Source organism: Lepidochelys kempii, chromosome 13, assembly GCF_965140265.1.
Source record: "Lepidochelys kempii isolate rLepKem1 chromosome 13, rLepKem1.hap2, whole genome shotgun sequence".
Lineage (NCBI taxonomy): Eukaryota > Metazoa > Chordata > Testudines > Cheloniidae > Lepidochelys > Lepidochelys kempii.
In genome coordinates this window covers 5,232,591-5,304,679 of record NC_133268.1, presented here as the reverse complement: position 1 = coordinate 5,304,679, position 72,089 = coordinate 5,232,591, and the positions used below count along the sequence as shown (strand labels likewise).

General features: G+C 43.6%; 1 protein-coding gene across 11 annotated transcripts; it reads right to left on the bottom strand.

The window, feature by feature from the left end:
• Positions 1-35,999: 35,999 nt before the first annotated feature.
• On the bottom strand, positions 36,000-62,517 carry LOC140896907 (uncharacterized). Of its 11 annotated transcripts, none has more exons than XR_012154636.1 (9): positions 62,309-62,517; positions 57,454-57,643; positions 57,300-57,359; positions 56,677-57,021; positions 55,750-55,825; positions 55,099-55,185; positions 49,415-54,918; positions 36,744-36,831; positions 36,000-36,443 (listed from the first exon to the last, which is right to left on the bottom strand). XR_012154636.1 is itself a non-coding variant. In XM_073309003.1 (7 exons), the coding sequence occupies exons 2-7, from the start codon at positions 57,626-57,628 to the stop codon at positions 54,471-54,473; spliced, it is 1,191 nt and encodes a 396-aa protein (XP_073165104.1). In that variant the 5' UTR covers positions 57,629-57,643; positions 62,309-62,517; the 3' UTR covers positions 48,084-54,470. The 11 variants fall into 11 exon arrangements, 1 of the variants encoding a protein (XP_073165104.1); XR_012154640.1 differs by having other exon boundaries at positions 36,000-36,346; XR_012154639.1 differs by having other exon boundaries at positions 36,000-36,831; positions 49,415-49,581; positions 49,903-54,918.
• Positions 62,518-72,089: the final 9,572 nt, after the last annotated feature.

Sequence of the window (72,089 nt, the reverse complement as noted above, 5' to 3'; positions counted from 1 at the left end):
GGCTAAATACATAGGGTGATACATGTTATTTTCAAGTTTCCAAGAGTCTATTTACTGTAAAAAAGTGCAACCATTTAAAGAATAAAAGAGAAATTGCAATCCATAAAAAGTACCTGACAGTCTTCTTAAATTAGCCCACCTACTTCTCAATTTAATCCAAAATTATAGCTGCTTTTTTGACGGTCTCTGAAATATTTCACAACATTTGCAATATTCACAACCTCTGCCTTGTACTTTTCCACTAAGGCATTTTTTCCATCTCCATGTAAGTTTAATAATCACCTGCCAACATCTACAGACAGAGACTGGAATATTCACAATGTTTACTGCTTTGACGCTGCTCTGTACCAAAGTCTATAAATGGCCCAATGATGCCCCCTTCCCTGCAGTATCTCAAGTCAAATACAGAGATTTGAGGAGTTGCCTTTTCCAATTTGCTCTAAACGAAGCCCGTATTCTGTGTTAGGTGAAAAACTCATCCCCTGCCATCTCTTCCTGAGATTTGGCTCTATCACCTCAAATCTTCTCCCCAGACTAGGCTGGTCCAAGGGCTCCTCTTTCCAGACTGCTTAACCCACACCCTAGATCTTCTCCCGCCAGAGGGATCCTCCCAGCTCCCTTATATCCAGTGGGGGTAGTGAGCAACCTGTCTGAATAACTCAGCAGAACCCAGCTACGCTTTTCGCATTTGGATCGACACCTGCTATCAGGCAAATATTCCCATTCTATTATAAGAAAGGAAAGACAGGCTTTGAAATATGGCAGAGATCTAAATAGAGCTCAACAATGACTTGTGTACCGTCTTTTCCATATCTTGAGTGTTTCCTAGGCTTGCTTCTGTTATCTGAGCTGGTGAAATAAACAAAAGACAGACAAGTTAGATACTGACTTAGAAAAATATAAATAAGTATATTCAAAATGTCAGCTAGCCTCAGGCAAGCTTCCAATTTTCTTGCCCACTTTAGCAGCAAAAGTGACTCTACTACATGACCAATGAGGGAAGATTGAAAAAATTGGATTTGTTTAGTCTGGACAAGACAAGACAGAGGGGACGTGATAACAGTTTTCAAGTATGTAAAAGGTTGTTACAAGAAGGAGGGAGAAGAATTGTTCTTCTTAACCTCTGAGGGTAGGACAAAAAGCAACGGGCTTAACGTGCAGCAAGGGAGGTTTAGGTTGAACATTAGGAAAAACTTCCTAACTGTCAGGGTGGTTAAGCACTGGAATAAATTGCCTAAGGAGGTTGCGGAATCTCCATCATTGGAGGTTTTTAAGAGCAGGTTAGATAAATACCTGTCAGGGATGGTCTAGATAATGCTTAGTGCTGCCATGAGGGCAGGGGACAGGACTAGATGACCTCTCGAGGTCCCTTCCAGTCCTATGATTCTACATAGATTGCAAGCTCTTTGGGGCTGAGACCGCCTATTTGGTCTATGTTCATACAGCACCTAGCCCAATCCTTGACTGGGGCTTCTAGGTGTTGACACAATACAAATAATAATTAATAAATATCATACCTGCTAAGTGTGCGTGTGCATATTTTGGGTAAGCAGTAAGGTGCTATAAAGGTACCAGTTTAATAGGACTTTCATTTAAAGTTCTCCACGTTACTACATGGAGCAGGCACAGTATAGACAATAGACAATCCCACCAACCTTGATTATGAACAGAGGTTAAAAGACTTCTATCTAAAAAAAAAAAAAAAAAAAGCAGAGAAGCGTTTTAACGCATATTTATGAAAAATGCCTAAATGCAACGTCAGGGAATGACAGTTAAAAAGGGTTTTCAATACATTCAGCACATTGGGGATATTGGCTGTCCATTGCCATCAGTAATGAGATAAGATTTATGCCTGATTGACCTGCTCAGTGTGGCGAGAATGAGAAACTGTGTTTACCTAGGTGCAAAGTATTCAGCGAGATAGTGATGTTCTCTGAAATAAATGATTGGCAAAGGAATCCAATTGCTTTCCGGACATTAAGACTTTGGGTTTTGGATCACATTACACTGGGAAATCCAATCAATCAGCCCATTGATTCACCAATGAAGGGGATTAGCATTAACCATCATGAGTGTTAATTAAAAGTAAAGAGATAATCTCTTTAAGGCTGCCTGGAGTTTAATACTTAATTAACAACATTGCACTGCCAATTGAGATATCTCTGAAAATTGTGTCTGATTCAGTTTTATAATAGCTAAGTAGAATCAGGAGCGGAATCTGAACCAGAACTGAATCTCACACCAGATTTAGGAGAAAGTTGGCTTCAGATCCAAATCCAGATCTAAACTCTGGTTCTGGACCTTCTGTAGTGTAAAACCTTGACTCTCTATTCTTTACTATAGTTTCCCTGATAACTGATATTGGGTCTGATTATCATCTCTCAACCTGGCTTTACACCAGTGTGATAATCATGTAATAATTATGCCTAGCTTTTATCCAATGCTTTCCCGCAATAGATCTCAAAGTGATTTACAAAGGAAGTAAGCATCTGTATTTCCGTGTTACAGATGGGGAAACTGAGGCACAGAGCAGCAAAGTGATTTGCCCAAGGTCATCCTGTCGACCAGCCTTCGAGGCTGAAATAGAAACCAGGTCTCCTAAGCCAGTGGTTCTCAAAGCCGGTCCACTGCTTGTTCAGGGAAAGCTCCTGGCGGGCCGGACTGGTTTGTTTACCTGCTGCGTCTGCAGGTTCGGCTGATCACGGCTCCCACTGGCCGCAGTTTGCTGCTCCAGGCCACTGGGGGCTGCGGGAAGGGTAGCCAGCACGTCACTTGGCCCACGTTGCTTCCCACAGCCCCTGCTGGCCTGGAGCGGCAAACCGCAGCCAGTGGGAGCCACTATCAGCCGAACCTGCGGATGCGGCAGGTAAATGAACTGGTCCGACCTGCCAGGGACTTTCCCTGAACAAGCGGCGGGCCGGCTTTGAGAACCACTGTCCTAAGCCACAGTCCAGAGCGCTATCCACTAGACAACACTGCCTCCCCAACTTAACTGGCTTCAGTGGAGGTAATGTAGGTCTGAGTTCTGTTCCCAGCTCTGCAACTGACCTGCTTCATGCCCTTGGACAAAGGCTTGCTCTGAGCCTCCGTTTCCTCATCTGTAAAATGGAAATACTGATGCTTACTTTCTTTGTCAATCACTTTGAGATCTATGGATGACAAACGCTACCTAAGAGCTAGGTATTATTATTAATCCTGATTTACACTGGTGTGAATGAGATCAGAAACAGGTCCCTTAGTGATCATTAAAACTCCATGTAAGATTAACCTATTTTTTAGCTTCTTATGACCTTCATCTGTGCAGACAACATGTCACAGAACAGGGTACAGGTTTGAAGATGAAAACAGCATGGGAAGCTTACAACCCTGAACATAAGAACAGTTATTCTGGGTCAGACCAAAGGTCCATCTAGCCCAGTATCCTGTCTTCCAACAGTGGCCAATGCCAGGTGCTTCAAAGGGAAAGTCCAGAAAAGATAATAATCAAGTGATCCATCCCCTGTTGCCCATTCCCAGCTTCTGGAAAACAGAGGCTAGGGACATCCCTGCCCATCCTGGCTAATAGCCTAACAGCTCTGTACATGGAACTGCCGCTGAAGCCAACAGGAGTTTATCACGCAGGGTCAGGCCACAGGGACTAGTTCATCCAACAGCTTTTTGAGGTGGAGTATTTTAACTCTGGGTTTGGCAATGAGAATCCATTGGTGTCTGCTTTTCCTTGAATTTAAAGATGGGGAAAACTCAAATTCAAAAGCTTTTTTGGTTGGGCTTCTGCTAAACAGTCAGTATTTCAAAAGTGGATCTGAATTTCTTAGGTCTACAGAACGGGACTGGAAATCTCAAAAGAAGAGGCTTTCTTACAAGATTCCAATTCTGATCCAAGAGGACACAGACTTTCTCAGGACCCCAGACTGGCTGGTGCCTGGTTTTGTTCCTGTCTGGAAAGAAAAAAGGAAAGGAAACTGTATGTAAACGTCTCAGAATCTTCATGTAAAAAGGTTTGATTCAAGTTCTAAAAATAGGTGACACTCTGTGGCGCTCCTGATCATGTTCACTCAATTCACATAGCTAATTATTTGCTAGTCATACACCGTGATAAAGTGATGCTAAAGCTTCATTCTGGAAATAGCCTTGGTTCTTGACACCCCATGAGCCCATACCTTTCACATCATTAGGAGATGACAGTGTGCGCTTGCAGCTGACCAAACCTCATTTCTCCGCACTGTGCGAAGAATCACAGCACTGTGCATCTACGGCCTGTTAATCTGTATAATGACAAACTGAGCAGGATGTCTCAGGGGCTGGCATCTACACACAGAAGTCATTAATGGCTCCAGCTTCCGTGAAAACTCCCCTGCTTTGGCCTGCCAGATTCTTTCCAACCCAGTAGTGCTTGGGAAAAAGAATTCTGTCTCTAATAATAAAGTGGAATAATTATCTGGATGAGAGAGTGACAAAAATCGTTAGCTGCAATGGATGCAGAATATGTGAAGGACTAAGAGGGTACTAAAGATGCTAAATTCACTTTTCTCAGACTACTGTCTGAGTCTTGGATTTGCCTTCATTCACACTGAACTTTTTAAATGCAAAGCATTTTGATGGTGAATGCTGTTTTACATATTTTCTCCCCAATGAAATAGGGGGGCAATGCTCTGTGTATAACTGCAGCGAGCCATGCCTGCAGTGTGATAGCCATTTGTAGGTATCTTTAGTATCCCCTATTGGGTGTGGTGGGCCTCCTCCAGAAGTCATGCATGTTCAGGCTCATGTATGCAAACAATTCATGTCCACACATGAGCCGTGTGAACACATGTGCATGCAAAACAAATGCAGATACATACAGAGAACACCACACATGTTTTGATCTATATATGTGCTGTACCATGCATGTATGCAGGATGGATGTGTGATGCATGTATGCAAGCCGGAAGGCTGACCAGGTAATTTCACAGTACCCTTCACTCACTACAGAGAAGGAAAGGGTCACTGCAATTTTGCTTACCAATATTTCCACTCTGTCCTTGTTCATTAATAGTCTGTACTAGAGACTAATAACAAAGAATTACACAAGCAGGTTTAACATTTGATTAATGGGCCATCCATCATTCATTGAAACAGTTTTACTTGCTGTCTAAGAAAAAGCTAAGATTTGTCTATTAGATCTGCACTGTTTAACTAAGGGTCAGTTCTACCAGGAATTAATCACATTATCACAATTTAAGATAAAATGTAGCAGATCACAGGGACATGGATGGAAAGATCAGAGAGACCGTGGAATATAAAGCATGCAAGAACAAGCTCATGGGCTAATTGAGTGGCTGCTTCACTTAAAAGCAAAGATTTATTTAAAATATATCATGGGAAGGCAATGACAGGAGATGATTTTGCCCCACTAATCTGGTACAATATTTCCTTGCTTGCTAAGGCTAGAGAGAGAACCAAGCTGAGAAATTCACAGGCAGAGTTTGTACTGAACTGGAACTTTCCCAACGTTCAGGGTGTTCAGACCCAGAGTACTGGTTTGGGCAAGTGTTAGAGAGAAATCTAGGAGATGCAGATCTGAACTTTCCCAAAGTTCAAAAGATGAGCGTGTTTTTGTGGGGTGGGGTGGGGGCTGAGATTTGGGGAGAATTCCTCAGTGTTCTGAAGCTTTTTAACTTTGTTAGTGGGGAAAAGTAGAAAGGCAAAAGTCTTCTGTTCCTCAAAGTCCTCGGATGCCAGTTTTTAATCCATTGTTTTGGTGTTCAGTCTACTTCCTTCTTAACAAGACATATATATCCCACTCAACCCCAAATACTTAAACTTGGCTTCATAAGCCGTGCACAGTCTACATCCATGTTTTACATTCTCATTATAAATACCATAAACACTCTCAGAGGTGCTCATAAAACACAGGTGTCATCTTCAGGACATAAAGCTCTTGAACCATGAAGACTAAGATGAAATATTTACGTCGCTTAAAAAATATTGTTGCATATTCCCACAAATCTCACACAGACAAATTCAACCGCCACCGGTTTGAGCTTGTTTGTCAGGTCATCAGTTTGATTACTCACCACTTAGACAGAGCAGCCACCATTACCTTAATGTTTTCAGTTAGACCCACAGCTCCCTGCAATCTGGAAACCAAAGTTTTCCAATGTGTCATTTATTGAGAACACTGTAGCCTGAACCACATCCGTCCACTTACTTAATACCCTTAGGTGTCTTTCCTTAAACAAGTCTGACCTGAGTAAATCAAATCCATATCTCCTGATGGCGTGAACCCCAGAGCCTGCATGTCCATCTCCTGGCTGATTCACAGCAGCGTGATGCTGACTCTCCCTGACATTTCTCTCTGGAAAACATTATTGCTAACTTCATGTTTAGTGCCACTTCCGTCAGTCCAAAGCCTGAGATCCTTCCTCAGGTAAAATGCCATTGACTGCTTCTTAAAGGAAAGTTGGGTGTGGTGTTCAGGAACCCACTCTGGGCCGAAGCTGGTTCAAACACATCCTCTGTATGCAATACCTTTGCAGGGCCCTCCCCCAGGACCTTTTGTCTGGGAAATTGCACCCATTAAAGTTACAGTTTCCAATACCAAAATGGGATCAAGACATCTCATTCATTAAGGATTATAGGATTTGGTCCAGTCAGAATAATTGAAGATTACATGTTGCCAAAAATATTCCCGATATCTCAGTTTCACTACTTCACCCTTTCCTGCTTCCAATTCCCAGCATGTATGTAGGTGGTTGGTTCACAGCTGGGGGGATGATGAGTGTTGTTGGAGCAGGGAGCTCTAAGACATGTGCTTCTAGCAGATGGAAAGAAGGAATAAATTCTTACCCAGAAGCCCCTCACTTCTTTATTACCTGTTTTACTGTAACATCTAGGAGCCCATCATAGACCAGAACCCCAGGGCTCTAGGTGCTGTACAAACACAGAACAAAAAAGATGACCCCTGCCCAAGCAGCTTACTCTATACATGTAAGACAAGAAATGTCAGATGGGGGAGTACAAGGAAATAATGAGATCAGTATGTAACAAGTGGGCAATAGAGGCTGGTATCATGGATTGACTGAAGGTGAGCATTGACAGCTCTGTAGCAAATGAGAGATGATCGGTAGGGTGGGGTTTGGCCTTGAAGGGCCTTGAAATTGAAGACAACCACTTTTTATTTCTTTATTTCCTTATTCGCTACATATGCCTCATTGCATTAAACAACTTGATATTTACTGTTTCTTTACTCAGCAGCTTACCAGGAGAAGCTTCTTGCGAGATACCCTCCAAATTCTTATTTCTGAGAGTGGTCAGCTGCATCTAGATCCAACCAAAATGGAACCTTAAATCTGGAAGAGGATTATCTAACCCAAAGACATGGGGCCAGATCCTCATCGTTTGCTGTTCCATTTGTGGAGCGAAGAGAAAGGACAACTGTCACATTATGGGAGCTGGGGATTCCCCTTGTGTAGAACAATCCTGAGGTGGCACAAAAGGCCAGTGTAGCCAGCTCTATCCCACTTCCTTGAGAATCTGAAAGTGGAAGGCAGCTAGGGTGAAAGTGATCATGAAATGGTAGAGTTCATGATTCTAAACTAAAGGAATGGCAGGAAGGAAAACTCACAATAAAGATAATGGAGTTCAAGAAGACAGACTTTAGCAAACTCAGGGAGTTGGTAGGTAAAATCCCATGGGAAGCAAGTCTAAGGAGAAAAACAGTTCAAGAGAGTTGTCAGTTTTTCAGAGACATTATTAAAGTCACAGGAGCAAACTATTCCACTGCTTAGGAAAGATAGGAAGCATGGCAAGAGACCACCCTGGCTTAATCAGGAGATATTCAAGAACATGAAACTCAAAGAGTCCTACAAAAAGTGGAAACTAGATCAAATCACAAAGGATGAATATAAACAAATAACACAAGTATGTAGGGACAAAATTAGAAAGACCACGGCACAAAATGAGATTAAACTAGCTAGAGGCATAAAGTGCAACAAGAAAACATTCTACAAATACATTAGAAGCAAGAGGAAGACCAAGGATAGCGTAGGCCTGTTACTGAATGTGGAGTAGGAGGAAGAATAACAGAAAATGTGGAAATGGCAGAAGTGCTAAATGACTTTTTTGTTTCAATTTTCACTGAAAAGGTTAGTAGTGACTGGACATCTAATATAGTGAATATCACTGAAAATGAGGTAGGATCAGAGGCAAAAATAGAGAAAGAACAAGTTAAAAATGACTTAGACAAGTTAGAGGTCTTCAAAGTCACCAGGGCGTGATGAAATGCATCCTAGAATACTCAAGAAGCTGACTGAGGAGATAGCTGAGCCATTAGCAGTTATCTTTGAAAAGTCATGGAAGACTAGGGTGACCAGACAGCAACTGTGAAAAAGCTGGACGGGGATGGGGGGTAATAGGCGCCTATATAAGAAAAAGTCCCAAAAAACAGGACTGAACTGTCCCTATTAAAATGGGACATCTGGTCACCCTATGGAAGACACAAGAGATTCCAGAAGACTGGAAAAGGGCAAATATAGTGCCAATCTATAAAAAGGGAAATAAGGACAATCCGGGGAATTACAGACCACTCAGCTTAACTTCCGCACCCGAAAGATAATGGAGCAAATAGTTAAGCAATCAATTTGCAAACACCTAGAAGATAATAAAGTGATAAGTAACAGTCAGCATGGGTTTGTCAAGAACAAATCATGTCACACCAGCCTGATAACTGTCTTTGACAGGGTAACAAGGCTGGGGGAGATGGGGAGAAGCAGTAAATCTGGTATATTTTGAATTTAGTAAGGCTTTTGATACTGAGCCGCATGACCTTCTCACAAACAAACTAGGGAAATGCAACCTAGATGGAGCTACTATAAGGTGGGTGCATAAATGGTTAGAAAGATGTTCCCAGAGAGTAGTTATCAGTGGTTCACAGTCATGCTGGAAGGGCATAATGCGTGGGGTCCCGCAGGGATCAGTTCTGGGTCCAGTTCCGTTCAATATCTTCATCAGTGATTTAGATAATGGCATAGAGCAGTGGCTCCCAAACTAGGGGCACCGCTTGTTCAGCGAAAGCCCCTGACAGGCCGGGCCGGTTTGTTTACCTGCCGCGTCTGCAAGTTTGGCCGATCGCAACTCCCACTGGCCGCGGTTCGCCATTCTCATCCAATGGGCACTGCAGGAAGTGACATGGGCTGAGGGACATGCTGGCCGCTGCTTCCCACAGCCCCATTGGCCTGGAGCAGCGAACCGCGGCCAGTGGGAGCCGCTATCGGCCGAACCTGCAGACGCGGCAGGTAAACAAACTGGCCCAGCCCGCCAGGGGCTTTCCCTGAACAAGAAGCAAACCTAGTTTGGGAACCACTGGCAAAGAGAGTACACTTATAAACTTTGCAGATGATACCAAGCTGGGAGGGGTTGCTAGTGCTTTGGAGAATAGGATTAAAATTCAAAATGATCTGGACAAACTGGAGAAATGGTCTGAAGTAAATAGGATGAAATTCCATAAAGGACAAATGCAAAGTACTCCACTTAGGAAGGAACAATCAGATGCACTCATACAAAATGGGAAATGACTGCCTAGGAAGGAGTACTGCGGAAAGGGATCTGGGGGTCGTTGTGGATCACAAGCTAAATACGAGTCCACAGTGTAACACTGTTGCAAAAAAAAGTAAACATCAGTCTATGATGTATTAGCAGGAGTGCTGTAAGTAAGACTCAACCCTGTGCTGATTAGGCCTCAACTGGAGTAGTGTGTCCAATTCTGAGTGCCACATTTCAGGAAATATGTGGACAAACTGGAGAAAGTCCAGAGAAGAGGAACAAACATTACTAAAGGTCTAGAAAACATGACCTATGAGGGAAGACTGAAAGAATTGGGTTTGTTTAGTCTGGAGAAGAGAAGACAGGGGACATGATAACAGTTTTCGAGTACATTAAAGGTTGTTACAAGGAGGAGGGAGGTAAAACTGTTCTCATTAATCTCTGAGGATAGGACAAGAAACAATGGGCTTAAATTGCAGCAAGGACAGTTTAGATTGGAGATTAGGAAAAACTTCCTGTCAGGGTGATAAACACTGAAATAAATTGCCTAGGGAGGCTGTGGAATCTCCATCATTGGATATTTTTAAGAGCAGGTTAGACAAACACCTGTCAAGGATGGTCTAGATAATAGTTAGTCCTGCCGTGAGTGCAGGGGACTGGACTAGATGACCTCTTGAGGTCCCTTCCAGTCTGATGATTCCTCCTGCCCCACTCAAAGCATAGGGGGGACATGCCAGTGGTGAGAGGGGGTGTGGCTGAAGCCTGAATTGCTCAGGCAAATTTGGGCTGCCACTAGCTAGAGCATCCTTCAGTTACCCCACCGACTCTTTCCATCCTTTTCAGATCTGCTGGGAGGGGCTCAGACATCAGAGGCTCTGGAAAATCATGCCGATAAGGGGGAAAGAGAGTGGAAATGCTCACCAAATAACCGTAATTTGGGTAGGTTTCAGAGTAGCAGCCGTGTTAGTCTGTATTCGCAAAAAGAAAAGGAGGACTTTTCGCACCTTAGAGACTAACAAATTTATCTGAGCATAAGCTTTTGTGAGCTACAGCTCACTTCATCGGATGCATTCAGAGGAAAATACAGTGGGGAGATTTTATATATACAGAGAACATGAAACAACAGCTGGTGCCATACACACTGTAAGGAGAGTGATCACTTAAGATGAGCTAATACCAGCAGGAGAGCGGGGGCGGGGGGAAGCGAGGGGGAGAAAACCTTTTGTAGTGATAATCAAGGTGGGCCATTACCAGCAGTTGACAAGAACACCTGAGGAAGCGGGGGGGGGGGGGGCGGGGGCGGGGGGAAATAAACATGGGGAAATAGTTTTACTTTGTGTGATGACCCATCCACTCCCAGTCTCTATTCAAGCCTAAGTTAATTGTATCCAGTTTGCAAATTAATTCCAATTCAGCAGTCTCTCGTTGGAGTCTGTTTTCAAAGTTTTTTTGTTGAAGGATACTCACTTTGAGATCAGAAATTGAGTGACCAGAGAGATTGAAGTGTTCTCCGGCTGGTTTATGAATGTTATAATTCTTGACATCTGATTTGTGTCCATTTATTCTTTTACGTAGAGACTGTCCAGTTTGACCAATGTACATGGCAGAGGGGCATTGCTGGCACATGATGGCATATATCATATTGGTAGATGTGCAGGTGAACGAGCCTCTGATAGTGTGGCTGATGTCATTAGGCCCTGTGATGGTGTCCCCTGAATAGATATGTGGGCACAGTTGGCAACGGGCTTTGTTGCAAGGATAGGTTCCTGGGTTAGTGGTTCTGTTGTGTGGTATGTGGTTGCTGGTGAGTATTTGCTTCAGGTTGGGGGGCTGTCTGTAGGCAAGGACTGGCCTATCTCCCAAGATTTGTGAGAGTGTTGGGTCATCCTTCAGGATAGGTTGTAGATCCTTGATGATGCGCTGGAGAGGTTTTAGTTGGGGGCTGAAGGTGACGGCTAGTGGCGTTCTGTTATTTTCTTTGTTAGGCCTGTCCTGTAGTAGGTGACTTCTGGCTCTATCAGTCTGTTTCTTCACTTCTGCAGGTGGGTAATGTAGTTGAAAGAATGCTTGATAGAGATCTTGTAGGTGTTTGTCTCTGTCTGAGGGGTTGGAGCAAATGCGGTTGTATCGCAGAGCTTGGCTATAGACGATGGATTGTGTGGTGTTGTCAGGGTGAAAGCTGGAGGCATGTAGGTAGGAATAGCGATCAGTAGGTTTCCGGTATAGGATGGTGTTTATGTGACCATCGTTTATTAGCACTGTAGTGTCCAGGAAGTGGATCTCTTGTGTGGACTGGACCAGGCTGAGGTTGATGGTGGGATGGAAATTGTTGAAATCATGGTGGAATTCCTCAAGGGCTTCTTTTCCATGGGTCCAGATGATGAAGATGTCATCAATATAGCGCAAGTAGAGTAGGGGCTTTAGGGGACGAGAGCTGAGGAAGCGTTGTTCTAAGTCATCCATAAAAATGTTGGCATACTGTGGGGCCATGCGGGTACCCATAGCAGTGCCGCTGATCTGAAGGTATATATTGTCCCCAAATGTAAAATAGTTATGGGTAAGGACAAAGTCACAAAGTTCAGCCACCAGGTTAGCCGTGACATTATCAGGGATAGTGTTCTTGATGGCTTGTAGTCCATCTTTGTGTGGAATGTTGGTGTAGAGGGCTTCTACATCCATAGTGGCCAGGATGGTGTTATCAGGAAGATCACTGATGGATTGTAGTTTCCTCAGGAAGTCAGTGGTGTCTCGAAGGTAGCTGGGAGTGCTGGTAGCGTAGAGCCTGAGGAGGGAGTTTACAAAGCCAGACAATCCTGCTGTCAGGGTGCCAATGCCTGAGATGATAGGGCGCCCAGGATTTCCAGGTTTATGGATCTTGGGTGGTAGATTGAATATCCCAGGTCGGGGTTCTAGGGGTGTGTCTGTGCGGATTTGATCTTGTGCTTTTTCAGGGAGTTTCTTGAGCAAATGCTGTAGTTTCTTTTGGTAACTCTCAGTGGGATCAGAGGGTAATGGCTTGTAGAAAGTGGTGTTGGAGAGCTGCTGAGCAGCCTCTTGTTCATATTCCGACCTATTCATGATGACAACAGCACCTCCTTTGTCAGCCTTTTTGATTATGATGTCAGAGTTGTTTCTGAGGCTGTGGATGGCATTGTGTTCCGCACGGCTGAGGTTATGGGGCAAGTGATGCTGCTTTTCCACAATTTCAGCCTGTGCACGTTGGCGGAAGCACTCTATGTAGAAGTCCAGTCTGCTGTTTCCACCTTCAGGAGGAGTCCACCTAGAATCCTTCTTTTTGTAGTGTTGGTAGGGAGGTCTCTGTGGATTAGTAAGTTGTTCAGAGGTATGTTGGAAATATTTCTTGAGTCGGAGATGTCGAAAATAGGATTCTAGGTCACCACAGAACTGTATCATGTTCGTGGGGGTGGAGGGGCAGAAGGAGAGGCCCCAAGATAGGACAGCTGCTTCTGCTGGGCTGAGAGTTGTTGTGTGGTTGCTGGTATTTGCTTCAGATTGGGGGGCTGTCTGTAAGCAAGGACTGGCCTGTCTCCCAAGATCTGTGAGAGTGATGGGTCGTCCTTCAGGATAGGTTGTAGATCCTTGATGATGCGTTGGAGAGTAATTTGGGTCGTATTATTGGTTAAAAAGAGAGAAGGATTACATCAGTCTGGACATCAGACCCAATTATCTCTGTGCACCAGACCAAGAAGAAACATAGAAATTGACAGGGAGACCATTGTGTTTTAATTCACTTCCCCTTTTAAAAATGAGCATTTGTGCTAATGAAAGGTGTCCCTCATCACTGCAGCCCTCTGTTTCCCCCAGAACAACAATACCACAGACAGCAGCCCTTGAGCTGGTTCTTTCAATTTTATTATTTTTCATTGAGGGCTCTCAGGTTGATGCACAGACTTACAGAATTAGACATCTTGAATGATACCCCTGGAAATTAGGGGCTCCAGATTTACACCAGTGTCATTTAGGGGTGGTTTGTATGCAGAGTTGCACCAGTTTAACTCAAGGTTTGACTGTAAAGAGATTGTTAAATCAGTGCAAAAGGCTGGGTAGACACTCTTATTTCACTTGAAATCGTGTTTATTTTGGCTTAGCTGAAACTGATTAGGAACAGGGTTAAACTAAACCAAAATAATCCACTCAACCCAAAGGCCAAGTCTACGTTAGAAACTACTGTCAATAGAGCAATCTCAGGTATGGAAGTGATTTTTTATGCAACGTTTCTGTACCGGCAAAAGCTCTAGTGTAGACAGTTAGACTGGCTTTGACCAGTAGAACATATTTCATTCCCTGAACTGGTATAAACTCTACTGTCAAAGGCACTTTTGCTTAATTGCTTGCATAAGCTGCATCTACATTAGGAAGTATTGTCGGCATAGTTATACAGGCTCATCTTTTCAATGTAGACCAAGCCTAAGCGTGTCCACACAGGAGCTTTGAACTAGTTTAATAAACTGGTGCAAGATTGTATGTAGAGAAGCCCTGAGAGTAGAATCTGGTCCTTTGTTTTCTTGAGACGTGTTTTATTTAGTGTCATTCTTTGGCAGCACATAGCATCTCAGAGCCTTGTTAAGAAGCTGGATTTGGACCTGGTTATTAAACTAGGAGGGCTAGGAAATCAATGTGAAGGCCAATTTCTTCTTCTTCAGGCTCAATATCTGCTCTCCGATTTGCACATGGCTGTGATGGCTGCCGCACATTCCACTGGTACATGCAGAACATTCCTCGCAATCTAGTCACTGATTATTTGCTTTTTACTCATTTTAACACATCCACCTTCTCGCCATTATTTTGTCAACATATAGGATCCTGCACTTGCTCAGATAATTGCTGTGGGAGCATCTGTTTCTTACTTGGCATTGTTTCCCCCATGTTAGGCTCCTTAGCACAATACACCAAGGAGCTTAAAGCAGTCATAAAACTAGCTGGGAAATGATGCATCGCTTTTGACATGGCATTTCCACTGTGCCCATGTTACCAACTCCAGCAAGTCACTCTCCCCCGGAGGCCCAGAAATGCCCATTTTAATTTGGTTCTTTCAAATTCCTGCTGCAGTTTCTGGGTTGTGAAAAGGGGTTGCAGCCACATCTGCAGCTTGAACGTCATGCTGAGCCAAACGAGGGCAGCTTTCTGCAGAGTTCTCCTTCCGCTAGTCACCTATCATCCCAAGCTTGGAGAGGTTCTGCTTTGAGAACCAAACAAAGATCATAAAGGGGTCTGGTGCTCTCAAATGAGGTGGCTGAGCTCTGGTGGTGATGTCTACCAACCCTATTTAAACCCAAGCACTCTACTCTGCTGGGCTCTTATCATTTGATACTGCTGCCCATCACCATAGTACTAAGCACCAGCCACATAAAATCAACAGCAAAATGCCTAGTGGACTGGCCTGGTCCTCTGGTTTCCAAACCTGGGAGCTTTTTTGTGTTCATTATTTCTGAGCAGCAACCAAGGAAGGGGGTAATGTCTCCCAATTCCTTTATTCCCACCCCACCATCCCAGATCAATCTATTTCTTTTCATTTTTGTGGAAAAAAGTCAATATTTTCCCCAGGCAGCAAATGCTCTTTGTAAAGAATGTCATTTTATCAAAACCGCAAATTCCCTTCAAGAAAGAGTTTTGATGGAAAACTGGCAACCAGTTCTAGTGATTTAACAAAAGGGGTTCATTTGTTGGGAAGGACATGGATGGGACCGAACACAGATTTTGTCCTCACCCCAAATTACTAAGCCGTTATGATTTGTTCTATAAAATAAAAATAAAATCAGCTTTCGCTACAGAAAATTCTTTACCCTCTAGATGTGTTTAGAACGTATCTGAACAATTTCTTGGTTTTTGCTTTAACCCTTGCATTACTCAACCCCTATTCACTCCCACTCTTCAGTGGTTTGAGCATTGGCCTGCTAAACCCAGGGTTGTGAGTTCAATCCTTGAGGGGGCCATTTAGGGATGTGGGGCAAAAATTGGGGATTGGTCCTGCTTTGAGCAGGGGGTTGGACTGGATGACCTCCTGAGGTCCCTTCCAACCTTAATATTCTATTATTCTATGATTCATGATACTTCTGGGGCTCAATATGCTGGTAAATGGGTAAAATGCTCTGGCCTGTTATGCAAGAAGTCAAACTCGCTGATATAACAGTCATATCTTGCCTTCCAGTCTATGAATTAATCTAGGACTACTCACTCATCTGTTTTGTCTGTTGTTATACTGTACGATCATCAAGGCAGGGATTATGTTTTACAATATGCTTACACTGTGCCTAGCTCCGCTGGGCCTTGATTTCAGTACATGGCTCAAGAATATTCAAGCAGAGAGGCTGCCTGCATACTTATTCCCAAATGACTCCAGATAAAATTCATAGAATCATAGATTATCAGGGTTAGAAGGGACCTCAGGAGATCATCTAGTCCAACCCCCTGCTCAAAGCAGGACCAATCCCCAATTTTTGCCCCACATCCCTAAATGGCCCCCTCAAGGATTGAACTCACAACCCTGGGGTTAGCAGGCCAATGCTCAAACCACTGAGCTATCCAAGAGACAAACTCTATTTTAAATTCAGATAAGCCTTCTCTGTCATCAGAGAGAGGAGCTAAAACCCACACCCTTGATTTTCTTTAGCTGAACAAACTCTTGGCTTGTGAGGAGATTTTAATTAGATTTTTCTTCACCGTCATTGCCGATCCTATGGCAACCTAGCTGGAAATGAAAAGATCAGACAAAGACACAGTATCCTCCTCCGAGAGAAATCTGTAACCCCAGCTTCACCCTTTTGGGGTGCCATGCGGAGTGGTGTATGGACAGAGCTGGGCAGAGGGGTTTAAATGCAATGACTTGTTCATGTTGTCTTGCATTGGGAAAGGGTATGTGGATGAAAGGGACAAATAATTGGAAAAAAAAATAAAGAAAGACCATTACAGCAACAGGATGGTTAACTGAATCCTTCCTAAGGTCATTTCACTGGGGCCTCGGCTTGTGAGCAGAGGATGGGACACATTTGCACCCATAGGCAGAGGTTGAGTGTAAGTTTTGAGGACTGCAGCAGGTTGCCACATATTGATTCCACTCCTAGCAGCAGCCAGTGTCAAAGGCTCCTAGATGCTGCAAAGCTCTAAAATGTAAACTGCTCTGCAAACACAACACAACACATCAGGTGCAGAGGGGGCTGATCCTCTAGGCTTGATTGTTCCTTGCAACTCATAGAGCAGAGCAGAGGTGCTAAAAGCCCGGGTGATGTTCTCCGGGGAGGGAGCGAGAGAACATGAATCCTGCCTGCCCAGAGGCTTTTTTGTGGGTGACTGTACATGAGTGGGGTCTGCATACTGGCCCTGATTCACAAAGTCCTTAAGCATTTGCTTTAGATTAAGCATATTCTTAAAGGCTTTGATGACTCAAGACCTCTGCAACCAAAGCAATACAGACACAAAGAAGCTTCTTCCCAAACAGTCCCCTTTCCCAGGGCTGATTTCTATTCAGCTGCTTCAGTGATTTAACTCAAACAAGCAAAGTCTAGAGACAGGATTTTACTTACATAAGCCAGCTGCTCCCACAGTTTGTGAGTCTTATGTGTCTCTCATATGTGAATGACTGTCAGCTATTTGTCTTGCTGATTTGGAGCTAATGAGACTCACCTGGTCTGACTGAGTCAGCGGGTAACTCTACATCTCCCCAACAAGTTCCTAAAGCCCTGTCACAATGGCCTTAATGAGCTGCCAGTGCCTCTTATGCTTCAGGTTTCAGATAGCAGCCCTGTTAGTCTGTATCTGCAAAAAGAAAAGGAGTACTCGTGGCACCTTAGAGACTAACAAATTTAAGTGAGCTGTAGCTCATGAAAGCTTATGCTCAGATAAATTTGTTAGTCTCTAAGCTGCCACAAATATTCCTGTTCTTATGCTTCAGCCATCCTAGGTGCAAAATTAAAGCAGGGACATCAGGGCAAATGGTTGCATCCTTGAAACAGGAAATTAATATTCAGCTATCCTCAATCCAAGCTACAATCTTGGGCCTCTAGTTTTGCATAGGCACCTGAGTACAGGTGTGCTATGTTCTTAAAATTTGGCATTTGCTGTCCTGCGGCAGAAGAGTGTGGCATCTGAGAAAGTACAATACAATTCTCATTCTGTACCTTTCAGCATAGGAATACTATGAAATTCAAAGTACAAAGCTGGAAGCAGGTGCAATAAGCAACAGTACTGAGATGGGAAAGCAGGACAAAATTCACAAAAAAAGGGATCTAAGATGTAGAATGGGGAAGAAACAGTCTAAGGAGACAATGGTCTTTGATATCATTCTATTGTATGAAATACAATACCCCCAGAGCGTACACCAATTAAGGTATAATTCCAGCATGAAGCTCTAGTTACTCCAGCTTTTCTTTTATTATTTATGCTGTCATTAGGATCCTTTGACGGAATTACAGCCTGATTATGTGCACTTGGAGAGTAAATTATACTTTATATTAGATTATTATTATTTACTATTATTAACTGCCTATATAAATAGTTGAGATAATACTTTTCTCACTGCAATACTTAGTGGTGACTTAGACACAAAAGTTGCAAGGAGATTAATGGCTCTGAATCTTTTATGAAGATTATTATTGTAATTATTATAATTATAATTCAGTACAAGGAACTATGTTAAGTGAACTTTAAGGTTCAAGTGAGAACTCAGAAGTGAAGAAATGTCACTGTTAAGGCACACCCACCCAGGCTCAACTCTGTCCCTTCCAGTACATGCATATTGATGATCTATAATTAAATGATCACATATTTTTCAAATAGTAGAATACAATTGCTTGATGGCATTTACATCACATTTTGTAATTGTTTTTCATTCCTTTATACTTCCGGTAATTGAGCTGTCATTGTGATGGAATGACACTATCCTGTAATAGCCCAAATTAACTTTACTGAATTAAATTAAACCTGATTGAATTAGGGTTAACACCCTGAACTATGACAGGGTTTCATCCCTCATTTTTCAAATAAACTTTTGGTTGCATTTGCAAAATTGGAGCTTGCACATTTTGCGCCTAGAACTGAATTTGTGGGCACAAAGCTGAGGATTTGCATCTCCGTCTGCTCAACCCCGGGCACCTCATCTCTGGTTGCTCGAGGCAGAGAGGCTCAGGGCGTGGCTACACTTGCAGATATAGAGTGCTGGGAGTTAAACCAGCCTTTGGAGACTGCAGCAGGGACAACGCGGCCTTGTGTTTACACTGTCAGATTCAAGCGCATTGGTGTGGCCACATTAGCAGCTCTTGCAACGCCACAGAGAGCAGTGCATTGTGGTAGCTATCTCAGCGAGCTAGTGGCTGCAACATGCTCTTCAAATGGGGGAGGAGGAGGAGAGTGTGACAGGGAGTGCATTGTGTGCATGTGGGGGGAGAGACAGCGTGTTTGGGGGGGCTGAGAGCATGTCAGCATGCTGTCTTGTAAGTTCAGACAGCAGCAGGCCCGCCTCCCCCCAACTCTCTCTCTCTCACACACTCACATCAGCAGCATTCCACAGTAATGGCTGCTTTGTCCCGGAGCCGATAACCAGCCGGCTGTCAGAAAGGGCGCTTTGAATGGGCATATCTGCATTCCTGCAGCCGATTCCAAAACAATGAGAAGAGTGGCCACTTGACTTCAGGGGATTATGGGACGTTTCCAGAGGCCAATCACGGCACAGTAACGCAACACCTCGTTCACACTGACGCCCGGGCGTTTCAGCTTCTCATGGAGGTGGATTACCAGGAGCGCTCCAGCTGCAGAGTCTGGGCCTCCAGCTGCAGAGTCCTTGCCAGTGTGGACGTGTCTGGAATTAGGGCTCCTGGGGCTGCGTTAATGTGCTCTAACTTGCAAGCGTAGCCAAGCCCTCAGTTGTGTGCCTGTAATTAATTTTGCCTTCATGACAGTGGGGGGAGGGGCACGTTGTGGGTGCTAACTTCAGCATGGAGAAAGTGAGTCCACCGTGCAGTTAGGGCGTTTGATCAAATCATAGTAGCGAGGAGATGCAGGAAAGGTTATTGGCCAAAAAATATCTTGAGCTAACCCTGCCTATGGAAGATATCATGTGAAGTCACCCACAACTGCACAAGGAGGATGTGGTTAATGTGTCTCACCAATGTACATTTCATGGGACGACAGTTCCTTTTCCTCATGAAAATTAGCAACACAACGTTTACCCCAGTGTCTACCTAATTACGTAGAGTATGGAAGGCTCAGCCAAGCATAGCTCAGCCTCGTGCTAAATCTGTTCATAATTATCACAAAACCCACCAGAGTGTTTGTAAAAACAACCTGCTTTGAAACTGAGAGAGTTTGCCGCTTTCAGGCATCAGAAATGGGTAGAACCACATATCCAGTGCAGGCTTGGGGAGAAGCAACTTATCCTAGCTTCAGGAGAAATGGAGCACATCTGAGTTTGTTTAAGGCACCACTCTTGGAGCTGAGTAGGGAGAAATATAGATATGCAAAGGAAAACCACAGCCCTCAGGATAAAGAGCAAAACCCCACAAAGTAGACAAACATGACTCACCATCCAGCCTCGGACACCTAAGGCATTTATGAGCTAGAAACAGCTGTAGTAATTTCTCCTTCTCTCCTCTAATCCTGACATTGCCTGAAATGAAATAATGGCTCTGTCCAACTGTTGGCTTCTACCACCTATTAAACAGTAATAACCTTTTGTCCACAGGCTTTTACTTTGCCCCGGATACCGGTTGTCTCATTTCCCAAAGTGGAAAGTCATTAACTAGAAATGCAATAGCACAGCTCATCAGCACATCACTCGCCTCCATCTCCAAGCTTTCCTGTCCTAACTGCCTCCTGCTTTTCAGCATAAATTAGTGCATTGAGCCTGCAGCTGTGGGCAGTTCTTTGCTCTTGGAAGAGAGAAAGAAAAAATTATGATGGCATGTCTCTCCTATTGCAAATACCCCGACTTGCACAGTCACCCTGAGTTGATGGTGACCTCAAAGGGCCCAATAGGTGGAAAGTCTGCAGATGGAGAGGTTATGGCTCTGGAAAGTGTCTGCCCTCAAGGAGACCCATAGTATGAAAAGTGGCCATTGCTGGCTGGGGAGCAGGAATGTCTAGGGAAGAGGGGCTGATTCCATGCGTCTGGTCAGCAGCCTCTGCAGTCCCGACCCCCAAGTGGACTGAGGGCTTGTTTACACTTAAAACACTACAGCGTCACAGCTGTCCCTCTGCAGTGCTTCAGTGTAGATGCTACCTACACTGACGGGACAGGTCCTCCCATTGATGTAGGTAATCCACCTCCCTGGGAGGTGGTAGCTAGGTCAATGGAAAAATTCTGTCCACTTAGCACTCTCTACATGGGGACTTAGCTTACCTACCCTGCTCAGGGATGTGGGTTTTTCACATCCCTGACCGACGTAGTTAAACCAACCTAATTTTCTAGAGTAGACCAGGCCTCTAATCCAGTGCTTCTCCACTGAAGCATTCTATTAGAGACTAAGGGCTTGTCTTCATGTACAGCACTACAGGTGTACCACTGTCCTGTTTGAGTGAAGATGCTACTACACTGACAGGAGAGCTTCTGCCATCGGCGTAGTTAGTCCACCTCCCTGAGTGGCAGGAGTTAAGTCGATGCAAGAAGCTCTTGTGTTGACATAGTGCTGTCTACATGGGGGGTTAGGTCGGTATAACTCTGTCACTCAGGAGGGGGATGTTTCCCCCCCCGAGCTATGTAGTTATACTGATATAGTCTGTAGTGTAGACCAGGCTAGATTAGGTTACAGAGGAAGAGAGATTAGATCTGATCAGATTAAATTAGATTCAACCCTCAAAAAATTTAGGGAGAGGCGTTTCTTGGATAATCATCCAACCTTTCCCTATTATGCTCACAGTGTAAACACACAGATAAATTAGATAAAAAAATAAAATACTTTTGCTGGAAAATTGCAATGTAACACAACTTTATTTCTTAGAATTCAGAACCCTACCACAAAAGAACCAAAACCAGAGAGAGACAAAGCAGGCTGACCCTCAAGCTGACCCTCAAACAGAGAGGCAAAACTCACCTCACCTTGCTCTAAGCTGGCTCTCTTACAATTGACTGCCGAGGAGACAGGTCACACCCTTTCCTACAGAGCTCACTGGCCTGCAAGCAGAACCAGGAAACTCCTTAGGATTTAAGGTGACAACTTGTAAATTTTGCACAGTTTTCAATGCACCATACTCTGAACAGTTCAAGACACCAAAAGTGAGCTACCAGTCTTAAACATGCAAGGTTAAACTTTCTGGGCTGATATCTGCTGGGGATGGAATTACCCTAAAGAAAGTATCTTTTCCAATAATAAAAGGCAAATTGTCCTGCAGCTAAACTGCACAATATGAAAATGATCCCAAATCCTCCAAGGGCTTAATATGAAACAATTAAACGGTTAGCAGTGTTTTCACAAGATACGAAGGAATTAAGATGATATTATGGGCAATGGAGAGGACAAAACAGCATTGATAAACTCTGAGAGAGGGGGAGATAATATATTTTATTGGACCAACTTCTGTTGGTAAAAGGGACAAGCTTTCAAGATACACAGAGCTCTTCTTCAGGTCTGGGAAAGGTACTCAGAGTGTCACAGGTAAATACAAAGTGGAACAGATTGTTAAGCATAAGGAGTTAACACGTGTTTGAATGGTAGAATCATAGGGTTAGAAGGGTCATCTAGTCTAACCCTGCCACGTTGCGGGATTTTGGTGTCTAAACCATCCAAGACAGATGGCTATCCAGCCCCCAGTGAATGAGCTTCCACAATCTCCCTAGGCATCTGTTCCATTGGCCCACTGTTCATACAGTCAGGAGGTTTTTCCTGAGATTTAATCTAAATCTACTCTGCTGTAGTTGGAACCCATCGCCTCTTGTCCTGCCCTCTATGGCAAGAGAGAACAACTTTTTCCCATCTTTTTTATGGCAGCCTTTCAAGTATTTGAAGACCACTCTCATGTCCCCCCTTAACCTCCTCTTTTCCAAACTAAACCTACCCATTCCTTCAGCCTTTGCTCATATGGATTGGATTCCATCCCTCTGATCATCTTTGTCGCTCACCTCTGGATCCTTTCCAATTTCTCTACATCCTTTCCTTACGTTGGTGACCAAAATTGGATGTGGTACTCCAGCTGAGGCCTAATCAGCACCAAGTAGAGCGGTTCTATCACCTCCCATGACTTGCATCCTATGCCTCTGTTAATGCAACCTCAAATTGCATTTGCTTTTTTTGCAGCATCATCACATTGCTGACTCATGTGGAGGCTGTGATCCACCACAACTCCCAGATCCTTCTCAGCAGCGCTGCTGCCAGGCCAGTTATCCCTTACTCTGTATGTGTGCATTTGGTTTTTCTTCCCTAGGTGTAGCACCTTACATTTGTCTTCATTGAATTTCATTCTGTTGTCTCTAGCCCAGTTCTCCAATTTATCAAGCTCCCTCTGAATTTTAGCTCTAGCCTCCAAAGTATCGGTAACCCCCACTCCAACTTTGTGTCATCTGCAAATTTGATCAGTGAGCTCTGTATTCCTACATTAATTCATTAATAAAGATGTTAAACAACACCGGACCGGAATAGATCCCCCTGGAACCGCATCTGAGACCTCCCTCCAATCCGACATCATTCCATTAATAGTTAGTCTTTGTCTGCAGTTGTTTAACCAATTAAGTGTCCACATAATGGTAGCTCTGCCAAGCCTGCATTTCTCCAGCTTACTTATCAGAATGTCACCTTGGACTGTGTTGCAAAGAGATCATTCAAAATGAAGTGGGCAATTAACAGTCTGTGACACTGATTACTTTCCCCACATCGGAAGAAGAGCTCTGTGCAGCTGGAAAGTTTGTCTCTTTCACCAATGGAAGCTGGTCCAATAAGAGGTATTATTTCACCCAACTTGTCTCTTTAATATCCTGGGACCAACATGGCTGCAACACTGCAAACAACAATTCATAATCACTTTGATGCTCTTTCAGCATCTCATGCAGAGACTTCTCATGGGGTAACGTGTTGGTGAGCCACTTCCCTCCTTTGTTAGAATACTGGCAGCTGTGTTTTTTATGAGAAGAACCTGTATATTGATTTATCTGGGAGTCAAATGAGAAGAGAGGAGCAATAATCAAAGCTGGATATTATGAAAGCATGAATCAGAGCCGCCAAATCAGAGCTGGGAAGACAAGGGCATACTCTGCTAATGTTCTCACCAGAAGGCAGAATCAGAGCCACCAAATCAGAGCTGGGAAGACAAGGGCATACTCTGCTAATGTTCTCACCAGAAGGCAATAGGAACATGTAGAGAAAAAGATTCAAGGTATTCCTGTACCAGAGTTTTAAACAACACTCCGGAGATCCTCAGGGATGGTACTGAAACAACTGGGGCTCTTTGGGGCTGGGCCTGTCTGTTTGTTCTGGGTTTGTACAGCACAGTGGGGTCTTGCTCCATGACTAAATGATACTACTAATAAAATTGCAACCATAGAAAGCAATGTGAGTATAACAAAACCCCATCACAGTTCCTCAGTGGGGACTGAACCTGCAACCATTAACACCAAAAAGCACAGTTGCCCCACCTTGGACTAAATGAGTAACTCCATTAACTACTACAAGTAGTAGGCTTTTTTACGCTTGGCATGAAACAGCTTCTAGAGGGTGACATGACACATTTAACCAGTGGGTCATATAAGCAAAGGCAACACGATTAATAAACACCTTATATTTGTGTGTGACGGTCATTTGGCTTGGGGTGCAATCCAGACAAGAAATGGCTTGTGTCACTGCTTGCCCTGTAACCCAGGTTGCCTCACAATGCTTTTCTGCTGTAGACCCCAACTTGGGCTGCTCACCATTAGCCTACCAGCATGCACGTCACACCCAGAGCGTCTGTGTGTAGCTGCAGCCTGGGTCCAGGGACACTGACCCCAGCAGTCTGCCAGCAATGTACCAGCCTCGGTTACATCCAGCAAGGTGACCCCAACACACTCCCAGCCCTGAATTTCTCCAGAAACGAGTGCCATGCAGGGTACAGCCCTCTCTTAGACAGCGTAGAGAAAGAATATGGTTCATTGCTCTCATTGAGACAAAACCTCATGACAGCATATTAACTTAACTGGGGTAAATGCACCCTTACCTTTAAACACAGCACTAGTGGCTTAGATTAACAGTAACCTGAATTTATTAAGAAAAGAAGATAGGGTGAATTTTAAGTGACTACAAGTATGAGGAATAAAGATAGAGGTACAAGTAAAGCAAAATATGCTTCTAAAAGTCAAAAATTTAATCTAGAAATCTACAGGCTTTGTTCACCATGGTTTCTCTCACCAGCTGTTCTTTCCAGCCTTGGCTGACTTTACCTCAGTCAGGACCTGCCACAAAGAGTAAAGGGTGCAGGCTTTTCTTGTCTTCTTAGGTGAATGACCTTTGCCTACGCAGGTTTCTTACCTATATTCAGTTCCAGAGACTACAACTCCCCCCACCCCTTTCATTGAAGGACCCATCTTTCTCGGCTTGCAAGAGCTCTGTTCCCTTGTGTCTTTCTAGTCATGGATGGCAAAGATGGCTTCTTTCCTTGCTTATATCTTCCAAAGTTCAATGACCTTATTTCAGTGGTTCTCATACTGTGGATCGGGACCACAAAGTGGGTTGAGACCCCATTTTTAATGGGGTTGCCAGGGTTGGCTTAGACTTGCTGGGGCCCAGGGCCAAAGCCTGAGCCCCACTGCCCAGGCCAAAGCCAAAGCCTGAGCCCCACTGCCCGAGGCTGAAGCCAAAACCAGAGGGCTTCAGCCCTGGGCAGCAGGGTTCAAGTTACAGGCCCCCTGCCTTGAGCTGAAGCCCTTGGGCTTTGGCCCCCTTGCGCGGGGCAATGGGGCTCAGGCTTGCTCAGGCTTAGATCCCCACTCCTGGGGTGGGTAGTAATTTTTGTTGTCAGAAGGGGTTCACGGTGCAATGAAGTTTGAGAACCTCTGCCTTATTTCAAAAGGCAGGATGATGTCATGCTGTTCTTCTCCTCCCGTGAGCTTCCCATCCCCTTGGCTCCCAAATAGGGCTTCCATTGTTTTGACTGGTTTCAGAGTAGCAGCCGTGTTAGTCTGTATTCGGAAAAGAAAAGGAGTACTTGTGGCACCTTAGAGACTAACCAATTTATTTGAGCATGAGCTTTCGTGAGCTACAGCAACCGATGAAGTGAGCTGTAGCTCACGAAAGCTTATGCTCAAATAAATTGGTTAGTCTCTAAGGTGCCACAAGTCCTCCTTTTCTTATTGTTTTGATTGCAGTTTACACAGGAGACAGGTAAACAGCTGCCTTCTCTCCTGTCTGGGAGGAAACCTGCTTCTGCATTTTTGGCAGCAGACTTTAAAACATAGTGTCATTCAGTATCCATATTTCCCCATATAACATTAATACCTACATTTCACAATTATATTAATCACCCATGTCATTAGCTTTCAGAAAAGACCTCATCCTCTACACACTTATAATACAGTGATATTGTACGTAGTCACTTGCTTCAACTGCTTATCACTTGAAGTTCAGCTCCCCCTGTCTTTTTAGACCAGGGAACCTTTGCAACATACTTTTTGAAAAATAAAACCCAGACAAAGGTTCTCTCTCCTTGTGAGTGTAGACGCCATGCTGTTCCCCCCTCGCCGCATTGTTAGTGTGAGGTTTGCCTCCACACCTTGTTAGCTTGATGGGTCTGCTTACACAATATGTAAATACATTCTCATTATCTTTTAAAGTACTTTGGAAGTAACTCCCAGCATTCTCTGATGGAAAACTGTTCCATAGGAAAATTTTCAGCTGACTCTACTCAGACCTGTACTCACACTGGGAGTTAGTAGAAACCCCCACTTCCAGTATCCCACTGAAACCAAACGAATCTACTTGAAGTATAAGTTATTTCTCAAAGTGAGTAAAGGTATCAGAATCTTTTCTCCATGCTGTGTTGAGAGATGCTGGAAATTAAAATTACTTGTTTGTTTCTTTAAAAAGAAAAGGAGTATTTGTGGCACCTTAGAGACTAACAAATTTATTAGAGCAGTCTCTAAGGTGCCACAAGTCCTCCTTTTCTTTTTACGGATACAGACTAACACAGCTGCTACTCTGAAACGTGTTTGTTTCTTGTTAGTTGCTTGCTGAAGCCTACCTGTTTAACTCATCACAGACTTATTTATCTATTTAGTCACTGCATTAGATGCACTGCTATTTCCTCACCCCCCCCCCACCACTTCCCTTCCCACCTCGCGGCTGGAGTGCTGAAGCAGTATAAAACACCAAAGGAGAGGAGAATAGAAGACCATTATGAGACTGCTGGGAACATAAATCAAAGAAGGAAGTGCATAAATGATGAAGCAGAATGTAAGGGAAAAAAATCTTTCAAGATTTAAATTGGGGAACTTTTTGATAGTGACGAATGCACTGTCTTCTTGATAAATTGCTGGTAATTTAATTCTAATAACTCTATGGCATCAGTGTCCGCTCATGTTCAGCCCTTCTGTTTCACTCCACTGCATTGTGTGGGCTTCACTCCTTTGCTAAAACCATAACTATAGCACTGAATCAGCTATGCTCCAAACCCTGGACAAACAAAGCCAAAGAAATCAAGACTGTGATCAGAAAGAATGAAGAAGGTGGGAGGGTGAGCATCATTCCTTTAACAAAGACGATAGGAACTTAGGATACTGGGAATTGTCCAGCTGAAACAGGCCAGGGCCTGTTTGGGCCACTATCCTGTCTCTGACAATAGCTAGAGAAAAAATGTAAGAAAGCTTCCATTAGGCAGTTTTGGGATAATCTGCCTCCCCATGGAAAGTTTCTTCCTAGCTCACATAAATCAGAGATTGGCTTATGCCCTGAAGCATGATGGTTTATATCCCAAACTTTTTAAAAGCCTCATTAATGTAACTCTAGATGTCTGTATATTACTATCATTATTTATGTGTATTATGGTAGCAACTGGAAGTCCCAGTAGGAGTCCTACTTTGCTAGATGCTATACAAACACATAACTAAAAGACAATCCTTGCCCCAAGAAGTTTACAGTTTAAGTATAAATGTTCATCTTCATTATATTCCTGCTTAGCTCTTGGTCTTAATGAGATCTTGTGGCAATGAGTTCCTCTGATGAATCGTAACTAAGAATCACTTCTATAACTTCACTTTCAAGAATCTATCTTCATAGTACAGATGAAAAATATACAAAGGGAGAAAGCAGAAGGGAGATAAATTTGGAGTTCAAATGAGGAATAGCTCACTGCAGTCAGCAGGGTTGTTTATGTGGGCAGAGTTGCTTGTGCATGTGGGTATTTCCAAGATTGGACTCCGTATTTGTAAAACTGAAGTGTTGCTAGATGTAGCAGAAATCTCTGCGATACTCCTTGAATGCTCATTTACATAAAGAAATTTTGAAAAAGATGAGAAACTGCCCACATGAAGAAGAGCAGCTAATGGTTGCCCCTACTCATGAAGTTTTAATCAGGATTATCTGTTTATTTATTAAATATGTTGCTCACTGAAACTTCAAAATATGGTCCCATCAGAGGTCTTTGGAAAGACTTCTGCCACTTTATTGTCTTGAGAATACAGGCTATTCCAAGACACCATTGAAATTCAGGACAGATTTTCTTTTCTCCTTAAAGATATGAACAGTCCTTTTGGGGCCAGATTCTGACATCCTTACACTGAATAGCACCCTACTCCTTGCATAGTTACATTACTTCAAATGGGACCACTTATTGAATGAAGTGGAGTGAAGCATGAGTAAAGGTCCCAGCATCTGACCATTTGACAATAGTGATTTGGCAGGCTAAATTATCAAAGGAACCACTGAGGTTGCATGTGAAGAAAAGCGTGCACACAGTAGCTGGTTTTTGCAATGACCTTCCTTTGTGGGCACATTTGTGTGATAGGTACTTCCAGAAAACCACCCCCCCGCCTCTTGCCCCAACCACCAGAGGAGCCTCCAGATCTCCTTGGCAGTTTGTTCAGCATGGCTGCACCCCAGAACTCAAAAATAATGGCTCTTTTCTTTGCATGTTTAAATACCAAAAAGACCTTCACTTTCTGTATTCTCCATCACATTCATTTATTAAATTGGCTTCTGTTATTTACAGTAATGAGGTTGTTAGGATGATACGTGTATATGTGTACAGCTATCTTAAATGTACCCACCTCGAGCTTTGTTCATGCAAAGAGTGGGTAGTTGATCTCATTTGCGAGATGAAGACTAATGTGCTGGGTTGAAATGTCAGAAATAATAATGGGTGGTTAGCTCCCTCGATGAAAGAAATACATCTCTCGGTGAAATAACCTGGATTTAATGTTCAAGATTGTTACACTGAATCGGATGCCAACCCTTGATAAGTTGCCTACAATTGAAAGCATTGTGGAAATTGAAAACATAATGTATCTCACTTAAGTGATTCACGCTATTAATATATAGAGTTTCCAAACTCCTGTTTATCAAAGATAAGCAGACTGGAGTATAAGTGCGTTTAAAAAAAAAAAAGAAAGAAAGAAGGAAGGAAGAGAAAACAAGAAAAGAAAACAAATGCATGTGCGTACAGAGATGAAAGAAGAAGTGAAATTGTTTCTGAGAAATGAAACTTGGCATAGCTCTAACAGAAGCTGCTCTGTTTGGGCGAGATGAAAGAGAAGAGCACTGGGAAATACACAGCTTTTTAGTAGGGGAAGAGAATTGCAGAAATATCCCTGAACAACAGTGTTGATTTTAAGCACATAAGGAGAAAGGCAAGTCTCTTCAATTTGTTGCTTCCCTGCTTCACTGTGAAAAATCTCATGGCACTAACAGCTGTTTCAAATGGCTACCCAATGAATGGAGCATCCCATCTAGCCTCCCTATTGCCACATTGTTTGCAAATGCTGGCAGGAAGTCAGAAGCAAGACTGGAGAACGTTGGAGTTAAGTATAATTCTAGGTGTCATAGGCCAGTTAGCTTGGCATGGAGGGCAAGAATAGTATAGGAAAGGCTAGGAATTGTTGACCCTGAGATTCTTATCACCTTTCATGAAGAGTAGACATTTCTCATACACAATGGTGACGTTGATTCTTTAGGGCCATGACCCAACAACCCACTAAAGTCAATAGGAATCTTTCCATTGATTTCAAATGGACATTAGGTTTGGCCCTTCCTGAACATGACCCAGTACAGAAATATCAGATTTGCCACATCTGGATCAGAAGAAGTCATCGTGTTTGTTGCAGCTGACGTGGCGTGGCGTGGCTTGGCTTGCACAACGGTTCTGAGTACCACTTTTCAGAACTCTGTACTAAGACTTGCCGTTTCCTACCAGCGTGGCAGTGTGGGTGATCCAGTGACTGGCTGGAATTGCTCCCACTTGAGCCCTTTCATTTAGGAAAGTCCTGCACCCAGGGCATGGAGATCCTTTTCAAGTGAGGGTTAGATTGGTTTTAGAGCTGGTCAGGAATTTTTGCAAGGCAACATTTTTTTGCCAAATGATCCTAATTTTTCAAAACTCAAGCTGTGCGTGAAACAGCATCAGGTTCAGTAGACTACCTAACTCGAACGATGGTTGGTTAAAAAAACAGGTTTTGAGATTGTTGAACTGGGAAGTTTCTTTATTTTTTTTTGAGTCAAAATGTTTTTTGGCTTTTGAAATCAAAACAAAATGTTTCGGCTGGCCCAAACGGACATTTTTATTTATTTATTTATTTTGGGGGCTTGGGTCTGAAATTTTTTTTTGAGATTTTGACTTTTCCTGATAGAAAAATCGTTTCCCATCCAGCCCTACTTATAAGTGACCATTATGGCGAGTCTCAGGCTCACCTCTAATCTCATACACCCACTTTTGCCAGAAAATCTGCCTTCATGTCAGCTTAACTGGTTACATGGTGATTCCCCTATTGCAGATGAGTCCTCAGGTGGCATAGAGCCAATGAGGCCCATTCTGTGTCCCCTCATTCCTGTCTGGCCATGTTATTAGGGATGCAGTGGAGGGTTAGGGCATGTTGCCACTCATGGCTGTGTTCCAGCAATCCCTGGCTTCAGAATGGAGGCTGTTGTAGCCAGGCATAATTTAGAGCAGCTCTGAGGCTGCTCCAAGTTACTCTGGGGACCGAACTGGACCCTGGCTGACCTAGCATCCAGGGCACACAAGGTCAATTAAAGTCACCTTTGCCCCCACCTTCACCTCAGCAGCACAGAAAGGCAAATGAAGATCTGACCTCAAAGCAGCAGGTTTGGTTTGCTCATATGAAGTGGTCGGCTTTGCTAGAAAATGCAAGACTGGACAGGAAGGGAGACAGGAAGGCAGAAAGGGTGATTTGGGAATTATGAGTGTAGGAGTAGAAGTTTTGTTTTTAGCCTGTAGGAAAAGAAAAATGAGTTTCTTAAGCTTTAGTTTCTCAGGGAAACCTTGTTACTTTGCATTGAGATAAATGCTGCTCCTCTACTCACATTGCTTCTCTTTCAAAGTCAGCTGACCTGGAGTAATACATTTTGATTTTGATTTTAAGTGGTTTCACTTACCAGATGATAGCAAGCCTATTCCTCCTTTATGTTGCTCCAATGTATAAGTGGCATTTTATTAGCTTTATTACCTTGATTCTTGAGTAAGACTTAAATGGTTCCTGACAGTGTCCCACTTGCATCAATTAATTCCCGGGGCATTCGGATCTTCTCTGTCATTAAATCTCCACCACAGTCTGCATCACGAAGGGGTTTCTAATCATATTTAAGAAAGTTATAGTTCTATGCCTTCCTTATCATATTACACAGGAGTATCTTTTCATTGATTTCCTGTCCAGCAACCTGTTAGCCGGTCAATTAGCTCTCAAGGTTGATTCACAATATGTCCCTGAAATAGATAAATGCCCTTCTCCATCTTGAAATTCCCTTGATATGTATGACAACGATTCACCTTGTCCTATAGCTACTTAATAATATGTAACGTATAGAACAGCCTATATGAAAGAGCTGGTGACAAGTGCTCTCCAAAATATGCTTCTGTAAAACATGGCTGGAACTTCTCACGGAAGTTCTCAGAACTCAGTAAGAGAAGTTGAACCCTCAGAAACAATGACTGCATTTTAAAATACATTTTAAAATGCTGAACAAAACGGGACACAAGATTCTTGCAAAAGATAATGGAGAACAGGTAACCTAGAGTACCGTGTACGTAGAATCCATACAGCTATAGAGTACAATTTACAGTACCATGTATTGACATGGAAACGCAAGTGAAGTGTCCGTGATCAGCAGAGATAACCTCAGATCAAAACCTGGGGTCCAAACACTCTGAAATTTGCCTTTTTCTAAAACAGGCCATTAAAATCGAAGGATATATTTCTATGGACTTCAGTGGCTTTTGCATCAGGATTGGAACATTTCTTCTGGAAGGTGAGTTTTGTTTAGAAATTCTGACCCAGATCCATATGCTCTGATTCAGGTCCCTCTATACTCATCTGTGTCTAGCTTTGATCGTGTTTTCCCTTGGAGCCAGAATAAGCCATGGTTTGTTGCTGCAATTAATGCCATGGTTTTCTGGGCACTACAGCCAACATCAGAACTAGTGAAACGAGGCCTCCGATGGGCAGCTTGAACAGTGCAGACAATGTTTCCATTTTGCATGGCAACTTCCTTCAAGGTGATTCACTTGTAGGAGAAGAGTAAGTCAGAGACATTCCCCTTCAAGCATCTCAACCCACCCAAAACTGTCTGCCCTAAACATTCAAAAGTTTCCCACATACCTCCCCTCATTCCCTGTATGTTTTTCTATAGTTTGCACTTTCACTTGCTCACCTTGGTCTGCAGTTTCCATACTTTTGTGAAACTCCCCATTATCTAGAAATTTCACCAACAGATTGCATTCCAGTCCCTCTTGTGAGCAGCGTTGCTTTCAGTCTCAGGGTCTCGTCTCTCAGGGCCAACCTATCCTGCATGCATTCAGCCCAACTAAATGGACTCTGAGGACTGTAGAGCAGTGGTTCTCAACCAGGGATCTGGGGCTCCCTGGGGGACTGTGAGCAGGTTTCAGGGGGTCCCCAGGGCCAGCATTAGACTCGCTGCACAAAGCTGAAGCCCCACCGCATGGTGCTGAAACCTGGGGCCCTGAGCCCCACAACTCAGGGCTGAAGACAAAGCCTGAGCAACTTAGCTTTGCAGGGGCCAATGTGTCATGGAGCCCCAGGGAATTCCTCTGCTTGCTACCATCTAATGCTGGCCCTGGCTTTTAAATGCAGAAAACCAGTTGTTGTGGCACAGCTGGGCCATGCAGTTTTCATAGCATGTTGGGGGGCCTCAGAAAGAAAAAGGATGAGAACCCCTGCTGGAGAAGATGGGGGCCCACTGAGGTCCATAGAGTCATTTTGTAGCTACTACTGTTAGCCTTGCAGTTGCAATAGCCTCCACAGCTGCTATGTGCCTCCACCCCAGTGGATTTGTCCAGTGGATCCTCCTGCATCATCATGAATCTCCTATCCTGCCCCATGCCTGTACGCCCCTTCAGAGAGCCTCCTGCAGCATAGCTGCATGGTGCATGTGGGGTGCAGAACCTCACGTGGGCTACCCACATCCCCCTCCACTGTGGACCAATTCCAGTGTATTCAAGGCCTTCTATCATGCTTTTTTGGGCCACAAGATCTGGGATAAAGTTGCTGCTTTAAACCATCTCTCCCAGTGCAAGTCCTTTATGAGGGTGCTTGTGGCAGATGCTGTTCCCAGCCCACTCCTGCTGGCGCGGGCCAGCCCAGCAAGCTCACTCCCTTCTCCTTTCCTTTCTCTCTTGGGTCTTCCCATGATTTACTCTGACACCAGAGCCTTGTGGGGTTTCTATATTAACTCTATTGCATCTCAAATCTACCTTCGTCTGGGAGCCTGGGGGGCAATTCAGAAAGGCCCCCTCTCCTAAATACAGGAGTCTCACCGTTTCCCCCTGGGCCTGTGTAATAATTCAGGTGCGATTACTCTCCTTATATTCAAGAGTTCCCAGCCCCCATTCTGGGGCGTGTATGCTAGAAACCAGACAGGCTTCTTCTCCAAAATCAGAAGTCCCACTGCCCTCCTTCTGCAACTGTGCAAATAATTCAGTCCTTCCAGCCTATGACTGGGAGAGCTCAGAAGGTGAGCATCCTCCTCTGGGTAGTGTCCCTCTTGCTATGAGGGAGGAGGCACTGGTAGCATATCAGCTACCATCCTTCCCAGAGCTCATCCCGGTTGGGTCAGGGAGAGGGGAGCCTTGCCCCACCCTATGTTACAAAGTTCCTGATCCTTGGCCCTCCTTAAACAGTGTTTTTTTCCCAAACATTAACTAATCCCCTGACATCATTTCTTCTCTCCCAATAACTGCCTCTGCAATTCCCTAGGTCCTCATGCACCCCAAACTCCTGGAACCTCAAAGAGCCCTGGGGTTGGCTGACCGCTAGTCCCTGCTGCCCTGAAAGGACAGTACCACTCCTGTTACAGTGCCATGCTTAACCCACATGTAAGATCTCACATATTTTATCTTGTAAATGCTCCCCGAAACTGTGCAAAACCCCACTAAACACTGGTATGTTTAACCCAGAGAGAGGAAAGAGGCCATTTTCGTTTCCTCAATGCCAAGGCAAGAAGAAATGGCTCCATATCCTTTCCTTTAAATGCATCTCTTCCAAAATGGCTACACAAAAAAGAAAAGTCCCTTGTGTGCCTGTCTCCTCTAGGAGATCCTGCTAAACAGCGGTTTCACCACATGGTCTTAACTCGAAGACGAAAGCTCACACTGCAGCCCAAGGGGCAGTTTTCACTACATTGTCTGGTTTCCATAACATGGGGATCCCTTCTGCCTGCATTCAAAGCACTTCATCTCCAGCACACTGTTGCTGAAGCATAAACTTGGTCAAATGACTTCTGCCTCTGATTCCTTTCGTTGTGTCATGTGGGGTAAATGTTCTGTAGAACTCCAGTTAGTCAGAGCCAAACTCCAATGTGCTGCATGTCCCCTTAATCTTAATTCAAAGTCCACTTGGCGTGATCTAGATGAAATAAATGATTCCAAGAAAGAATTCCCTACTATCATATTTACATAAACATGCTCAGGCTTCAAGCACGGCACGAGAGGGTGGGGAGTTAATATGACTTGCTGTTTTCACATGCATATGCAAGAGGCATTTAGAAAAAAGCTGCCCAGTTGTCCCCAGTGAATGGATCCACACCACTGCCAGGCAAGTATTGGTGTTATCTCCCCAGCATACAAAATATGTCCCCTTTGCAGGCTGTCAAGGTGGAAGCAGAGCCTTGTTCTGTGACACACACACAGATAATGGTGTGCATTGAAGAGAGTCTTTTTCACTTTTGTTTTACTTGCCACCAGGCTTTTTAAAATTTTGTGCTAGCCAAATACATGCTGTGTTTGATTCTCAAGGCATCATCAAGGCTTGCAGATTTTAACTTGAGGTGTGTGGGGGCATAGTCTTATCCCTTTATGATTTCCCCTGACAATTTGTTTTTTTCTGACTCAGGGAGAAATAAAACACAACCACCACAAAAACCCAGACCTCTCCAGATTCTGAGAGCAACACAAAACACTTGAGCCAGGCTCTCATAGTTACCTTGATGTCATCACAACCCCTTCATGTGTTTGTGTATCCTTCTCACTCTCAAGTGCCTGTGCAGTGTCACAGTCAATGAGTGTGGAGGTGTTTCCGTGTGTTATTTTCTAGCTTAGCAAGCACTTGTTTTTATTTCAGTGATGGTGAATTGCAAGTTATTTATGGGCCAACAAGACTCATGACCTTCTCATCCCTGCATTTTACTCCATTTCTATTCCCCACCCACCCACGGTTGTCACCTAGAGCATGGTAAATTCAAACAACATGGCTGGTGTTATAAATGGGCTCATTAACTTTATGAGCAATATTACCTTTATTTTGGTACCTCTGTGGTCCCAATCACTGTCATATCTGAGCACCAGAATGTCATTACAGAAGCGAAGATACTGGTCATCCACTCTCGTGCTTCAGGACACAAGTTCAGAGTAGTCAGGAAGGAATTCTACTCTGAAAACTCAGTTTCAATGCTGAGGAAAATGGGGGTGGGGGTGTGTATAATATTGTGACATTACCCAGGGTACAATTGGGACCACTGAACAGCTCTGTCCCCTTAGTTTGGTAGCCTGGGGTGCCTTTTATACTGCTTTTCTGTCAGAACTGCCACTCCTGGCCTACTCACACGGCCTTCAGTATTCAAAGTCACTCCCAGCTGAATACATGAATGCTATGGCCAGCCACTCATGAATTACATACAGCACAACACTAGCAAATCCCTAGTCCCAGTCTTGTTCCCCAGAAATGTGTGTCTGGTACTGCTGAGCACCCTCCTGAACAGTGCAAGCTCACAGAAAGTCCATCATTTCATCAATGGAAAATGATATTGCACCAGCCTTCTTATCACTGATGGAGTTTCCCACACACTCGAATTCATCGGTTAAGATAAAACAATACAACACATTTATTAACGACAGAAAGGTAGATTTTACGTGAGTACAAGTGACGATGCATAAAAGTCAGCATTGGTTACAAAAGAAAATAATCGCAAGCTAATGGCTAACTTAACAATAACAGAAGGTTTTCCTCACCAGACACTGCAGTAAATTTCACGGGCTGCATCCGCTTTCAGCCTGGGGCCCCTCCCTCTTAGTTCAGTGTCTTTCAGGCATTCACTGATGTCATGAGAAGAGAGATGGGAGGAGGAGAGGTGAGTTAGAGACCACTGTCTCTTATTCTTATACCCCTCTCCCTTCTTCGATTATCCCCAGCTGGGATGCTGATGACAAGCAGTCTCTTGTGGACAGGAGGTTTGAACCATCTCTGTGATAAAATGTAAATTTCTTGTTTACTTCTTGAGAATAGCTGCTTAAGCAGGTGATAGCCCTTTAACACCTGGCTGGAGCCAGAGGGTCTTTATCTGTGAAAAACTGTTTTGTGAGTGTTACCCAGAATTACAGCATATTTCAGTAACCATCATACAGTAGAATCTTATAACTTCACATATACTGTTGCTATGCATATTTCAACAGGATAATGATATTCAGCAGATTATGACTTTTCAAATGATACCTCACAAGGCATACTTTGTACAAAATTTATCATAGTCTTGTAAAAGTGGTGAACATAATGGTACAGACTGTCACAATTATGAATCAATAATATACAAAAGGTAGATTTCTCAGTTCTGATAACATTCTCCCCCCATGCATACACTTACAAAAAGATGAAGAAAGTCAATCATTTCCAGATCACTTGGTCCCTCTTGTCCGCTGAGGTGGTGCATGTCACAGCTGAGATCAGTCATCCTGAGTTAATATTTACAACAGTTAAAAAGAGGTTTCAGAGTAGCAGCCGTGTTAGTCTGTATTCGCAAAAAGAAAAGGAGTACTTGTGGCACCTTAGAGACTAACAAATTTTTTTGAGCGTAAGCTTTCGTGAGTTACAGCTCACTTCATCGGATGTACTCTAAGGTGCCACAAGTACTCCTTTTCTTTTAACAGTTAAAAAGGTCATTTGCTTTCAGCAAATTATAACAGGTTTTTGCTAACCGGAACTGATCCATCCATTTTTCAGGGGGACTTGATATAGTTTAGAAAGGATCCCCCAAGGGCAGGTGTTCCCTGACTTTAGACCGTACAGTCTTTGGTCCAGGGCTTCCAAGGTATTTAGGCATCTCACTCCCATTGCACTATTTGTCAAAATTTAGGCAGAATGTGGCCTTAAAGGAGTAGTCTTCCCTTCCAACATAGCTGCTTCCTGAGAACACAGGGTGGATTTCAATTAACAAATAGCTAAATATTCCTGGGTATTTTTACCAGACAGTACACAGCAGATGGTACATTCCCCTGGGACCGCACATGCTAGAGGTAAAACAAGGCACACACAGGGACACAAGCTTTAATCGCCATAGCTCTATTGAATTAAACAGAGCGATGCCAAATGACATCAGATCTGGCTTCACAGCCCTTAACCCTTTAGGTTATTAAGATCCCATAGCAGAAATTGCTTTACTGCTTCTATTACTATTTAATAATACTCCAGTCAGGAGCCTGCAGTGAGGACAGAGGCACCATTGTGCTGGATTCTGTACAAAGATAAAGACAATCCCTGACCCTTAGAACTGGGTGAATAATGGATTTTTTGGTTCACTGGCAAGTCTGATTTTTCAAAATTATTTTGGGTAAAACAGAAAAGGAATTTTTAAAATCTGTTTGGTGAATTGAAAAGTCAAGAACCACTTTGTTTTGGATCGAATGTATATATATAATAATATGGAGATATACCTATCTCATAGAACTGAAAGAGACCTTGAAGGGTCATCGAGTCCAGTCCCCTCCCTTCACAGCAGGACCAAGTACTGTCCCTTATTTTTGCCCCAGATCCCTAAAAGGCCCCCTCAAGGATTGAGCTCACAACCCTGGGTTTAGCAGGCCAATGCTCAAACCACCGAGCTATCCCTCCCCTCTATCATCTTGCTACCTGTAACATCTCATTTCAATGTCAAGCTTTTTTTCTTTTACTTAAAAAATTAAAGGAAATTTCAAAATACAAGTCATTTCAAATTGAAAAAATCCAAGTGTTTCATTCAGAAAATGTCAAAATAAAACTTTGGGGTTTTTTTTGGAACTGCGTTTTGGGCAGGTTGACGGAAACAGTCTGGTGAAATTGACACAAATTTACAAAATCTTTGAGCATTGCTGAATCTTTCTTTTTCACAGAAAAAAGTTTTGGTTGAAAAATTCACCCAGCTCTATTCACAATCTCCATTAGCTTTGAGATCTAATGATGAAAATCGCTATATACACGCTAGGGACTGTATAATAATTATTAAGAACACAAACAGATGCAGACGCGGGGAACGCAACATGTAAACAAATTACTCTGATGAAACTGTCCATTTCCTATGCTGTCCACTGTGCTGTCCCAGCCCATGAGAACTGCTATTCAAACACTGGTGTGGATTCTGTAGTTCTTTGGATTGCAATCACTCAAACAGTGGAGTAAGCATGTACGTTTGCGTCTTTAGTAGTGGCTATGGTTTCATTTCTCGCTCTAAAAATGATCCAGAGACTTAAAAAAAAAAAAAAAAAAAACAGAAAAAAAACCCCTACGGCTCCTTCTCCAACTGGCTGGGGGGAGAGAAGCAGAAACCTCCCTGATTTTTTTTTTTTTTTTTTTTGGTATGTGTCACTAAATCAGGAGAACTGCAAAGCAGAAAAAAGCCACGACCTCTGTTTTCAACTGGATGAACAGCAGGATTATTTGGAGAAGATAAAATGCAAATGTAGGAAGGTCCACTGGGCCCAGCTCGTGCCATTCACACCCCTGTAACCGCACCCCACAAACTTGGCCCACTGGCATTTTTTTAACCACCAGAGGATTTTAAAATGAGTGACTGATGCTGAAATGTCACAGGGGCTCTTTTATTTTGCCATCTGGAAAGATCAAGACTGTATTTTTCTGACAATATATTTTCCAAGTGGAAAATCCATGAAATGAAAAACAATCTCAGCAGGGTCTCCTGATTGTTTGGAGGTTCTGCAGGCCTGAGTGTGCACTGACTGATGATAATCAGCAAAACTCACATGGAAATAATCACAAAACTCACTGAAAAAGCACAGGAACAGATCTGTGCAGACACATGCCTAGAACCCCGACCAGGGGTATTCTGTTTGCTACCCAAGATCCATAAACCTGGAAATCCTGGACGCCCCATCGTCTCAGGCATTGGCACCCTGACAGCAGGATTGTCTGGCTATGTGGGCTCTCTCTTCAGGCCCTATGCTACCAGCACTCCCAGCTATCTTCGAGACACCACTGACTTCCTGAGGAAACTACAATCCATCGGTGATCTTCCAGAAAACACCATCCTGGCCACTATGAATGTAGAAGCCCTCCACACCAACATTCCACACAAAGATGGACTACAAGCCATCAGGAACAGTATTCCCGATAATGTCAAGGCAAACTTGGTGGCTGAATTTTGTGACTTTGTCCTCACCCATAACTATTTCACATTTGGGGACAATGTATACGTTCAGATCAGCGGCACTGCCATGGGTACCCGCATGGCCCCACAGTGTGTCAACATTTTTATGGCTGATTTAGAACAACGCTTCCTCAGCTCTCGACCCCTAATCGCCTACTCTACTTGTGCTACATTGGTGACCTCTTCATCATCCGGACCCATGGAAAAGAAGCCCTTGAGGAATTCCACCATGATTTCAACAATTTCCATCCCACCATCAACGTCAATCTAGACCAATCCACACAAGCGGTCCATTTCCTGGACACTACTTTTCTAATAAGCGATGGTCACATAAACACCACCCTATAACGGAAACCTACCGACTGCTTTACTTACCGACATGCCTCCAGCTTCCATCCAGGACATACCACACGATCCATTGTCTACAGCCAAGCTCTACGATACAACCGCATTTGCTCCAACCCCTCAGACAGAGACAAACACCTACAAGATCTCTATCAAGCATTCTTAAAACTACAGTACCCACCTGCTGAAGTGAAGAAACAGATTGACAGAGCCAGAAGAGTACCCAGAAGTCACCTACTACAGGACAGGCCTAACAAAGAAAATAACAGAACACCACTAGCCGTCACCTTCAGCCCCCAACTAAAACCTCTCCAGCGCATCATCAAGGATCTACAACCTATCCTGAAGGACGATCCCTCACTCTCACAGATCTTGGGAGACAGGCCAGTCCTTGCTTACAGACAGCCCCCCAACCTGAAGCAAATACTCTCCAGCAACCACACACCACACAACAGAACCACTAATCCAAGAACCTATCCTTGCAACAAAACCCCGTTGCCAACTGTGTCCACATATCTATTCAGGGGACACCATCCTCAGGCCTAATCACATCAGCCACACTATCAGAAGCTCGTTCACCTGCACATCTACCAATGTGATATATGCCATCCTGTGCCAGCAATGCCCCTCTGCCTTGTACATTGGCCAAACCGACAGTCTCTACGCAAAAGAATAAATGGACACAAATCAGACATCAGGAATCAGAACATTCAAAAACCGATAGGAGAACACTTCAACCTCTCTGGCCACTCAGTAAAAGACTTAAGGGTGGCAATTTTGCAACAGAAAAGCTTCAAAACCAGACTCCAATGAGAAACTGCTGAGCTTGAATTAATATGCAAACTAGATACCATTAACTTGGGAGTGGTTGGGTCATTACACATATTGAATCTATTTCCTGAAGTTAAGTATCCTCACACCTTCTTGACAACTGTCTAAATGGGCCGTCTTGATTATCACTACAAAAGTTTTTTTCTCCTACTGACAGTAGCTCATCTTAATTAATTAGCCTCTTACAGTTTGAATGGCAACTTCCACCTTCTCTGTATGTATATATATAACTTCTTACTATATGTTCCATTCTATGCATCTGATGAAGATGTAGCCCACGAAAGCTTATGCTCTAATACATTTGTTAGTCTCTAAGGTGCACAAGGACTCCTGTTCTTTTTATGGATTTCAATGATGCAGGACCAGACCCTGTATGTGCTTATCGTGGGGTGACTGGGAGTTCAAGGGCTTCATAAATTCTTTCTTTCCTTCCAGTTTTCAGCATGAAGAAAGATAACCCATTTTCAGTCCCCAGGTATATTTCAACTGGCCATTCTAGCCTAACCAAGTTCTCAGTGTAATTATTCATAAAAGAGGTAGGAAGCTGAAGAGCTAATAGTGATCTCCCACTCCCTACTGACATCATGCTTAGCCTAGGGCTGTTTCTTATTTTTAATAATCAGGCAACATAGATTCAAACAGGGCATGTGTCGAGGGCTGAACTTTCCTTTATTTGTTCCTTTAAAAGTTTCTGGCATGCACGCCCTCAGGACTAAGCAATACAGTGAAGCATAAGTTATTCTCTAGCTAATTCTTGGGAGCTGCCACTGTTAGGCATTGAATTTTAATAGGAAACGTCGGGATAATCTCCTTGTACCTGGAAGCTCCTCCACGGGATGACTTTTTCTAAACAGAATTAATGGCTTTTTCCCCCCCCAAAATCAGCATGATGTACATCTAATCCTGCTTGGCAGGCCATTTGTCATGGAGTACTCGTCTGCATTTATAAGGCAAGCACCTTTGGGTTTTTGCAGGGGGAGGAGTGGGTGGCTTCTCTGTCTTTGAATTGCCTTTACCGTTGCGGGAATCAAACTCAGGCAAGTTCAAGTAGCTGAAGAAGTAAAATACTGACTACAGAGGGTGGGATTTCCAAAAAGTGCTCCCTGTTAGCCTAAACTTGCTCCCACTGAAATCAATGGGCTAACTGGGCTCACACTGAAGTCAACGTTCAACCCAATGTGATGAGTGTTTTTCAAAATCTCATGCAGAGTTTCCAGAGCTCAGACATTGTTCTAGGCTTGATTGGCTGTGTGCAAAGAACGTAAATACGTGGAGCTAAGGCTTAGGAAATAGCTAAGACAGGCAGAGTGGAGAGAGAGAGAGAGAGAGAGAGAGAGAGAGAGAGAGAGAGAGAGAGAGAGAGAGAGAGAGGCCCATTGACTTCACTAAGCTTTGGATCAGATCATATGAGAATTAGAGCTGCTCAAATACTGCAAAAATCATGCACATGAACATTGTGTTCCAATTCTGAATGGTTGGTTCAGCCTGGCCATATCTAGATCTCTTCTTTGCTGTTCACGAGCATTTCTGAGCACAGGCTTTCCTTCACAGGCTGTCTAGTGAATGATTCGGTTTTACACAAAAACACCTGTATTTGTCTGCAAACAAGAATATTCATTATTTGTTATTCTCTCTCTGTCACTCCTTTCCCTCTAGTTTCAGTCATCAAAACTGGGAATAGAAACAATACCGTGTGCCTTAGGTGACTAAGCCCACCCCTGGAATAACAAACGGCAAAGAGACACTGTCTCTAACACCCTATAGGCTGAAAGTTGCTCATACACATTCTTTGGCAAATACTTGCACATAAAAAGTCCTTTTACAAAGCTCTGATTGATTACCAGCAAACAGGCATCTGCAAGGAATATGTCAACCAGCACTAATGAGAATGGTCTGAGTTCTGAAGAGAGCTCCCAATAATAGTCTCTAAGGGCCATCAGCCTTGAGAGTGGTTTCCTCACTGAATCTCCAGAGCAGAGAGCCACAGAACACTTGCAGCGGGACTTCCTGACACCCCGTCGCAATGTCTTCGCCAAAACAATGAGTCACCAGGGTACAAGTCTTGACAGGACGACACACGTCAGGAGGTACCGCTGCAGTAATTTCCAGTCGCTTCTGGCTCACGCTCTGACCTCTTCCCCCATCACCTCGACTCTCCAGACGCATGGGCACATTCCGGGCCAGTGGGAGTCAGGAGGTTCCTAGGAGGTAAGAAGGGGTGTTTCCCCCTTTAGTCTGTTGCCCTCCTTGTTGTTCGGAACATAAGAGTGGCTATACTGGGTCAGACCAAAGGTCCATCTAGCCCAGTATCCTATCTTCTGACAGTGGCCAATGCCAGGTGCCCCAGAGGAAATGAACAGACCAGGGCAATTTGGTGTTTGGTGGAGGCTGGAGGAGCAGCAGCAATCACTGCCCCACCTCGGTTTGAGGGGCGGAGGATGTGGAAGGGGAAACCTCTCTCCCCCTCACTGGTACCCAAGGAGGGCCACACAATGTGATGTACTAGAAATCAGATGAAAAATGTTGAGTTTGCATCTCATCTGTCCATTATTACTGTGGGCACTGTCAGGGACAGACTCTCTGATGCTGTAAATCATCATAGCTTCATTGACTTCAGCTGAGTGACACCGATTTATACCAGCTGAGAACCTGGCCTTTAGTTTGTTTTCCAGAGAGCAGGGTACTCAGATACCACAATGATGGATGACCCTAGTCGGGCTTCTGATCCTTCAATGCACCCCCTTGTGGCTGAGCGTTTAATAGTCTGACCCCAGTTTCCCTTTGCTTGGGACAAGGTGGCCTATAGAACTTGGAGTCTCTTTAAGGCTCCAGCCCTCCGGCTGGGTTGTTTGAGTCAGCCCTTTTGGGGCAGTAAAGGGTCTCACCCCAAGGTCCTAGTGGCCCTGTGATGGGCCTCCATTCGCTGTTCCCGGGGTCATCTTCCTGTCCCTTCTTCATCAGGGAAGGGACAAAAGAAAGTCAAAACAGGGCCGGGAATAAAGTTCAATAGCCGGAGTTAGGACAAACAGCCCCAATCTGGGGCTTTGGCAGTCTTTGCCCTCCTTCAAGGTGGGGGACGGAGGCCCGCCCTCCCCTCTGGGTCCCAGCCCAGGGGCTCTATAGGCAGTCAAGGAGGGGGTGCTTAGGTCTCCTGCTGCCCCCCTCCCAGGGCTGCTTCCGACCTATGGCTTCTGCAAGTATCTGCTGTCTGGCAACTTTCCCTGAATCCTTCTGCCAGGAAACTGGCCTCGCTGGCTAGCTTTTTCCTATCCGGTGCTGTGGAGCTCCTCAGCGGCTCTCAGCCTTTCCAGTGCCCACTCTGCTCTGGCTGGGTTGCAGCTTTTTATCCCAGCTGTCACTAACCAGCCATTTAGCTGCAGTGAGGGATTGTTCTCTTCATTAACTCTTTAGTGTCCACTGCCCGGTGGGGCCTACATACCCCATCACAGTGACCCTTGTAAAACCTTGATGAAACCTAGGGCATATGTCTGCACAGCCCCGCAGTTCAGATTACGGGTGTGTAAATTGCAACACGCACTAGGGTGCTGCTCTGTAACTGCTCCATGTAGGCCCTGTGAGCACAAACTAAAAGGCACCTAGTTTACATTAATGTGTCCTGTTTCAGCTAGTGTGTGCTGCCATTTACACTGCCATAGACCAAACTGTGGGGCCATGCAGACAGGCCCCCAGATAGATGATAGATCTGAAACCAGCATGAGGTTTCAGCTCTCTGACAGCTACTGAATCTTTTGAGATACATGCTGCATTTAACACTGTTCCTGGATGAACAGGGGGCATGAGTAGTAAATTATTCCTCCTTCCATTTTCATAGCCAGCCAACCAGTTACAGTATTTATGTTGCAAGCAGGGGGTCTGAGGGAAGCTCTGACCAATGCCATCCCGAAAAAAACAACGGGCAAATCAGACAGCCAGGATCTGCAGCAGAATACTAATGACTGTTGTTATTATTTAATTATTTAACTGCATGGTGTCCAAAACTGCACTAGGGACCATTGCCATCAATGAGAGTTAGGTGCGTAACCTGCTTTGGGGCATCTGAAAATCCCACCAGGTGCCTGTCTGAATTTTAAGACATCTAAATACTTTTGTAAATCTGGCCCTAAAAGCTTTTACACACAGGTAGTGCCCCAAAGAGCATACGATAAAACCCGAGCCTTTGGAGCCTGCCTCAGAAATCAGAAACTGGTGCTACTTAATTCCCTGCTGTTCCTGGTTCTCACTGGGAAGTTTTCTTCCCAGAAAAGAGATGCTCTTAACCCAAGCAGTGTGTATTATGAAAGTATGAATTAATGGGTTTAAGAGCCAGCCCTACTTGCTGTAAAAGTTCTTCTTTCAAAACAAGTCCCAGTAAAATGATTTAGTTATTGTTTCCCCCTAAAAGCCAGGGGTCTCCTTAGACGATAATGACATTTGTGTCTTCAGCTGACAGCCAAGTCAACAGAGGAAACAGCACTGAGGAGCTGGAGTGAAAGGCAGTAGCTCCAACACCCCTTTGGCTTCATTCGAGAGGGAATGAGGAAATGGTCAGTGCAAATGGACAGCGAGCAGTGAGAAATAAGCCTGCAATACTTCTCCTTTTGTTGTGCTCAGGAGAAGAATGAAAAAGATTCATTTCCGAGGAAAGTTTTTGCAAGATCTCTTGGTGGGTGTTTTCAAGTTAGTTGCTCTATTGACCTTTCAAGAAATGAAACGGGCTTCTAGTTCTTGAAGGGGGTTTCTATAGCATGGTGGTTATAAAGCAGCACCTTTGAACCACTCACAGAAATGTTAAAAGCTACGAGATAAGATGGTTAACAGTGGAAATTTAGGCCTTTCAATTATTGGTCCAATGCCTGTTAAAGTCAGTGGGTTTAATGACTTCAGTGAGCATTGGATAGAGCCCCTGCTGATCAGGATTAACAAGACTTCTCCATTCCATAGCACTTCATTAAAAGCATATTCAAACACTGAGACAGCACCATTTCTGTACACAGTAGATCATGATTTGTGAGGTTGGAGAAAACTCCAGGATCAAGAAAAATAGATCTCTGCAAATCTCTGATCACCTCCATTGGAAGGGAAGTAATCCCCACAACATGCTGTTCAGGGACCTGTTGCTAAGCATGGTATTTGGGTGTAAATGTGCTGCTACACTGAGATGAAATTTGAGTGGAAGGGAAGAGTGGTGGAAATGGGTTTCTCGTGCTTCTGCTTCCAACTGTTCCTGCCCTTCTGGTGTGAGAACATGCCAGCGCAAGAGTGCAGGCTCAATGAGTGCCTTACCTCTTCCAATGTACAGTATTTTAAAGGGACAATTTGTTCTTTATATAAAAAAGGGCCACTGCTTTGTGATAATATGCTCACTTCCCACTGAAGATGGAGGTTCAAATCCTGATTTAAGCCATAATGGACAATTAGTCAAATTTATCTCCAGTGAAGTCATTGGAGTTATACCTGGTATGAAGCTTGCCCAAAGAGTTCTATGATCTTACCTGTATCTTTGTGCATCAGAAATGATTGATTCTTTCATTTACAGGATAATTTTTAGAACTGCAATATGTAGATAGTAAACTAATGGGGGGCAGTGGGAACTTATCTAACTATATGGTCTGTGAGGTGCCTTTCGGCATGATACTACTATTAATTATTATTTATTATCAAAACCTAGCTCTTGGATAGTATAATAGTGAATCCTAACTATAACCCATAGCTCTATTCCCTCTATCCTGCTGTAGTCTCTTCTCTTGTATATCTGACATCCTCTCTTTTACTGCATAAGTAACAGCAGTCAATAATACTGTTTATCTTTAAGAGAAACAATAAGTAACCAAGCCTCATGCAGTAATATGCTATGTAGAGTGCTAATTCCTAGGTATTAAATCAGGCATGCAGCTCTCATTATTGCAGCTAATTCCCAGTTCTCAACAAAAAATTACCCAATAAAACATTATGAAAATAAAGTGTTTCCTAAGTGACCAAAATGTGAGCTGACACTGTAGACAAGCTAAGAGATGTGCAAACACTGCTGGTGATGCATTGTTTATACAAGAACATTGGAGACTTTTGAAAGAAAGAAATAATGATGCCTTGTTACCAATTAATTTGTGTCTCCCATCCCATATTAGAGCCCCAAAGGAGAGAAAAATTAGGAAAAAGTTATTAATACACATACACATAACATGCAGCCTTAACTATGCTGTTGTGACTAGCTCCAGCATAATGGATCAAATGGGATAGGTACAGAATTCAAATTAATGTATAAAGAGATGGTTTAAAGATGTTATAAAGATTTTATTGCCTCTTGTTTAGGATGACCTGAATAAGGTTCTGATTCAGCAATTCACTTAAGCACATGCTTAATTTTAAGCATATGAGAAGTTCCACTGAAATCAACGTTTATAGCTCGGCGCATGTTTAAGAACCTTGATGCATCAAGTCTGAACTCAGCAGGGTTTCTTCCCATTATACACACCGGATTTCATTCTTATGCTACTAATGCTAAACTTCTTTTTGTTTCTATATATTGGGACCTACCCTATATTCACTGCATTCCTCAAATCCCCATTGAGGCCTATGGAAATGCTCAGTATAAAAGGAATTCAGAAGTGGGCCATGGGACCAAATTAATCTCTGGTGCATTTCTACTGACTTCAGCAGCCTTACAGCAGGAAACAGAGAACCTATGGAGTGAAATCCTGATTCCAGAGAAGTCAATGACAAAAGTTCTATTGACTTCAGTGAGGCCAGAATTTCACCCACAGTGCTTGAAATGCTTTTCAATATGCTAATCAACTATTCCTGCTTCCACAGGAAACATACAAAGCTCCAATTTCCATCAAAACATGCCATCTGGTTATAAAGCCTTTATGATATGTTGGGATAGGCTGCTGAATAGAGGAAGGATAACAGTCATTCTATAATAGAATTCATTCTTTTTCATTTTGCATGTGTCTGAGTTTGTGAATATAATTCATATTGCCATTATCAGACCATTCATATCCCGATGTTATTAAAGGCCAAAGTGCCTTTTATTTCCTTAGTGTGTTCTGCACACAGAGGGCTGGTACTATATTTAATTTAAGTTCTATAATAATGTATATATTATAGTTGCTAACTTCCCCAATCCTACTTCCCTCTCTAGATGGAAAGAGAAGTAGATAGATAGACAGATATTATCAACATAATTATATACTATAGTCAGAGAAATATTTATAAAAAAGTATGCATGATTAATAAGTATTGCCAAAGCATAGTCACAAAAGATTTTAGAAACAAATTATTTGAAATTATATATAATTGCAGGTATGTATATGGACAATACAACACACACACACATATGTAATATACATTTTGAACACCAATGCAAGAAGGTAAAAAACAGATATTGTCAATATATAATTTGTGTGTATTTGTAATACATATATATGTATGTATATAATTTTTCTCCCTTTCTTACATTGATATTGAATATTTTATATTGTTATGAGAGAGACAGATTTATTAAAACAAAGAAATCGTTATAGGCATCAAATAAAGAATTACTGTTTGACAGCATGAGAAACTTTAGCTGTCTATTGTGCCTTTAGTTCTGACAGAGCTGAGGTTTGTGCAAATGCCTTTAGCAACTTGTACCAGCAGAAGGATTCATCGGCTTCATGGAATTTGCATAAAAGCAGCCTAATACCATTGGCTGGATAGAATGGATAAAGAACTGGGGAAGAGCATAAGCTACATTTTAAATGATTTCATTAAAGCAATGTGCGATGGTCCGTGGGTTTCAAAGAGCACAAACGCTGAAAGGCAAAGTGATAAATGTTTGTTATGAGCCCCTAGAGTTGCAAAGCATAGTCTCCCTTAAACAGAGTACAGAAAATCCCGTGGGTGCTCCAAACCAGTATGTATGCTGATGGGTTTGCATAGTTACTGTGTGATTGTGATTCTTAGACTGTTTCCTATTCTGAAATCTTGAGCTCTCAGACCTTGAGACCCATTCCTGAATATCCCCACTCCCAGTCCTAAACCTGCATTTTCTCTGCGGCAGCTACAGGTTTTGGTTACCTGAAAGAGTCACATGGACAAAATTGGGAAGAAAGTATTAAAACAAACTGGATTTAGTGCTTGGGTATGTCCCTCTTATTTTGTAAGTTTCATTTCTCCCCATGTGGCGTCTTTATGCCCCTCACCACCAATTCCCTCACTTCTTGCCAGTGGCCCACACTGTTCTAACTTTTCAAATTGCATCTGTTATGTGATCCAGCCCTTCTGTGTGTTTGCTCTGCCGTCACTTTTGGCACTGTCTACCAGTCTGATTACTGCTGAATTTACACCAAAGGAACACACGACAAGGAAAGAGACAAGCCAGCGTAGTTGGGCTTTGTTGATTTTCTTTAAGTCAAAAGAGTCTCTGAAATCTGTAACAACTAAAATGCCCAGGCTCAAAGACAGATCGATGCTGTATGGTCTAAGCTCTGCAGGCCATCTGGGATTGCCTTGCGGAGCACCACAAATACATGGGCTGCTGCTCCAAAAACAAAGAGTACTGGGTTATTATATTATTATTATTTCTATTATGGTAGCACCTGGAGATCAGGAATCAGGGCCCCATTGTTCTGGGGCTGGACAAAGGCACAGTAATAGACAGTCGCTGCCCCAGAGAGGTCACATTGTAAACAGACAAAGGGATGGGATCCGAAGCAGAGACATAGCGAGAGGCAGTGACTCACCCAAGGTCTCACAGTAGGTGAGTGGCAGAGCTGGGAAGAGAACCCAGGTTTCTGGACCCTGAGTCCAGTGTGCTGGCCCCTAGATTAGGCTTCCTCTCCACTGTGCATGCAGGCCTTAAAAAATGGCATTGAACAAGAAATAAGTGCGGTCTAATGCTGTGTCATTCCTGAAAATCGGAAACATATAAAAACATTACAGCTAGAAAGAGGCTCTGATTGCTGTTCCAGAGATTGTATCTAACTAATAGCATTACTGTGACCTAAAATCCCTCCCGGCTATTAGTTAGTCCCCGTTTCAGAGATCATGCTTATATAAATTAGATTTTCTAAGCTGGTAGGTGAGAAGCAAAGCAATGTTTATGAATGGCAATTTAGCCTTAGGCCAACGCACAACCCCCTCCCCCCAAAAAGTATTACAATGAAACTTAAACCTAAATCTAACATTATAACATATTCAAATGCTTAAATAAAGATGAAAAAGGACATACAGCATTAAATCAGCGCTGATCACCAGGCCACTTGCCTTTTTCTTATTTGAACAGCTGCTCATAGGCAGATGAGAGGGTTGTCCAATGTATTCAAAGACACCTCTCTCCTTTGGCAGCCCCTCTTGCTAGAACTTGCTGTCCAATCTGTGCCCATTCTTTTCCAGAGGCCAACTCGCTGGCCCAGGGGAAGACAAGGGGAAGGGAGGCATGAAAGGGAAAAAAAATCTGCAGAGAAATGATGCATCAAAACGGTCAAGAGTCCTGGTAATTGTCAGAAAGTGTCTTATCATCCAAAAAATGCCACAGGGTCCCAGTTCCTGAACACCAGGGCATTCTAATCATATCCACTTCAGTGTTTCACAGCTGGAATCTGAACTTTAGCAAGCATGAGAACGTAATTTCCCACAAGGCTCATAGTTAACTGACAATTACCCCACATTTCAGTCTGAACTGGTTTGAAGACAATGACCTTTGGATTTGTCTCATGGTTTCTCTAAGGGAGGAGGAAGATCAAGATTCTGAGGTATCGGTTTAATTCTGGAGGTTGCACGAGGAGTAGAACTGTGTGCAGAACTGTTGCCAGCTCAGCCGTAATAAAAAATTTTCCAAATGCTTCAGCGAACTGAAAAGTAAAGAAAAAATTGATTTGGGGTCAAAAATATTTTGTTTCCATTTTGATCTTTTCAAAAAACTTTTAAATAAAATTGAAGGACATTTAAAAAAAATCATTTAAAAGCGGAAGTATGAAACATTTCATTGAAAAAATGTCAAAATGAAATGTTTGGATTTTTTCAGATTCCCCCGCCCCCAATTGAAGCACTTTGGTTTGGTCAATCCAAATCTGCATTTTTCACTGAAAAAGTTTTGGCCAATAATTTCTCCCAGTCCTAATGAGAAGGAAGGGCCTGTACCTCCTTGCTTTTGACTGAATGACAAAACTCCCCTAAATCCATTCCGCGTTTGGCCTTTCTCTTTCACTACAATTCTAACTTTTCTGAACCCAGAGTCACTAAGAGCCCTGTTAAGTAGTTATGTCTTATCTGAGATTATGGATTAAAGTATTCCGTGTATTAGCAAAAGTCCCGTCCAGACACTCACTTTAACTCTGATGTTGCTGTTAAAGTGGAAGGTGAACATAATTCAGTTGAGGGCTTTTGAGAAGTGGGGAGGGACGTAGGCTTTGGAAGGCTTTGAACATCCCTCCTTGAAGTAGCTCTGACATACAGCCTCCTCCTCCTCTATTCCTCCAACCCTGGGAGCACTAAAAGATGACGCCACTCGGCGTGACGTGACGGTCTCTGACAAGGTATCAAGCTGCCGGAGTGACCTTTGGTGAGATAACTGCAGTTTTCATCGTCTGCTGCTCTCATCCTGTAGGCTCACCTGTCTGTGAGTGTGTCCAATTATCTCAGCAATCCTGAATGCCTTTGAGAATACCCTCCAAATGAACTGGCACTTAACTAAATGCCACTTGTGTCTTCCTTCTCCGCTCTGCCGCAGGAGCCATTTCTCAAAGGAGTGAGAGCGAATAAGGACACCTTTTATTTGCTGATAGGGAACCATTTGAACATTCTCTCATGAGTGACTTGGTGGGCTGTGCATAGGCGGGAGGAGGCTGAAATGGCTGCCATTTTCCGCGCGTGTTTGCTGACCATCAGGGAACATATCAGACACGAAGTTTACCTCAAAGGAATCGGCCGCGTGACCTTTTGCACTGAAAGGTCACACAGCACATCTGTTTCCCCTGAAGCAGATTGGGATTAACTTGTTACAGGGGCCTTTGGTGGCTAGAAACATGTCCTTTAAAAAAAAATTAACAACGTGCTCTGGTTCTGCATCACCCCCTCATTAATCAGGATAAGGGGCTCAGTATGGGAGGAAAGAAAAAGTATTTCCATAAACAATATTTGCTGCCTGGCTTTCAAGGCTGCACCTTGGCACATGGTCTGATAAGCTCCGGGTAAGTAAGCTTCTAGGGCTAAGATAGACCATTCGTGGAATACTGTGGAGAAAAGCCCAATTGACTAGGAGGTGGTGCTGGTCACCAACATGGCAGCACTTTTCTACTTGAATCATTACTACCGATCACGAAAGTGTTAAGAGACACTGTGTTGCTGAAGACACCATCTTTCTGAGGAAACTTCTAAGTGACATCCTGGGGGAAAGTTTTCAAAGGCACAAGGGCAGTTGAGCCTCCCATCTCCCATCTGTGCCTTTCAAAATCTTCGCCCTGATCAATTATCATGAAAAATTTCTTGGGACTTTTCACAGAACAGTGATGTCAACCAAAAGCAAAGCCTCTATCAGGAAACTGAACCACTCTGAAATGGAGCCCTGGTTTATGAGCGAGCTCCATGTTCTAAACCATTGTAGAGGGATGACTCAGACTAACCAATTTGACCTTTTGTGGACATATTTTTGGAAACTGGCAGAACATTTGTCCCTAATTGCATAGGTCTTGTCATTGATAATAAGAACAAATTCATGTGATGCTGAGGATGAGATCTACACAAAGAATAGACAAGCTGTAATAATGTATTTTTAATGTATGGTGTTGTGCAGAGATGGCTGCGTTGGACGAGGTGATAGAACCTCCTCTGTTACTGACTAGACTATTCAACGTAGCTCCAGCAATCAGGCGTTACTGCCAAATATTGCTGGGTAAAGCTGGTCTGAAAAACTGTGACAAAACCATTTTCCTTTGAGAAATTCAGTTTCAATTACATGGAAATATTTTGCGAAATCCTGTCGGTTTTGCCAAAGTTTCATTTTGGAGAAAAATATCAGGAAGAAAAAGTTCTGAAAAGGGACAGTTTTGATTTTTCCTTTCAAAATGATTTTTGGCTTCAGAATTTTTTATTTTGTATTACATTATAGATTATTGTTGAGATAAAATTTTTTTTTTTTTCAAAATTTTCTTTCATGGAGAATTTTGGGTTTCGTTGCTCATTGGAATGAAAACAAATGTTGAACTTTCCAAATCTTCTGTGAACTGGAATTTCTGTTCTCTGGACAGCTCTGCTGCTGGACATCCCTATGCTGGGGTGTTGTTTTATTCTTTTATGGGGACTTTGACTGTAAGCTCCTTGAGGCAGGGCCTGCCTTTTTTTCTGTGCTTATACATAGTACAGTGGGGTTCTGGTCCATGACTAGGGTTCCCAAGCGCTATGGTAATTGAAATAAATAATAAAATAATAATAATAGTGACTGTGTTTGTAATGTTTTTGACTCCTAAAGGAGAGGACAGCTATAGAGAGCCAAGTTTCTCTCCCTCTTACACTGTTGCTGCTGAATTGTTCAATATCTGAGTAGAAAAATCTGTTTTCTGAAAGATCAAAAGAAAAAGAGTAATTTAAGTGGGTGAGCGAGCAGCTTTGAGCTTTTATTGTTGGGTAGATTTGTGATAGTTCGGATGAATTTTAACCACTTCTTCCACACAGCTGCATTAGGAACATTAAAAATAAAAGCAAGCAACCACCACAACAAAAACCCCACTAGCTATCATTTCCTTCTGTTAATGTTTTATGGAGCTCTCTCATTCTGTCATCAGAGGAAATTCTCAGACACACTCATCTGGCATCAAAGGGATTCATTTTGTTCTATCCTTGGCAGAAGCTGAGGGCTGCAGCTGAGAGGAGAGAAGCAAGTTTGAATGAGGAAAGGGATGCAATTCCCATGTGAGGATCAGGTGGGCCCAGAGCCCTTTAAGTTCCATGTGCAATTCACATGTATTGCTTTTATTCAGGTTACACTCATTGCCCCGAGAGGTGACATTTTTGGTTCTAACCCTCTACAAGGCTGTATGTGGCATCTACATCTTACTGCCTTGCGTGTTACGAGAGAGATAAGTGGAAAGTGTCTCACCATGCCCTTTCAGTGAGTGGTGGCTTGCGTCCCTCTGACCCTTCCCTCTCCACCTTATTTACCACTGCAGTAACCCAAGAGGAAGTGAGGAAATAGGGACTAGTGAAAAGGTTAAAGTTGGTGTCTGTGAGTCTGCAAATAGGTTATAGCTTCATTTGAGCTGGATCTGAAATACTAGCTGTCTGACAGGAGGAACTGCAGAAGGCTGACCATGTCAGTCTGGAACAAGCATCCTAAAGTTTGGGTGTTTAAAACCTACTTCTTGTGAGATTTTCAGCATCACTTTTCAGACCCAAGGTGTTATGAATAGTTGGAATCAGATTTGATTACCCATTCAAATTTCTGGGGGCTTCTTTAATTGAAATCTCCAAGTCTTCCCCCCTCCCACCCCAAAGTTGTCCATTATAAATGGAACAAAAACATTGACTCCTTTGCATGATTTGCGAAACTGGGGTTTGTAAAATGACGTCAGACTTGGAAAATTCTGGGTGAAAATCTCCCACTGTGTGCATGCCGACAGACTCTTAGCCACAGATATTTTGTGTTGTTTCTAGCAGATATTTCACCAAAAGCTTTCACAACTAATCCAGGGGCTGAATCAGCAAAACAACAAAGGTAAAGCAACTTTTTGGAAAGGCTGCTCAATGCATTGTATTCTAGTTTCTGGCACTGCCCAGGAAATGAGATATCGAATCACATGCTGCTCAGAGACATTCGGTCTTAAATTTCTGCCTGAGTGCTTTCTGCACATTTTGGATTTTCTCAGTGATTACTGTGTCACTCAGGTGGTCCCCAAACTTCTGCTTCAGTAACACCCTAATGATTTTGATGCACCGCTCATCCATCATGGGCTTAGCCTCCCGAAAGGTGTTCCCTCTCCTTCCTGTGATGGAGTGGCTCTGTATATAGTCGGACGTGAACAGCTTGTAGAGTAGTGTTTTGCAGGCAGTGCTGATTTTCTGGTCGAATCGGATGGCCTCTTTCAGCTGCTCTTTCGTGTATCCATTAAAGAGTTCCACCACCTCGCATTGCTGCCTGTGGGGTTCTTCCTGAAAGGACAGTGATTCCAGCCGCTGCACCTTCCGTTTCAGGGAGAGAATCTCTTGGTGAAGATCTACTATGATTCTCTCCAGTTGCTCAATCTTCTCGGTCCTAGAAAATAAAATAAAGCATATAACATGCATGCCTGTCACAAAGCGCCATTCTCCTTCAGCTAGCAATGGGTGTGACATGTCAGTTCAGCGTGCATTGCCCACGGAATACCCAAGCTACCTGAGTCTGAAAAACTGGGCTGGGAAGAGCAGACCTGCACCTTCACTTTTCATTAATTACCTTTCCATTTCACCAGGGCCAAAATCTTTCTGAACTACCTCAAAATCATCTGTTTCTGGGGAACCTTCAGTCTTTGGTTCATCACAGCTAGAAAAAAACAAACAGACCAACAAGCAATGGAAGATGGTTCATATTTATTTCGTAAGTGCTCTGTGGTCTAAAGTGTACAACACAGCATTTTGTGAAAACCCAGCCAACTCCAATATCATGTGGCATCCCAAGTAAACGAGGTAGATATCTTGTAATACAGAATACTGCCATTCATGGTTTGGTTGACACTTAAATGATTACATAAGGGACAGGGCAGTGGAAATTCAGGCCCTAACTATGACTTCAACTGAGTTATTCTGGATTTACACTGGTATAACTGAGGGCAGTTTCTGGCTCTATGTGGAGGGCAGGAAGAGCTGCCTCAATTTCGACTTTGTCCTTCATGGATCCTTTGTGGTCGGAATAGGCAGCTCTCCTCAATTGCCCCAGATCCCCTGGAACTCCCCTTTGTCCTCAAAGTTGTGTCAACAAGGCAGGACAAACCAATCTATATGAAGCAAGCAGCATCAGGAAATGGAACCACAGCTAGTGAACCAGAAGTGGAGACTATGAGAGGCACTTTGAAACCTTCATTGTCCTTACGGCTTATGGGAATATTACCTGTTGGTATGGATGTGCTGCTGACACTTAGCTAGAATGCCATCTGACTTCCTTTTCATTGTCAGGGTGATGTACTCTAGAAAGAGGGTCGGAGCAGGAAGCAAAAGACAGATGTGAAATTGTCATCACCTGGATACCTTGGTCTCCAGAGCATGTTCATCTAAGTACTTCTGTTTGATGTTCCCAAGTTCCCAACAGCATGATGTTCCCAACAGCATGGCTCAAACATGCTGTCTTTGGCTTGAACTGTTGGAGTTTTGTTACAGGCAGAAAGAAAAACCTTCATCACAATATATAGTTGTAATTCAACCACAATATCCTTAGCAAGGCACAGTGCCATCAGTGAAGAAACTGGACGGGGGGAACATGGATCATGAAGGTGAAAAAGTCTATGGACACTAGTGTAGTCATTTGCACAAATGGCAAACACACAGAAAACAAGATGGTTACTTTCAGGGAGTTTTAGTATGTGTATATGGATGAATTGATAGGTAAACCTGAAACAGGTCAGATGTTCAGGTCAGCACACTTTTGGGTACTTTACAATTAATTAAACAAATAAATTATATTAGGAGTGTGCTTCACTGGCTTGTGTGGAAAGAATTGTGAGCATATGAGAAAAGAGCTGGTGATCTCAGCGTGCTTTGGATCACACAAAAGCCACTACCACAGAGTTGTCACCTTGGTGAGCAGCCCCACTGGAGAACAGACACCAAGGATGGAAAGAACTCAACTCTCACCATTACAGTTCTCACTCCCAGGGAAAATACATGTGCATTGGTCTGCAGCCCACACTGCAGAGAAACAGGAATTCAGAGCCCCTCTGACACTTTTCACTAACACCAACATTAAAAGTTAAAAATAGCCAAGCGTGGAATAAAATAAAACATTCGACTCATTCACAGACAATAATCCCAGCTGGTTTACCTCTGGTAGCTGTACCAGGCCTTGCTTCTTCATTCTGGGATGTGCCAGGCACAGCCAGGGTCAAGAACGGAGATGGTGATTTGAAGGCCGTGGAAGAGTGATAAGGTGCTGACATGGTGCAGTGGGATCTAGTCGTGCTAGTCAGGATGCGCCTCTCCTTTAAGACAGAAGAGACGGCAGCATCATTCTCGAGCCCTGCGTCTTCATCCCTGACCAGCGGTTTGACGTAGACGCTCCTGTCATCGTTGTATTTGCGAAAGGAGCTTCCTGGCATCCATTTTGGAAAAGTCTTCCTTGATTTTTTAGTTTGGGATGGCAGCCCACTGTGCACTGCTGGTTCTTCTTCTGAAAGCAACATGGGGCATGTATGGTAAATGGCAATACCACAATGACATATATTGCAACATTACACCGCTAGAGCCCTACTGCCCACAGCAGTGTTCTCAGTCCTTGCCACATGGACGCTGTCGGATGGTTCATTAGGCATGGGATAAGGATATATTTATGATCCATCCATTAAAGAAAAATGCACCGGGGTATAAGGTTACAATATTGAATTACTTTCCTCCAGAAATACACTGCCTGCTGAATATTAATCCTCCTGTGCAAAACCCCACACTTACTTAGCTTCTCAAAGAGTTGTCTATTTTCCTGCAGCCTTTTCTCTAAGATATCTTTATGCTCTGTTGGAAGAAAAGGGTTTTCAATGTTCATTTCACTTGTTTCTAGAGGCTGCTCCCAAGAGGCATAAGTCTAGGATGGATAATGATCACTTACCGCTTATGCCTTCCACGACCCCCCAATACAGACCACTGAAGCCAGGGCAGCGGGCTAGCACCTGCTCACCCACCGCATACAGATGAAATGGCTTTCGGGGTTCTTTGATGTTTTCGATGTTGATCACACGGCTGCCGTCTGGCCAGCTGATTAGAACGTAAAGCTTGGCAGCCATTTGGACCAGCACCACCTAGAAGAGAAGATAAGGAACAAGAATCCATGCCAGGGGTATTTCACCTATGTTCCAGAGCACACCCACTTTAATTATTAGGGATGCAGAGGAAACTGCTGATTGCCTAGAACTTTTGGAGATCAGGCCTCTCATTTGGGTGCCTAATTTCAGATTTAGGTACACCCATCTTTGAAAGTCTTGTCTATTATTCACTGTGAATAGTGTGTTTAGCCTCAGTGAAGTGCTTGCTTACAGTGTTATTATGATGTCTTTTTAATGTCTGATGAATGCGGCGTGTTTATCAGCAGCTTATGGTCGTTCATTAAAAGGAGTAAATTCAAATATTGTACATCTATTCAAGGACTTGCTTCAGGGCAAAAATAATGCTAACAGCATGGTTGTCCTGGAAATAATCAGGTTAACTGGGAGCTCAGCTGCTGTAGTGGTGAGTGCTCTGATAATGCCTACAAATCACTAGAATTACAAAAATAACCAGGCCAGAGTGTCTGTAACCACTCTCCAGTTCCTGACAGCAGATCGTTTTTGCACTGGTATTTGTAATCTGGCAATGCTGGGATCACCTTGCAGTACAGAAGCATGCCAAAACGCTGCCCGCTGTGATCAGGAGCAGCACAGAAACAAACCCTACCTGGGAATTTGTATTGACAATGAGAGTAGCACGTGGAACACTTGCCCCTGCAACAAATTCCCTTCCCTCCTTTCTGCTGTTCCCCTGATTCTCGGCGTCGTTTGTACTGAACTCTTCCAGTTTTCTCCTGGAGATTGCTCACTGAGGGGACTACAGGTACAGACCTGCGGGGATGTCATTGTTGTTGTTTGGTATTTTTTTAAAAGAGAAACTGCAGTTCCAACAATGACCTATATCGTCTCAAGCCATCCAGGGCTGGCCGGAGCAGTGAGAGCTATTTGTCAATGCAGAGAATTTTATACAGCATCAGACTTCAATGGAATCATGGCAATTTCCCATCTGCTGAGACTCAGACCCACTGTACTTGAAAGGCAGCACAAAACCAATAGACCGTTCGGACTAAACCAAAATAACCTAGGAATGAGAATATTATGGTCTGAAGGCATGTTCTACCCCAGCCGAGTGAGAGCCATACTGCAAACAACATTTGAAAGCTAAGTTCTTTGGTGGGGGGGAGCCAATTAATTCCTTCAAACCCAGAATTTCAGGAAAGTGCATGCACTTTTGTGTGCCTGGTTTGCATGCCCGGGTGGCGTATCCGCTCTCATGACAACTGCAAAGGAAAATTCGGACATGTCACTGGTCATTTGCACAGGCGGTGACAGCACTGCATGGAAAGCGCCCAGTCCCCCTACCCAGCACTCAGCACACTTTGGGCACAGACAGCCCAAGCCACGCACCGCCCTCTTCCAAAAATCAAAAGTTACTTTGAAAGAAGTTCTCTTGTGACCAGCCAGGCTAGGTGGTCAGTGAAAAGACCATGTGGCCCAGTGGCTAGCCATGAACTAGGAGACAGGAGATTTGAGTTCTATTCGATCACTGGCCTGCTGGATGAGCTTGAATAAGTCCTTCCGATCTCTGTACCTCAGTTTCCCCATCGGTCAAATAGGAATAATGACACTGCCCTCCATTGTAAAGTGCTTTAAGATGCATGAATGAAAGACTCTCTATAGGAATACTAGTATTATTGCACGACTTGATCTCTTTTTAAGCACGCTGGAGAAAATGTGGGTGTGGCTTTTCCACAAAGAAAGCCAACTCTGTATGAACTCCTCCACAGGCAGAGTGGAAAGTGTTGGTCACGTTAAAACTTGCCTGCCGATGAGAGAATTTATAGGCCCAAAACCATCGCTCCATGCTCTTCTTTAGCTTGCAAATTCTGTCATCTGTGCACACAGCAGGAATTGTGCTAAACTTCTTTCTGCCAAAGGACCACACACTTCATGGACTAGAACCTCAAAGTCATTCTACTCTATTTAAAACGGGTGACTGTTTTCTCTTAAATTTGCTTAGAATACTCCCTGTTAAAATGTTATGTAGTCTTTCCTTTACAACTGGAACTGCACAAGTTAGTTTCCAGTGTAAGTGGACATCCATTGTTATTATTATTTGTATTACAGTAGCACCTAGAGGCCTGAATCAGGGTCCCATTGTGTTAGGAGCTGTACAAACACCTAACATGAGTCAGTCCTGCTCTGAAGAGCTTACAAACAAAACTGACAGGGCAGACAAAGAGGACAATCTGCAAAGTACTCCACTTAGGAAGGAACAATCAACTGCACACATAAAAATGGGAAATGACTGCCTAGGAAGGAGTACTGTGGAAAGGGATCTGGGGGTCATAGTGGATCACAAGCTAAATGTGAGTCAACAGTATAACGCTGTTGCAAAAAAAGCAAACATCCTTCTGGGATGTATTAGCAGGAGTGTTGAAAGCAAGACACGCTCTACTCCACGCTGATTAGGCCTCAACTGGAATATTGTGTCCAGTTCTGGGTGCCACATTTCAGGAAAGATGTGGACAAATTGGAGTAAGTCCAAAGGAGAGCAACAAAAATGATTAAAGGTCTAGAAATCATGACCTATGAGGAAAGATTGAAAAAACTGGCTTGTTAGTCTGGAGAAGAGAAGACTGAAGGGAGACATGATAACACTTTGCCAGTACATAAAAGGTTACAAAGAGGAGGGTGAAAATTATTCTTGTTAACCTCCGAGGATAGGACAAGAAGCAATGGGCTTACATTGCAGCAAGGGAGGTTTAGGTTGGACAACTTGAACAAACTGTCCAGTGAGGTTGTGGAATCTCCATGGGAGGTATTTAAGAACCAGTTAGACAAACACCTGTCAGAAATGGTCTAGTTGTTGCATAGTCCTGCCTTGAGTGCAGGGGGCTGGACTAGATGAACTATTGAGGTCCCTTCCAGTCCTACACTTCAATGATTATATGACTTAAAAGATGAGAATGTGAACCAAAGAGAGATTAAGTGACTTGCCAGTGGTCACACAGGAATGTATGGTGGAGCTGGGATTTGAAGCCAGACGTCCTGAGGGCCAGTTCAGCTCCTTAACCTCAAGGTCATCCTTCCTCTCCAGTATTAGAATTATTAACGGCATTTCACCGTGGTGCCTGGTACTCTGGCTTGGATCGCTGCAACACAATAGGTGCCCCAGGAGTAACTGGCACAAGGGGAGGAGCATGTACAGAGCTGAAGCAGTGGTGTTGCACCGCTGGCCTGTGGACATCCTCCAAATGGGAGCTTACAGAACAATACGGGAAACACGAGGGGAGCCCAAGGCCCTGCTGGTGACTCTGATCACACAGAAAAATGGAACGGTGGGGGAGTCTGGGTTACGCCCTGAAATGGAAAGTTGGGCTGTTTTTGTTCCAGGCATTATTGCATTGCATGGTCCCTGGATATAGGAAGCCTTTAACAAGCTCACAAAGATTCTGATGGCCTCAATGACACTCAGCAGTACTGTCCTCCAGAAACACACCCATTTGTTTGAACAGGAGCACAAGGGGAGGAAGGTAAGCCCCACTGTCTGGTGGTAAAAATCTATGGCAGACACCAGACAGGTTTATTGGAGACAGAGGATAACCCAGAGCATTTACACACGGGAGCAAAGACTTGTTACAGCACAGAACAAGAGGGAGAAGGGAGCAAACAAAATGCATAGGTCAGACCTCACCCAATCCAAACTGGTTTCCTCTGGTTTCATGACCACCACCACCCTCCCCCGATTAAAGGCTTGGTGTTTCCTGCCCCATCCACATTGATCCCATTCACTCTGGGCGCTGAATCATTCTTGGAGAATTCAGAGTAGCAGCCGTGTTAGTCTGTATTCGCAAAAAGAACAGGAGGACTTGTGGCACCTTAGAGACTAACTCATTTATTTGAGCATAAGCTTTCGTGAGCGACAGCTCACTTCATCGGATGCATACAGTAGAAAATACAGTGGGGAGATTTATATACATAGAGAACATGAAACAATGGGTGTTACCATACAGACTGTAACCAGAGTGATCACTTAAGGTCTCTAAGGTGCCACAAGTCCTCCTTTTCTTCTTGGAGAATTGTTTCATCTTCCACCCATTCTCAAAAGGAGTTTGCTTGCAAAAGCAACTAACTTTCCGAGTCTTATGTACAATAGCTGCCCTTCTAGTAAATACTAGCCCCTGATTCGTTCCAATTCCACTCCCTCGGCTAGGCCGTGTCAATGAGTTTTTAATATGGTATAATATTTTATCTTGTGTTAATTGGCTTGTCTCCAAGCCCCGGTCTGCTATCGCTGTACAGCCTTAGAGCTTTACAGCACTAGGCTGCAGATAACCCTGCTCTTTAGACCACAAAAGGTTACAAAGAGACTAAGCTACCGGTTGGGATGAATGCACAGCTGTGACTTCACCATCCCTTAAATTAACAAATAGGTTTCCAGATCTGTTTTACCGCAGCTAATGATCCAAGCAACTAACAACTCCAGCCTGAAAAGGAACTTTTAAAAGATGTTTTCCTTTTCACTAATCTTCAGAAGCGGCTCTTGTCCCCTCCAGCCCCACTTGCTCTCCTAATTTTTATTTCATTTTAAAGAATACAACTAAATGAACAATCCACATAGACAAAGAGAAAGAGCAAGAGAGAGAGAGAAAGAGAGAGAGAGATCAAATCCTGATAACAATAGATCTCAGTCCTTGCCTGGTTAGCACTGCTTCAGTTGCAGAGTCTTGCAAAATGTCTCCTGTCTATCCAGCTCTCAGCTGCCTGCTGCAGAAGAGAAGGTGATCGTAAAATTCTTTTGCCTTGTGTGTGTGTCCCCTCACCACAAGTCCTTGCCAGGTTTCTGTTGTCTGGATAAGGAGCCCCACACTGTAAAACAAATATTCCCCCCCCCCTTCTTTCTTTAGCCTCTGTCAGTCTGTTTCTTACACGAAGAGTGAGCAGAAAAGGAGAGGAAAAAGCCTTGGGTTTTTTGGAGCATGAATAAACCTTGCATTTCCATGAGTTATTCATGAATAATTCATGAAAATACATGATTAATTCAGGTTCATGAATTATTCAGGCATAATTCTCGAACATTCCTGGTTAATTCATGCTTGCACAGTGAGTAAGGGAGTCAGGATTCTTTTCTCCCCGAGAGGGAAGAAGAAGAGGCTCGCAAACCTGCATGTACACGGCCCGTTTCTGCACTTATAAGAAAACATTCTCCAGGCCCTTTGGAAACGAGAAGAGGAGGGAGAGCATTAATATGCCTGCAGCCTTCTGGTTGTGGGGAATAAAAGGAACTTGCACACAAAAGAAAAGAGCTTGGCAGCTAGTAACTCTCTTTCAAAAACACCGCACAAGTCTGATTATGCATTTCCTTCTATTCCTGCTGCCGAATCCTTCCCTAGCTGAGATTCCTCTCAGTCATCTGATTGGGTTACATAGTAACCTGCCATGTAAGGAAAACAACAACACCTACAGGCCTATGGTTGAGGAATCAATGCCCTTGCAAACTTGAAAAACAAATTGATTTATTTTCACAGTCCTTCAAAGCTCGGGCTCCAGGTTGTGCTTGGCTTGGCTGAGTAATTGTGTTATTCTCGGTCTCAGCAAACAGTGGGGCACCCTGACTTACACATCAACCTATCGGACATATCTAGCTGGCAGTTCGCAACTCTGCTGGGAGTCTACCATTACAATACACTGGGTTCATTTACAGAGAACTGTTGACACTCAATTGCTTTAATGACACAGGAAGTGACATACATCCCCTATGTGAGTCAGGCTTACAGCGGGTGGTAATGACCTCTTGGCTATAGTCAGACAGCTAGCGTGTGGTCTAGTGGTTAGATCAGACAACACACTCAGGACTCCATTCCCAGTTCTGCCAGTGGCCCTCTTGGGTAAGTTACAATGCACAATCTTACTCACCCTGAGAAGCACTTTACTCCTCAAGTAGACCCATTGAAAGCATGAATAAAGGTACTACAGTCTGGTCCTAACCCTGTTTGCACCTGTGAAATGGGTGTAATAATGAGAGATCCAGCTTGCTCTGGATTTGGGGTTTGTCTTCAAAACCCCAGATCCAGAATTCTCCCCTCAAGGGTTTTGCGTCTGGGCTGGCTTAGGAAGTAGAATTGGTTCAGGTGTTGCCAAGGATGTCCAAAAACTCATTGGACGAGCTGATTTCACATCCTTTCTGGCACTGTTCAAGGTGGCCGACATCCCGTGAGATTGACTGGCCTCCCAGGATTTCCTCCATTTCAGACTGAGAATTCAGGAGAACAGCTTGTGAGATTTCTGCTCAAGTTGATGGGCGAGTAGCACAGAAAGCCCCTTTCAGAGGGAACCCCTGTCAAGATTATCTGGGTCAACAGTGAGTGATGATCTCTGGGAGGTCCTGGCTGTGACCTGAGCTCAGTTCTAATATCAGTGGCAGCTTCTGGTATCAGCAATAGCTCAGAATGAGGCAATTAGGAGAGTCAGCTGAAAAAATGCCAGGAGTCAGCAGATAAGGATTCTACAGACACTTTTAAAGGCAGGGAAGTTAAAGCTTACGTATGTGTTCAATGTTCCCCCCAACACACACACAGATTGGTCAGTGGGGACATGCAGCATAGAAAGCTATGCTTCACTCAGCTTGGATGTTTGAGGTGACTGAACTCTGTAACAAAGCTGGGAGTGGGACCTATAGCCACTAGGCAACACCCCCTCCAACGTAGGGGACCAGATAGCAAGTATGAAAAATCAGAACACTTTTTTTCAGAGGGTGGGGGGGATAGTTGTGTATATAAGACAAAGCCCCTAATCTTGGGGGGCCTCGTCACCCTACTCCAGAGTCACTGAGTCCTGCAGTTCTTGGGGGGGATATATCAGAGGGGCATCTTCCCTTGAATTTATAGCAGCAGGATGAAGCGAGCCTTGTACATGCCAACCCCAGGGGCACAGCTTATTCAAGGGATAGACACGCCATTACCCAGCATTTAGAATTCATCCGACCTGCCCACTAGCAGTGGCATCATGTGATTGCACAAGCTAGCCCCGGCTATCTGTATTGCTTGGAGAGGTGGGCTTTCCTGTTTTGGGGTAACAGCTACCTACCGGTATAATGGTCTGCCTCTTTTTCATGCTCAAAGCCTCCCTGCCCACCGACAGTCAGGGGCCAAGCATGTGTGCTCATGGCACTGTCTGCGAATGAATAATCGATGGCTCACTGTCAGCCTGGGACTTGGTCATGAATTATTCATTGCCATGCCTGGGTCATTCACACATGCAGAGTCAGGCATGGGTTCTTCATATGATGTCAGAGTGACAGGACAAGCCATCCTTATGTCTCTGTATTCAGGAAGGAAGAGGGTGCACAGAGAACATAAGAACAGATGAGTGTTGGCCATCCTGGAGAAACACTGGCTGGGTCGGATAGTTAATGCTATTTCGGATTGTGTACCCCGAGCATTCAAAAATCATGACTCTGGCCCCAAGATTGGAAAAATAACACATTTGGGGCACTATTTATTTGCCTACTGGTGGCTGAGTCACATTTCCAAGCTTTTCTTTGCAGCCATGAGCGCTAGGAAACTTATTTAAACAAAAGCTGAGATTCCCATGAAATCACAGGACTCCAGGAGCTAGAGAAAAATATTTCCAGACCCACGATAAAATAGTAACAGATGTCAAGGGGCCAGCACAAGTTCTATATCTCTTTTAAGTACCACTCACACCCTATTTGAGTGGAGAATCAGTTTTGTGCTGCAATTTTCCTTCTTTTGCCATCTGGCAGACTTCCCCCATCCTATTCATTAAAGTTAAAGCTACTGAATTGATGTCTTTGCTTTGTTTTGACAATGAGTGTCGTGTTTTTGCACTGCCGTCATGGCTGACGTCAGTACAATTCTGGAAATAAGCTTTAGAAGTGAACTCTTCCAGTCAAGCCAGTAGAGAGGGCAGAAATGCATTTGTTCTAAGTCCTCCAGCACATATTGGCTTGCTGGCTACCTTACTCTTTTATTTCTGGGTGACAGAGTTGGGGATTTTCAAATTCCTTATTCACCCGCTTTGTGGTGGGTTTAATGAAACCTCACAAAAGCTAGAGTCATGTGAAACTCCCTCAGTTTGTGGATTTGTGGCAAAGTCAAAATTCAGCTGTAGCTCGTTCATCAAAAAGTGACACCAGTTTAGTTTCTAGACTTATTGCATCTTGCTTGCAATTCGTTTCACCTCTGAATTTGGCCTTATGGTAGCACAGCTGTCAGAGTTTAAAGTGATTTGACCAACACAAAGCTGAGAGCTATGAAACTGTGACCGCATATAGGTATTAACTGGAGAAAAAGGCTAACACAATATTTTACCTCTGCTCCTGATCCTTGTTAGGCTTGGCTTATCATTCTTTGGGGGTGAAAGATTTGGGGGTGAATTCTTTCTTACCTTAGACAGGGCCAGGAAAAGACATTTCCTACCCATACCGTCCTGGAATGCAGATGCTGCTATTCTGAATGGCCTAGAAGTGTCTGCAGCAATGTGGTGTGCATCAGTGGGGTTTACTCAATTCCTTTTATGCTCATTAAAAATAATACACTCTCATTAACTCGCTGGGCAGCACACAAGCTTCCACTGCTAACTTTGTTTTGCTTCTCAGTTTGCATCTCGCTCCCCACTGCAGTGACATGAGACAGGGGATGGAGCGGAATCCAACGTATAGCTCTGTCTCGGCATCTGTATTTCCCACCAGATAAACATCCTGATTTAACAATCTGAACTCTCTGCAGGAGGAGTTAGTTAGGGCTAGGCTGTATCAGGTAGACACATTCTAACAGTAGGGGGCAGCGTGGAGACATCACCCCAGAGGGAGTTCCCCAAAGCTTCATGGCTCAGGCAGACAAAATGACTGTGAGCAGAGGAAACATGGTCCAAAGTGGCACAGCATAGATTCTTCCCAGGCCAGGCACTCATGGACCCCAGAGACAATAGCTGCTGCCCCACCATTGAAAAGGGTGCAATGTGGGATCCCACCCAAACAGCATGGTGCTATCCAAGGTAGAAGCAATATACAAGAACTAAGCTGGTGGGAGGCGGGGAGCAAGGATCCTTGCCCTCTCTCTCCACTTTGTACCCATCCAGGGGCTGGGCACAAGCTTGTTCTAACTCCAGCAGGTAAGTAATGATGAGAGCAGATATGGTAGCAGTGCAGTTGCTTTAAAATGCCCCCATTCATTTTGAAAACTTACATCCCATCTACCCTGTAATTCCTATTGTGATGAGTGACCCGACATGATAGCCTCCTAGTGTAGCTCGTCATCGAGTAGGACCAGAGCATGTGCTGAACTGTGTTACCATTCTGCCAAAGCTCAAAGCTGTAGTATAGTTCAGTCCCACGAATCCTTGTTCACCATGAGGAGGTGGATGAGGCATTTCTAGAACAAATAACAGAAGTATCCAGACCACAAACCCTGGTAGTACTGGTGGACTTTAACTATCCATACATCTGTTGGAAAAGTAATACGGCAAAACGCAAAATGTCCAGTAAGTTCTTGTAATGTACAGGGGACAGCTTTTTGTTTCAGGAAGTGGAGGAAGTGACCAGAGGGGACAGACATTTTTTACTTCATTCTGGCTAACAGGGAGGAATTGGTTGCAAATCTGAAGGCAATTGGAGTGACAGTGATCGTGAAATGAGCGATTCCATGATTCTAAAGCAAAGGAAGGAGTAAGAGCAGCAGTCTGAGGACAATGGACTTGGTAGGTAAGTTTAGAAAAACAGAAAAAGATAGAAAAATATAAACAATGAAAGGATGAAAGACAAGAGACAAGATGTGGGCCTTGGATGACTGCACCACACAGAGCAGTGTGGGTAGATAGAAAAGCTGATCAAAGCACTGTGATAGCAAACAGTTGTCTGGATTGCTTGTAAATTCAAATGAAATCCAGGACTGCTGGAATACCTGAGAACCTAGTGAACAAGTGGTAGGGATCAGATGAAAACATGGTGCCAATCAGCGGCAACGTTCAACTGAAATTCTCAGATTCATTTGGATCTCGCCCACCTTATCATCAGCTCACTTTATACGGGTAAAATTTGCATGTATCATTTTGTGCCCTCGAAATGAACTGTGGTTGTGTAGCCAAGTATTTGCCCCTCTTGTCTCCCCCTCTGACTTGTGCCCTCAACCAAGAAGCAGAAGAGTCTGCATGTAGATTTGTGCCCACTGCTGCAATGAAGGGGCAAATTCTACACCCACACCTTGCAGCCGCAAAGAGGAGGCAGCCCTTTGGAAAATTCAACCCACCGCAGATGAATGAAGAAAAGGGTCAGCTGGCAGTCTGTGGGGTTGAACAGTGCAATACAATGGCGAGGTTGGATGGAAATAAAATTGGCTGGAGATCAAAGCAACACGCAGGCAGAATGTTGATGAGTGCCATAAAAATGCCTGTAAATAATTAAGGCCAGGAAAGAGTTCAGCTCCCAGAAGAGCTGCAAGATTTTCTAAAGGACTCTGTATGCTGGGTGAGCCCCTAAAATTACTGCTAGCGGATGGAGATTCACTATTAGCTGACGTGGGTCTGTGTTATGTTCCAAAGACCCATCGCTCTTGTGCCCCTGTGGCATTTGTTCTCTCCAGCTCGGGGTCTATATTTATGCAGCTCACAAATCCATTACAACAGATGCTGCTCAACTGCTGTGTTTGTTTGGTTTCCCTGCTGCTCCATATAGGCAATTTGTTTAATCAGATTTTGGTCCAAACAGATAAGCATGGAATAAGGGTTGCCATATGGCTTTTTTTTTTTCTTTTAAACCTTCTTGTGTGCTGGGGTTTGGTTTATTTGCTAGGCAGGCTGGGATGTATCAGATTTTATTGTCTTTAAATATTAAAGATCCTGCAGCATGTGAATAAAAGAGAAAGGCATCTCTGGATATTTGTGCAGTTTGCAAAAACAGTCTCAAGTCTCCAATGAAGTTAACATCGCCTCAATTTCTGTGAAAAAATTCAGCTCAACAGAGAAGAGATTTGCTACCCATGTTGCTCAAGCCATCCTACAGAGAATTGTGGGTGGGAGATAGTTTTCATTCCTATGGGAAGGAAGAAATCTTATATGAATCCTGGGAAACCTTTTTCAGGAAGCATTCAGAGTGACTGGTGCACTTAAGGAGACATCTGCTCACCATATTCCATGGGAGGAGGATTTGAGAAGGAACTGACTATGCTCTGTGCTTTTTGGGGTTCCATATTCGGTGTTTTACAGTGATCACCTTTCCCCAGACTATTTTCTTTCCTACACATTTACCTGCTATGTTGGTCAGCTGTAGCGAACAAAGGGACTAGATTCCTAGCCATGCTTTACCCACTTTGCATCAGTCTTCAGGCCCAATTCTATTAACCTTCCTCAGATGGAACAATATTTTACTCCATACATAGTCCCACTGAAATCAAGGGAGTACCGTGAGGAGTAAGGTCCTATTTAGACAACAAGAGTAGCCCTGTCAAAATCTGACTGTTTTTTCAAGCAGACTCTCATTAAGTCTTTCCCCTTTGGGACATCAGAATGCACGTTCTCCAGGGCTGGTCTCATCTGATTCAATGCATAAGGTATGAAAAACCTGAGGATCTCATAAATCATATGGAATCATAGAATTATAGGACTGGCAGGGACCTCGAGAGGTCATCTAGTCCCGTCCCCTGCACTCATGGCAGGACTGAGTATTATCAGTATCAAATATAGTATATCACCACAATTTCTGTTGTATTCTTTAAAGTTCTGCAGATTCTATGCTTACATTCATAAATATACAGGATTCCACTTCAGAGAACCTAAATCCATTTCCACCTCCTCAACTGCCAGCACATGAAAACGAAGAATTCTATTCTAGGTTAGCAAAAGGGAACTCTGAATATTGGTAGAAAGCCTGTATTTATGCAGACTGTGACATATTAAAAACTGGAACTCTATTTCATTTACAAGTGGATTAAGAAAACACAGTGTCCAAGATTTGCAATATTGACAACTCAAAGAATATTTCAGCCCCAGCAAATAGAGAGAGAGAGATTTTTCAATGTTAGAAAAATATATCAGTGCAGATATGAGTATAAAAGAAGCAGTATCTGGATTATATGAAGCTTTGAATAATTTTGCTAAAGAGTAAGAACTGGCTTTCATAAAGAGATGATACGATAAAAATTGAGGGAGAGGCAGGGAAATAGATATGGGGTCTGATTCTGTTTTTATGCAGGACCCAGTCCAACTAACACATGTTTGCATGAGTTGCTTTACTCAGATGCATATTCCCTCTCTTCCACTGGAAAATCAACAATATTTAAAACATATTGAATTAATTCCCCACCCCTTAGCAGCAGTTAGATGTTCTGTTGTAAATCTCTGGATGGGAAAAGATGACATTATCTTACTCTAACCAAAATTGGCAAATATTCATGATAGGAAGCCTTAGTAACTAAAAAAAAAGAAAGTGGAAACATATTTTGAAATGTATTTAACATTTATTATAATAATTGAGGAAAAATCTTTCCAGATGTCAAGTCCACAGCGTTTCAGTCAATTAATGACAACACTGTGGTCTTGTTCAGTAAATTTCCTTTGTTTTGTTTTGATATGAAAACCTCAATAAAGGTACATAATTACCAACAATCAATAATTATTTGTTACCTAACTGTAACCTCTTCATTCCCTGACTTTTAAAATCAGACTCCATACAATGGAACACAGATAATAACACAGACATACATATTTTGCACGGAGAGCTATACTTTGTGAAACCAGTATTTAAAATTTTGCAACCGCAGAATGATGACTTCATTTTAAGGTTGTCTAGCAATGAAATGAGCAAACTGAGTTCTGTGTTTTGGGAAACCAAGATCAGGAGTTGTTTGGATGCGGATCCTATCTTTATCAAAACAGACAAAAATGATGGTTGTAGGAAGGGAGGTTTGGATAAAAAGCTCAAATTTTTATCATTCGCTGTGTAGAATTAATGTTGCTTTAACGTATTGTTAGCAGCAGATACACCCTCACTACTTACTAAAGGCAGCCATTTTAGTGTGCAGTAATATTTCAGTAATTAACCCTGGTGAATGTTGGGAGTTACATTGCTCATTAATTTTTTCTGCTACTGTGCAGAGGAGTGAGATCCATAAAGCTCCTGCTGTTCGTCAACCACCGAACTGAGATCCGTGCTACAACACAGTGTCCTCAGCATCTTATCATAGAGAGCAACCTGCTGACTCCTCATGTCCTTCTCAGAACACCACCACTGGGGAGTGAAAAGGGGAATGTCTCCATCCAAGCAAAAATACAGGCTATTTCCCAGACCAGTGAAGAGGCCAGTACGACAGTGGAGCATGTCTGGAGGCCTGTAGTGGGGGTATACACTGCAGAAGAGGCTGGCTGAGTGCCTGGGATGGACCAATGATGAGGAACATGTCTACTGTGGCCTGTGCTTGTGGCATAGCATCCCAGCCTATGACTCAGTGAGTCCACCCCTGGGTAGAACTGCTCACTGTGGATCACCAGGGAAAATGCACTGCTGTGGTACAAAGGTCAGGCCCACAGAGAGCCCAGATGGGGAGGGATACTCAATCGATTAGCAAAGTCTACTTGGTCTATCTCCTCTTTCAGGTGGAAGACGCAACAGACAGATTCATTAGGAATGTAGAATGGAACTCAATCATTATTTATGGGCCATGTGCCAGACATTACAGAAGTCACTGCTTGTACCATAGAGAGACCACATGGTGGCATATTACATTTGTAATAAATGTAGGAACCGAGGCTTACATTGTGGGGGAAGGGGGATGCGAAGCAAAATTTGACCTAGATTAATGAGGCTGGACTAAGCTGTGTTTTAAGTACAGTTGACAGTATACTCTATCAGAGGATAGCGAGCACATGTTCAATAACCAGCAATGGCTAATAAGGATGTCGCTTCTGATTCAGCGAGCCAGCCGTACTCAGCAAAGCATTTAAACATGATGTGGAGAATGAGGGCAATATCTCAACTATTTGTATAGCTATCAGGCACATCTTAATTTACCTAGTTACTATTATCCTGTCTGACTGCACAGAGTTAAATCAAAGGAGGCTGTTGGGGGAAACAAACAGGGAATTAAACAATGATAGAGGTAAGATACCTTAATGAAACAATGGGGGGGCGGGGTTGGAGGGGAGCTATTAATTGGGAAATGCCTTTGCCTGGGTCCAACCAGGCTAGCAAGATTGATCCTTCCCAGATCCAAACCGAGGCTCCAAGGGGTAACCAAACCTTTCTAGGACCCTGGACCTAAAACAGGAAGGTGTTATGTGGCCAGCAGTGGCTGGAGAGGAATCTCTGGCCAAGAGACACGGAGAATGTTTCCAGGGATTATCTGTTATCCCCAGCCCAGGAATAGGCTGGTTTAGGCTAGTGAAATTTACCAGCCCTGGCAGGGAAAGAACAAAGTATAGGTAAGAGGCAGGCATTGTTCTAACTCTTGTCTCTGATCACCACATA

What these genes read in the sequence shown, in the direction of transcription:
- LOC140896907 (XM_073309003.1), bottom strand. Translation starts at nt 57,628, where the DNA reads ATGGCTGCCAAGCTTTACGTTCTAATCAGCTGGCCAGACGGCAGCCGT. An exon ending in CAGCACATCCATACCAACAG is followed by an intron (nt 55,186 to 55,749) that starts GTAATATTCCCA and finishes GTTTTTTTCTAG; the next exon opens with CTGTGATGAACCAAAGACTG. An exon ending in GGCCCTGGTGAAATGGAAAG is followed by an intron (nt 54,919 to 55,098) that starts GTAATTAATGAA and finishes TTTATTTTCTAG; the next exon opens with GACCGAGAAGATTGAGCAAC.